The 72,089-nt window shown below is 40.4% G+C and overlaps 1 protein-coding gene across 5 annotated transcripts; it reads right to left on the bottom strand.

The window, feature by feature from the left end:
* Positions 1-15,129: 15,129 nt before the first annotated feature.
* LOC111146988 (CD47 molecule) lies at positions 15,130-60,871 on the bottom strand. Of its 5 annotated transcripts, none has more exons than XM_022502813.1 (11): positions 60,622-60,871; positions 48,758-49,105; positions 39,615-39,704; positions 28,848-28,955; positions 27,368-27,460; positions 26,006-26,098; positions 24,910-25,002; positions 19,292-19,323; positions 17,893-17,917; positions 17,246-17,278; positions 15,130-15,380 (listed from the first exon to the last, which is right to left on the bottom strand). In XM_022502813.1, exons 1-11 carry the CDS (start codon positions 60,662-60,664, stop codon positions 15,376-15,378), a joined length of 963 nt encoding a protein of 320 aa, XP_022358521.1. In that variant the 5' UTR covers positions 60,665-60,871; the 3' UTR covers positions 15,130-15,375. The 5 variants fall into 5 exon arrangements, with proteins under 5 accessions (XP_022358521.1, XP_022358538.1, XP_022358529.1 ...); XM_022502830.1 differs by lacking the exon at positions 60,622-60,871 and adding an exon at positions 50,483-51,124; XM_022502821.1 differs by lacking the exon at positions 17,246-17,278.
* Between the last annotated feature and the right edge of the window lie 11,218 nt (positions 60,872-72,089).

Below are 72,089 nucleotides of genomic sequence, written 5' to 3'. Positions count from 1 at the left end.
TTTTAAGTGTGTCAGAGTCCAGCCATCGAATTGAAATAGGTTAATCTGGTCTTATCACTAGCAAGTGTGTCTCAGTCATCTGGAAGAAGATACTGACAGAAGAAGTCAAGTATGGGTACAGTCTTTAGAAACTATGCAGCTTGTTTAAAGGCTTCCAGAGATTCAAGGTGAATTCAACAGTCTGAGACCAAAAAAGGTTTCTCCGGCACGACCTTCCCATGCACAGCTGCAGAGAACAGAGCCTGGGCTTTGGGCCAGAAAGAACTGGGTTGAAACCTGGCTCTATCAGTTCCCAGCTGGGTGACCTTGGATGTGTTTCTTACCCTCTCTGAGCCTCACGCTCCTCATGCATAAAATAAGCAGGAGGAAACCTCTGCTGGAGGTTTCAAGATTTAAGTGAAAGAACAACATATACAAAAGCACCTAATGCAGTGTTAGGATGCAGTAGGAATTGAAGTTTTCACCATTTTTCTAGAACCCAGTTCAGGCTCCACCGGCACACACGACAGGTGGAAGTTTCGCTGTCTTTGGACAGGTACCTGGAGTTAACTGGTCGTTCTGCAGAGCTGTCATCTGGTGGATATGTTGCCAAAGAACTGAGCTTGGGTGATGACTCATCACAGACTGGGTGGCTTACACAACAAACATTGATTTCTCACAGTTCTGGAGGCTGGGAAGTCCTACCGCAACATTCTGGCAGATTAGGCATCTGGTGAAAGTCTTCTTCCAGAATTTTCTCTTCTCTTTTTATAAAGGGCATTACTCCCATCACAAGGGCCCCACCCGCATTACCTAATGCAACCCCAGTCATGTCCCAAAGGCCCTGCCTCCAGATCCCAGCACAGCGGGCTCACATTTTGCCATAGCAGCTGAATTGGCTGCTTCCACATGGACTTGGAACTTCAGACACAGAAGCCTCAGAACATTCTCAGGATTTTCTGCGGGTTTTTGACTCAGGCTCAGCAAAGCGGATCCTTTGTGGATCCTGTGGCCTTGTCCAGGGATGCTGGGGAAACTTCGTGCCTGTCTAGATAACCAGCATGTAGTCTGTGCTTACCAAATAGCGACGGAGCCAGTGTGATTGGAGAATGGACCCCCAGACCTCACATCCCAGGCAGGCCATTTGCCCATCCATGCCCATGTGGTGGGCTGCTCTTTTACTAGGACGTTTGTACCTCTTCTGTGCCTCGTGATATTACCGATCTGGCTTCTCTTCACCCTGGCCGAGTGGTCTCCCTTCCATTTCAGAGCTCGGATGAGTGTTTATCCCTTTCCCCAGGCTCTCCCTGCTGGGAACCAGGTAGCACTGGGCAGCCCTACATAGAAAACCAAGAGACCTTCTGGCCCATCCGTGGACGCTGCGCCTCCTCGTCAGGCTCACTTGGCAGCGGCTGGCAGCGGCCACCCCACAGGCAGCAGGCCCACAGCGGGCAGACACCAGCTGGCTCCCCTCCCTGCATCGCCCCATCTGCTAGAGGAGGGGGGCTCTGGGGAGAGGCGGGGAGGAGCTGGCCAGCTTACAGCCCGAGGGCTAGTGTGGGTGCATCCTGCACACAGGGTGGAGAGAAGGGAGGGGGGGGGTGGGGGGGGGCATCTTGTGCTCCGGGGGGGGGGGGGGGGGGGGGGTGCAGAGAAGAACAAGGAAACACGCTTTATCAACACCCCCTCTAGCCCTGCTGGTGCTAGTATCCCATCCTGTCAGTGAGTTCACTACCTGCCTGAGCCCGAGTTTCCTTATCTGTGTGAAAGACAGAGAAGATCATAATAGAAATTCACGTTGTTAGTACTTCCAGCAAACGGGCTCAATTCGTTTACCAAATTTGCACCTGCTTTAAGACTGCTGGATGGGATCGATGTCGGCTACAGGTGATGAAGCAAGAAAGGGCTGAAGACAACTGAACTCCTGCCGAGACGAGGTGCCAAGCCAATCCTGCCCTGACCTTCGATAATTCTGGAAGGGGAGAGAAGTTGCAGGCTATCTGCTGATTTCCATCCTCCCGGTTTTCCAGGGAGAGGGTGAGAATAAAATGCTTTTAAGAGCCAGGCCAGGTAACGCCAGTGAGTGGAGCGTGCTGGGGATTTGGGTGGAAAACACTGGCCCTGCCCTGTCCTTCCATAGAAGATGCGTTGTTCTCTACTTGCTGGTAAAGCACATGGTCCTCTGGGTATGTTTTATTTTCTCATTTCTCATGGATTCATGAGTACAGAGAAATCATTTCCCTATTACAAGTAAAATACTAAAAGGCAGGCTCAAGTAGTGGCTGTGGAAGGAACTGTGAAGACCTGGGAGAGCGTGCACCCCACCCGGAAGGGCAGAAGCTGGGTCACCCTCACTGGTCCACGGGGGCTGTGAGCGTGTGTACCCAGTGTGGCCACATCTTCCCCTTTAACAGTAGCTGGAAATCCAGATTTTTTAAAATGTAGAACCTCCTCTTTTTGTTGGGTTTTCTTCTTCTTTTACGGGTACAAATGTTTAAAACTCTGTAATGCACCAAATAAAACCCACCTGCCGGTGGCCCATTGGCATCCCACCTTCCACAGAGTATCCTGAAGGTTGAAGATTTCTCGACAAATTACTCCAAATTTGGCCTTCCAGTTAGCCCTCCCAATGTAGCAGGGAGCCTTGGGAATCTCAGTAACTGGGAGGGCCATGTCTTTGACCTCGACTTGGGTCTTGGTCAAGGTATTGACCAAGGGTATTAGGCCTCAGGGGATTCCAGGGCACTGGTGCAGGCTGGACAGATGGCGATCTCCTTGTCTCAGCAGCATTTCTTTCCTGGGGTCTTTACGTCACCCCGAGGTAGTTGGTGGGGCACCGGCTCCTTCTGTAAGCCACGTCCCGACTTCCCCTTGGGTGGAGATTAGAGAAGAAACACTTTCCTATTGTCCTGACCAGCCTCATGGCAGAGATGACGGGCCAGTAGTGCAGGGGTGAACCCTTGCAGCCCCTAGGCCAAGCCCCTCATCTTACACATGTAGAAGCTGAGATGCAGAAAGCCCAGCCACCTTGCCAGAGTCCCCAGCAACTTGGTGAGAGTTGAGGAGCGTGAACCTAGGCTTCCCGTCTCACCGTCAAACGCTGTCTCCTACAGCCAGACACTTCCACCCCCACTGGGCACACGTCACTCTTCCCAGCCTTCTCTACAGGCTAAGTGGGCCCTGGAATGGACTATAGTGCCAAATGCTCAGAGCTGAGGCTGGGGAGGCTGGGGAAGGCCCGAAGGAAAACAGGTGGGAACACTCTTCTGTTGCTCTCCGCATGTGAGTGGAATTCGCCCCATATCCATCCAGGAAGAAAGGTATGTTGCTTATTTTGTCACCAGTGTCTGGAGTCCCCCATGCCCCCTGAGCCTATTAGACCGTGCCAAGCAAATTTGGCTTGAGGACGGCCTAGCCAAGGCGTTTCCTGGGGTCCGCACGGGTTTGCACAAGCAGTTCCTGCAGGCGGGTCAGAGAGGCAAGGTCAGGCTGTGCAGGGTCTTTGGCTCCCCCCATCCTTTGCGCAGAGGGCTTGAAGCCTGCACACTTCACACTCCCGCCCAGGGTTTGCTACTCTGACGGCAGGTTTCCTGGAGGCGGTACATGGCCTAGAGAAGGGCTCTTCCTGGGATTCCTAACCTGTGATCTGCTGTTTGACCCTAAATCAACTTTCTTTCTTTCTTTCTCTTTCTTTCTTTCTTTCTTTCTTTCTTTCTTTCTTTCTTTCTTTCTTTCTTTTTCTTTATCACAGAGACATGGAGAGAGAGCACAAGCAGGAGGAGCTGCAGGTAGAGGGAGAAGCAGTCTCCCCGCAGAGCAGGGAGCCCAATGCTGGGTTTGATCCCAGAACTCTGGGATCATGATCTGAGCCTCAGGCAGAAGCTTTTAGCCAACTGAGCCACCCAGGCATCCCCTAAATCACTCACTTTTTAAAAAAATCCAGAGTGTAGGGGTGCCTGGCTGGCACAGGTTATTAAAAGTCTGACTTTTGGTTTCGGCTCAAGTCCTGATCTCCGCATCCTGAGATGGAGTCCCAGGTTGGAGGCTCTCCCCCTCTGCCCCTCCCCACCCCCTCCACAAATAAATAAATAAATCTTTAAAAGAAAAAAAAAAGGGGGGAAAAAAATCCAAGAGCTTCAACTCTACCCAGAAATAATCTTTTAAAAAAGGTACAAATTTTGAAGAAAGAGGGAGTTGTATGGATTTAGATTTTTTTCTTTCACTGACTGAGTGAGTAACATTAACTAAACCCTAGTTGTATTCCACTCAACACCTTTGTCTACCTTAACTCATGGAGTCCTCAAACCATGTCTGGAAGGAGGGATTCTTATTTTTGTTTTTGTTCTTTTCCTGTGTAACCACTGGGGGAATCCAGGCTGGGAAGCAGTCAGACACGTACCAAACCGTCCGCTGAGGCTCAGAGGGTCTGTCTGTCTGAGTCTGGCCGGATGCTCGGGCCCTCGCGTGGCGCCTGCCAGGAGCAGGTCCTCAATAAATAGCTGCTAATCTGTTATGCCCAGGGTGGCCCAGTGAGTGGGGGACGAGACTTTTCTGAAAGATGAACAAAGACCTCACGGGATGAAGAAGGAAAGAAAGAGGTCTGCCTGATAATCATGAAATCAGAAAGGTTCACATGTCACAACTTCTGTCTTCCAAAGGCTTTGAGGTGTCTGACAGTTACCTGGCGTATCCATCCACCGATCCGGGCAACATTCCTGGCACGTGGGGAGACACAAGCCCAATGCACAGCTCAAGGGGTCTCAGTGCAGTGGTCTCCTGCCCCCTGTTTGCTCCTGTGCTGCTGGAGTCTTTGGGTGCCTTGAGGGAGAGGGCCTCCGCCTTCCCCATTCTGCCCCCTAGGAGCGGCCATGACTGAACTCGACAAGGAGGGTTAACTCAAATGTCACCTTGGGTTCTCAGTAGGCGGAGAGAAAACAGCTTACAGTGGACTGTGGTAAGGTATTTAGACAAAGCACGAGGGAACAATTCCCCAAAACTGTCTTCCACTCAAAATCTGACCTTTAATGGATCCTGTGTTTTCTAGAACACTGTAGGAAATTGAGCTGAAAAGAAGCAAAATCTCAGGTAAATGCTTTGCTCAACATTTTTGTAAAACTTTTATTATCAGAAAAACAACAAATGAATAATTTTAGCTGTCGCTAGAGAGAAAAGCTTTGCTTATTATTAGCCCAATATGGTTATCTTTTCATCAAAATCATGGGGTGAAAATAGGAGAAGTGGCTTTCCAGTCACAAGGCTCCCTGGAGATCTCTATCTCCAAGCTGGAGAACTAAAGACCTGTAAAAGGCAAGCCGTGGGAAGTTCACACCAGACTCCTACATTCACCCTTGCCGCGACCTGTCTTATGAGTTTGGATGAGACACAGAAGTCTTGATTAAATGCAGGCGACAAGGGGTCCTGAGTTGAGTTTTCTCATTTAACATTAGACTTCCTTAATTTAAGCAGCTCAGTAAGAAACAAGACAAAAGAGAGTCTTGTTTTTAATTAAATATACTGATATATATTTACTAGTTTCACTGAGATATTGTTTAATTTCTGTTAATGCTGTAGATTTTTTTTTCTTTCCATCGAAGATCATTCTTGTTAATCTTGCTTGGATGCAATTAGTTGTGCTGTGTTTATTTTCCTGGCTTCACAGTTAATTTCAGCGTAGAATCAACTTATTTATACTTTTCACTGCTCAGAACATCCTTTCTACTGAAAATTCATTGACCGTGCCACGATCCACGTTATACTTTTATTCAGGGTAGAAGGAAGTGAGGGATTGGTTTGGAGGAAGAAACGAGACAGGGGGCGTCTATAAAATGCTCTTCATCCGGTAGCGTGGAATGGCTCTGTCCCTAATGGAAGGCATGGGCACCCACTTTTGGGTGTGAATATGGCGCTGTGGTTGGCTCTCTGCATCCCTTTCTGTTCCCTCGGAAACAGATGACAGACCAAGAAAAGACTCCAGTGTAGTTACTGCATTTCAAAACACTCAACAAACATAAACAGCGAAGCATCTTTTAACAGACTGTGACATATTGATTCACCATCCATCTCTTGCCAAGTTAGGAGTCAGGAGCTAAAACATCGACATAGGACAGCTCGGATTCCCTCTCTATGGGGAGTGTATAATATTGTAAGCATTAAAGGCTTAATAGAAAACCAGGCCTTCCAATTCACTGGGGGCCTTTAATCAAGCCCTCTCCAAAGCAGGTTTCCACACTCTGCACACAGGACAGGCCACGTGCCTCCCTTGGCGTTTGATTCCCCCTTGAACTGGGCATCGTCCGTGGCCATATGAGTAGGCGGAGGAGAAGGAAATGGAAGCTACTTCCAATTCGCGGCATGTCTCCAGCTGCCTTTTTTGCTTTCTACAGCCACCCAGGATGGCGCAAAGGCTCTGATCATTTTAGAGAATGGGCTGATTACAGTATAACCTAAGCCTTATCAAAATCCCCCGACTGCAAATTGTGAAGTCTTATGAAATACTATTCCATTTGTGAAATACTATTTACCAGGCCTCAATATTTTCCACATCTATCTTCACTCCTATATACTTGGATTTAGTTTCTACTGGTTATTAGCCTGAAGGCTGCTCTAAGTTCTTCACCTAAGTATTCCATCTAGCGTGATTGGAGGGCCTGCTCTTAACGCATTTTGAGACGTCTTGAGAATCAGCCACTGACAGGAATGCATAAATGGATGACCTGAGGAAAACTGGCAGAAGCGGGGCTCCAAAGACCCTCCTTGTGCTACAAGGACGAGCTCCTTCTCTTCCGTCCTCTGTGCATTCTGGGAGAGGGTAAATAGGATTGTTCACTCTCCTTCTCGAATGTCCCCTCCTGTACTCTGGTTTCATGAATGGACCCAGAGGGTGTCCTGACAAGAAATTTTGCTTGGAGTGCCCACGTCTGCAGTTAAGCTGCCCTTGTCACATCCTTTTAGACTATCAGTCATGTTCTATTTGTTTCTTTGGCAATAACCCTGCATAGGAAAATACATACTCCACTATATGTTATGCTCATCTCTAGACTGTCATGCCAGGTTTCCCCCCCGCCCCTCCTTAGCCCATGTTTAATAAGAAGAGGAAAAAGAGAAATAGCTTACCGTTCCTGAGTGCTTATGTTGGGTCAGGCACTGTGCTGAGTACCTCACGTGCCTGATGTCTTTCAGTGTTCACATTGAATCTTCTTTTGACGAATGAAGACACAGAGGCACAGAGAAGTCAGTTCACTTGCCCAGGGTCACACAGTTGGGGGCCATGCAGGGGCGTGGGGTGCTCTGACTCTGCATCGTTGCCTCTCCTCTAAGTTTCTGCCCTGACAGCCGGCTCCAGGTTCTACCGGGGGCTCAGACGAGATGGCATATAGAAGGGGAGGAAGCATCTTGACTCCAGGGAAAAAGAAACTATCAGGAAAACAAACTTCTGCAGCCTTCTTTCAAGAGTCAGAATACATGTGCTGAACTGTGCTGTAGGGCACTAATGACTTGGCTGATGAATGGGGCCAGCGTGGCCAGTACTGTTTCCCAGGCTGACCCTAGGCCGCTTCTCTCTCCTTACTCTCAGACTAATAATCGGATTTAAATCCCTGACAGGACTCTAACGCTAGTCACCCTGGGGGTGTTCTAGATTTCTTTACAATTGCTTACGTAGATTTCATTTTAGAAAAAAGCCCTTTGAAATGATAAGTAAGTTACACTCGGCAAAAGCTTTAAGGAAAAAAAAATCTATTATCTTGTCAGGTCTTTGGAAGAACACATGCTGCTCTCTCTCTCCTCACCTTGAGATGTCGGCCCTTATTTTCATCAAGTTGAAGAATGAAAACCCCCGGGAGGACCAGAGAAGGCAAGCTCCTCAAATCCGGCTTTCATCCGCATCTGTGTCACCGCCAGGCTCCTCTGGATGGCATCCAGGCCCTTGGAATCTGTCGACTTGGGAATTGGTTTTTTTTTTTTTTTCCTGTTGTGGGTTTTTTTTTTGTTTTCGTTTTTTTTTTTTTTAAATAAACTTGTCTTTTGCGTATAGTACAAATGATCGTGGTGGCTTTGTTTCTCAGGGGAAGACTAACGCACTGTTCTCTATACGAATGAATGACTCTCTCAGCCCTGCACCCAGTTGCTTTGAGCAAGGCATTTCAAGGCAGGGTTTTGCATAGAGCTGTTTACCCACATCCGGCTCCCACAGAGTTTGCCTCCACATGGGCAGTGCTTGTGGTCACAAACGCAGCTCCTCTCGGTGCAAGGGTACCTGACCCGAGCAGGCCCTTGGAGTCCTTTGAGGAACAGGACCCAGTTCTGTAAGTCAGTAACTGGCTCATTAACACGAGTTAAAATGACTGAGTGGCCTCCCAGGGGATCTGGTCGCTCAGGAAAAGTCTGTTCTGAGACCTTCCTATCACTATATCACAGCTCTTTCGGAAGTTCCCAGGTGCTTTGGGGGAGGGAACTTGTTGGGTCTCTCTCCCAAGTCTAATCAGTTCACTCAGCAAAGAAAAAGGATTCTTGCCAGAATCCCAAGGATGAGGTTTGGTAATTCTTCTGGTCAAACCTTTTGACTAAATGTCTTCCAGGAGACTGTATTTAATACTTTGCCAGAAACATAAAAATAATACGAGAGGATTTAATGTTACCAAGTGTGATGCTTTTGAAAAGATAATAAAGAAAATTTTTTGGTGTGATTTCATTCACAATTCTTTTAGGCAATGACTAAATGCCCCACAATCAGCTTAAAGCCTAACAAAAAATTCCATGATTTTCTGACAACTTTCTCTGAGTGAAAATGGGAACAACTAATATGTGTTGATGCTCTCAAATATATCCCCACAGAGGATCCAGAGTAGCATTTTCTACTCCATTTAGTAACAGTTGTTACCAGAACAATCCCTGTGGATACCCAGGCATACAGCTAAAGATCTGAGGAGATATGGACTCTGCTGAATCCAGGATAATCAAATTTTTAAAAATCCAAGATATATACCGAACCAATTCAACTGCGAGAATTAAACACCTGATAACATCGCAATAAAAAATGTTTTTTTTTTTTTCAGGTAACCAAATACATGCATTCTCTAGCTTGCAAAAATGGGGTTTATGAACACTACATTCTAAAAATGTCTGGTTGCAGGAGGGGGTGGAAATTCCCTGGAGAGTGAGAAGTATTACTGAGAGTGGGGAGTGGTTGTCCTGCCACCATAGGACTTGCACCCAAGGCAGTGGGAAACCAGTCCTACAACCAGCAGGGAATGAGGTGTAGCAGTGGAAGGGCAAAGATTCTAGTACTTTCCAGTTGTCTTCAGCGTGAAAGAGATCTCCCCACACAATCTGGTACATGTGCTGAAATTGCTAAATTGCTATATATTTAAAAAGTAAATAAGTAGAGAGCTTCCATGGAAGATATATTCCATATTTTAAGCAAATGACACTTAAATTTTGCCAACAGTCCATTTGTTTAGGATGTCGATCAGCTTCTGTATGTTGTCGGTTTAATCTTAAGGAATTTTGCAGGCAATTCAAAGAAAATCAGGAAGTGAAACAATTGTTGTCTTTTCTGGAAGGCAGGTCTATGATCAAATAAGATTATGCTGGGGGGAGGAGCCCAGAGCCTTGTGCCGCGCCATGTGTAGGACAACATCTAGAAGAGAAGAGCAGCCGTTCTGCAGATCTGCAAGTCCAGCACGCTCCTTGGCATGGAGACGGACATCAGACGGCAATTTTCAGACTTCTCCATTATTTCTCTCCAAATTGGACCGCCTTAGCAAGCATTTCTCACTCAGCGGTCCTCCACAACTGGCTATTATCAGAGTTGAAAGGCGCCCGCGTTCTAGGCAAATGACTGACTACAGGAATGGGTGCTCAGTGAGTGGGGTTCTCATGATTAGGTCCAGTCACTTCTATGCAGTCATTGGTGCTGTCTTCAACATTAAATAACCCAACTCTCCATAACTCAGGGTTAAATACTTCATTCCCCTCTCCCCTCCCCCGGCTCCCTGGGTTTGGTGGATGGGTGCCTGAGCATGAAGCTTGCACACACTAAATAAACACGGGGTGTAGAGTTCTGGCACAGCCTCGCTGCTCGCACCACCACAGTCAATTGTGCTCAAACCTCTGAGCTACTGGTGAAATCATGTCCTAGATGAATGGTGTTACCATAATCCGGCACTCTCTAAAGTTATCAGACTTGAGGCCTCGAGCTAGAAAGGCGCCTCTCAGAAACGAAACCCCGTTGCATCTGCAAGCCACCTCCGTGGGAGTCCCGATCAGGTTGAGTACAGTTCCTGCTACACTGAGCGTCCCTCAGTGCAGGAGGTAGGCCATTTAAATGCTTTCTCAACTCCATTAGTTACTCCTGCTGAGAGTGAAAAAGTCCTCATACATGCATAAAAAAAGTTAAATTGCCTATGAGGTAAGACATGAGATGGTACCTTGCTGCAAAGTATTATTTTCCATCCCAACAGGCGACAATCATACCTACAATGCAGATTCGTGGAGTACGGGCAAGGCACGCAGTGCCAACTAGGAAGGCTGTGCTCCAAAGTCTAATGTCATCTCATCATCTGGTACCAACCCCCCAACTCGGGCTGCAAGTTCACTTCCCCTCAATCCCCACCTGCACCCCAGAGGGCACCCACAGTCTCCATTCCAGCTAGCCAAGGGAGTTGGGCTAGCCTGCTGGGAGTGTCAGGGGTGCCTGGCGTCGCTGAGTGAGAGTGGGAGGCTGGGGACCCAGTCGCAGCACGGAGATGGAATATGGGGCCGGACAGGACTACTGAGCGAGAGATGCCCTCTTTCTTCCTCCCATGTTCCCCGACCTTGGCAGTAGGTGGGGCTGGGACGGCAATGGTCTGTTTTCCTATCGCACGCAACCTCTGAAGGCCGGCAAGAGCTAGCTTGAGAGCTGGGGAGACCGTGGATCCATAGGACTCCGTTTTGAGGTCCATATCCAGTTTGTGCACCTGCGTTTTCAATTACGGTAGCCAAAAAATCCCATTTTTCTTAGATACAGGTTTTCTTTCACTAGTAATTGAAATAGTCCCAAGTGACAACCAGTTAAAAGGGAGAACTTTTTAAATGTACAGCTCAGTGTTGGAAGAGGTTTCTCTCTGCAGGTGAGGAGGGGCACGGAGATGTCGGGAGGCGGCCTGCCAAGGTTCTCTGCTGGTCCGCAGGACAGCCAGGACCAGAACCCAGGGCTCCTGCTTTCCCAAGTGACGTTCACACCAAACCGTGGGAGAATTCAACGTGACAGACTTGCTTAAAACTTGTTAAAACTTTGCTCCAATTAAAAGTTTGCTTATTGGCTAATGTACTTTAAAAAGGAATTTATAAATTAATATTTTAAGTGATCCTTTGCATTGTTACCTAGAATATGGACAACTTGAAGATCCAATGAACTAACCTTTTTTGGAATGTGTTTGTGGTCTGCTTTAACAGCAATAGAAACAGTCCAACAAAATAGCTTAAAATGTTTTATTAAGTATATATAATATTACAGGGTAATATTTACAAAGTTATGTTTTTAAATAAAAAAAGTATCTTGGCAAAGACTGCAGATATTCAAAGCTTCAAACAGTGATAAATTGATTTAATACATATAAAAAAAACCTTTAACGGTAACACAGCTGTAAAACAACTTTGGTCTTTAAATCACTGCAAAAAATGGCTACTGACAAAGAGCACACCTTTAATTGCTATGGAAAAAGGCCCCAAGAGAGGATCTTGCACATAGCAACACTGGAGTTTTATTTAGAATGGTTAATGGATATTTATATGATGTAGGATCTAAATCTTAACAATGGCTTTTTGTAAATAATGCTCCATTTAATAAAACAGAAATGTTTCCTTCTCTCACCAACCCTGATGACAACACTTTTAAGATTCCACTGATGTTGCCTTACAGAGAAGCTTATTACAAATACTTTCTCTTTTCAAAAAGGCTAAATTTATGGGAAAGCTGGTCTTAAATGATAAGTAAGAGCTGTCAAAAGCCAAAGGCAGGAAAACTTCCTGTTCACTGCTTATCTCTTAAAAGTTACCTGGATTATCCCTATTAGCTACAGAAAATGACTTAACAAAGAACCCCAGTGGGTGATGGCAGTTAGTGATTTTGAAAATGTGACACATGTGAAACTAAGGTTTCTAAACAAACTCTCCATTAAATGAAATGTAATAAAAAGAGAAAGGGTCGTCCAACAATCATTTCTCCGGTTTCCAATGGCAGGTAAGTAAAGGAGTATGTATTTCCATACACATTCCACAGATCTGTTTTTGAATATCTCTTTTAGGACAAAAAATATCTAGAAGGTGATATAGAGCTTGATTCTTAATTAATGAGATGGAGGAGTAAACTTACCACTTTTTGAGCTTTATTAACTCAAATCACAATTTGTTTGGCCATTTACTAAACTGACTATAGCATCCTGGCATGAGCAATATTGTCATTTCTTGGGATGGCCCCATTTTTTCATTTTGACATTCTCAGAAATTTAAACAAAACAGACCTGGAATTTCTAGGAGAAAAGTCATCCTCTTTTAAGGTTTTCAGGGCACGTGAAATTTGTCAAAAAAAGAGAACTATCTAGATCACCCTACTGAAAATAGTGGGGAATCTGCATATAGCCAACTTCCAATCATCCAACTTATGCACTGAACACCTAATGTATGCAAAACACTGCAGGAAGAGAAAGGGGAGGCTCTCGCCATAATAGAGTTTCAAAATTGAGAGAAGCAAGACAAAAAACCGGACAAAACTCAGCGGACACACATGAAGTACTAAGAAAGGTGTGTGAGAGATGAAAGAGGCAGTGACACGGATGGGGCTAAGCTACAGATAAGAGCCAGGAGGGGAGGGAGGGGCGGAAGACAATGTTTTAAAGGAGACAGAAAATTGGATTTGACCAACAACGTTGGAAAAATTGTTGCAAAAATGACAAGTGACACCAGACGGTGCACACTAAATAAAATCGAGCGAAAGAGTCAATGGCACAAATTGGGATCACTGAGTAAAAAGCAGGTTGTCGGGGTAGGGGACGGATACATGATGCTCAAAACATTGTTAACAATTCTCCTTTGGTGTGACAAAAAATTGGGAGCCACTACAAGTCCGATTTAAAGGGAATGAACTGGCCCAATGATGCCCAAGCAAGAGGGTTCCTGCTGTTGTGGTCCCTTTTCCAGAGAAGCTGACAACTAGTACGAGCAAGAGTTGATGTCACCTGGCATCTCTCTCCTGCTTCCCCTGTGCGTTGTCTAGGGCAGTGAGTGCCTCCAAAGACAGGCAGTGTTTAAGAGAACACAAAGGGTGGTGGATGGGTCCCAAGGCTGAACCCCAAATAAATGAGACCTTACTGCATATTAAAAGGTACAACTTTGAGTTTATAAAAAAGTTTGCTATAAAGATTTTCATGCCCTACTTTTTCTTAACAGAGAATAGGTATCTGGATTTTTTTTCAAGTCCATCTGCTTTTCTCCTCCTTTCATCAAAATTGATTTCTAAAGTAACAAACAATATTAGTAAAATATATTTTCAGAGGAAAAAAGAGCAGCAAGAGCCATCAGATTTATATAAAGGAATACAGCTCCCTCTACATATGATAATATTTTGGACAGCAACACAATTAGGGAAGAAAATACTTTTTTTTTTTTTTTCCAAGAAGAGCTGTCTTCATAGTCTGCTCAGTTTTCTGAGAAGCATCAGCAGGTCAGAAGGTTTGCCAGAGGCAAACCACTTGGTCCCAACATGAAATATGACAATTTGGCATAAAAGAGGCACATGGGAACATTCAGTGGACTAAGAAATAACTATTAGTTATGTAACTACAGATATGAATGTCTTATTATTATACAGACAGGAAGAATTACTAGTATTTTTAGAGGGTATTGTGAGCAGTCAAAAAGCTTGGCAAATTACCTAGAAGTTTTTGAAGTTTTAAGTGATCACAGAGTCGCATCCAATATAATCCCACCCAATAAAGATCTTTTTTAATGTTGTTACTAAAAGCATGAAATTAACATGTGCTCTCCTGTAGGTACCCCACTGTTGTCCGTACAGAAGATGCATGTGCCTATCTTATACATGTGTGCGCGCGCGCGCACACACACACACACACACACACACACACAAAGGAAGAAAACGAGTGCTAAGAAGCTAAAAGTACTCCAGGCGATCACGACTGTCAGAACGTTAATCTTCTAACGGGGGCAGGAAATGTGGAGGGTTTGCCTTACTTTCTGGTCTCAGAGTGAGGGGCTTACGGAGGCAGGACTACACAAGGAAGATGATGAGTGTTTATCATGCAACACAGACACAACAGTAACAAAACCACCCTGTATCGGGTGGGCTTGTCAGCCTGACGGGGACACACATTATGTTGCCATGCAGGAGACTCATAGTTCAAATCTCAATCTTGGTTTTTCATGCCCCAGATCAGAAAAGAAGTGAAGAAACACTGTAGATTGTGCCTTCAAATCCGAGGAAGGAAATACATATGTTACAACCATCGCTATTTTTGCTGAAAACTGTGAACATAGTTCTCTGAGAATAAGTCTGGCTCCTTTCTGCAATGATGCTACCGTGTCACTGGACCATGTTCAAAGAGGAGAAAAAGTGCCACATCTTGCACAGCAGAAGCAAATACCAGGAGGACAAGAGAGGATTTAAAGGGTTGTGTGAATAAAAGAAAAACACATCCATCAATAAAATTACCCTAAACCTGGAAAGGATTCGTTACACTGTATGTCGGAGAAGAATGTGTGAATGGCAACCCCCAAGAATGAAGACCATGATCTCCTGCCGTGATCGCGGCACACAGAGGCGGCATTCAAGACGTTCCCAAGCAAGCTCCTATCTGTGCTTCAATTTGCTATTCCCTTGACCCAGAAGTGGTACAAACGGTATCCGGCTAACACCAGCCATAACTGCCAACCCGGCTGTGAACCTGGGATTGCTAAGGTTCTATGGAAGCCACTGTTCTTCATAAGCCTCTCTGGGAAACCACGAGGGTCGCGCCAGGTAATTCTCACCTTGAACCAATTTAAACTGGTGACCTAAAGTCAAGAGGCCCGAGGATCTGAAAGGCATCATTCTTGGAAGTTGGCCACTCTAATCTTGCCCCTAATTGAGTAAAAATAACAACAAAAAACTGGATCTCAATTGGGCACACAACACAGATAATAATTCTTTTATTAACTACATTACAAATGCTTTGAATAAAAACGTAACTGTAACAATAATCATTTAAGGGTCAATGATTAATTTTTTTCCACAGATGAGAACCAGTTATTTTTCTTGTTTTCTTCTCCTGATCAGTGAATCAAGGCCATGGTGCTCAAACACAATTGTATTCCTTTCACGTCTTACTACTTTCCAAATCAGAGTCCATCACTTCATTTCAGTTACTCTGGAAAATTGAAAAATGAACATGTAATCACGACTCATGTCTATTTTCTATGCATTAACAAGTTGATGTATTTTTAAAAAACTGGAATTGTCACATATACGATATCTAAAAATAAAGGAAAAATATTTAATCTTAGATTTGCAAAGGTCACAGACGTAAACCTGGCAAATCATCAGCCTTTTTAGTTGTAGTAAGTAAAAGGCCAGTCAATGCCAAATGAAAATAAAAATCAACAAAGTCTGGTAATCTCAGTTTGCTGGGTTAGCTGAAAAGCCAAGAGATGTTGATTTTTCAAAGCAAAATATATTGATCACAGAGTAATGTTCTATCCCATTCATTTCAGACCTATATCATTTAAGTGAAATAAAATGTTGATTTGGGCCAGGAGGAAGAGAAAGTGGTACTGTGGTCAATAGAAGGTTAGTTTGAAACTCACTTACTGACCAGGCAGACACACTGTGAGCTTCAAGCCCACCAGAAACACAGATTTGTTTGTTTTTTTTTTAAACCAACAAATTCTAAACAGCTAAATATTAGCAAAATTAAGGGAGTTTCAAAGGCCATCACAGATTTTGTTTGCTATGAACACAAAAGAACTACTCTATGCTACAGTGGTTCTAAAGAAAGGAAGAGATACTTGAGGCTCTTGTACTAGTTTTCTGAAAACAGAGGAGTTTCATTTCCTCATACAGCTGCAGAAGGGTGACACCACAGCAGGAAGAGAGCAAGGAAATTAAAAAATAAACCATGTGAATGTAAACATGGATAAACCATGCCATAATTCCAGGGACCAGTTCTTTTTTTAAATATCACTTAGTTTATTCTTACCAACTCCAATTTTTTGTTTTTTTCCAGAGGGTGGTGGTCGGCAAACAAAACATACATCTTTGTTAATAAAGGCTACGGCTGTGACACAAACTTACAAAAGTGGAATCACTCTGTGATTCCCCGTTGGACACGGCCTAAGCCTTGTTTTAAACTCTGTCCACCAACACACAATCCGCATGTTTTTAATCTTATGCAAAAACTAACTGCTCTCAGGGGAACGCAGTCCCTCATGTTAAAGGCTGCACTTTGCCCCAGAGGTGAAGAGGTAGGTCATGGATGTTACAGCAGTAAAATAGCAAACTATTTACATGATTGACAAATATCAAAGGTATGAAGACATTTTTGATAAAGTTAAAACATAAAGTTATTAAAATGTTAACAGAACTGAAGTATCACAGAATCTTAAGGGACAATCAAAATGAATACTTCTAGCACTCAATAGCTCAGACTTAATTATTATTTTTAAAAACTAACAAATATGCCCTTGAAATAGTCAACAAAAATTAGACTTTATTAGCCCAGAGTTCCAAAACAAGAAGCAAAAGCTCGAGTGACCCAACATTTCTCTCCTAAATCCTCTCCCGAAAGGACAGAACTGAGTCCTGCCTACAAAAGCAGAGATGCTAAGTCCCCATGAATTAAATGCAACAGGTTGCCGACACAAGCACAAAAGAAACTCTGTCAAGATGATAAAGATTTGTGCCAGATTATCTATGCGTCTTCTAAAAAGCATTTAAAAGTTACAGGCACCAGATACTGCCGGTGAAAAATGTTTTTTGAAAAAGCAGTAATTCCTCTTTGCTATGTCTGAACAGTATGACTGGAGGGTCGGATGAGTGACACCCGACAGCTTTTCCTGCACTTATCTTACAACTTTGAAGAGATTTAAGTTTTACAAATCAAGACATGCAGACCTTTATGATTTGACAGTGTCCCTTTTACATGTAAGAAAGAGCATACTTTCAAGAAGCCACTTTATTTCTTTTCAGTGTTCTTATTTTAACCAATCTATAATTGTAGGTGCATTTTATACTTACCATCATTCATCATTCCTTTTGATTCTTTAAATGCTAAGAATTAGTAACAAGCCAAGCAGGCAGTTAGTAAGATTCCACAATTAGAAATCATTTCTAAATAAGTAAATATGCAGTAATATCATGCTAACTATTCCACAGCTATAAAGTCAAATTAATTTTAAGTTTATTACTTTATTACAAAAGCCTTTCTGTGGATCATACCCACAGACTCCACAAAGGAAACAAAGTCAGTTGGGAACACAGATCTAGATTTAGGGAGAAAGAAAGTGAGATGCTTGGTCTCATTCCCTGGTAACAGCCTGAATCTGAAACTTATAAATCTGAAAGTGAAATTAATTGAGATTCTTCTCTGTTGTGTTATGCTTCATCTTGGCTAATATAAGACGAATGTCCCCTCGCCCAAATATTGGTTGGCCAGAGCAAGCAACTCTGGAGAGATAATGAACAGTGCATTTTTCTCAGAAGTACAATAGCGGTACTCTGAATAATCAAGAAAAGAGGGGTCAAGGCAAAAACAAAACAAAACAAAACAAACCTGGATTTCTCCCAAGGCATAGATGGAGCATTCTAACTGCTTTGGGAGGCTAATCAAATTATGATCGGGTAATAGATTAAGAAAAATATACAAGTTTGTAATAACCACATACCATTAAGGGGCTCCTCTACAGCTTTCTGGAAAATATTTAAAATATATTTACGTAAAAATGGAATTTATTTCATGTCCTTTTATACTAAAATTTATATATGCTAACATTTAAACTATATAGTAAAGAGTGAATCTTACAGTCTGAAAACAGAATAAGGCAATAAAAGTTAAAAAAACAAAGCTTGCCAAGTTTATCTAATAGTTTAATAATAACTGTATTAATCTTATGCAGAATTTCCCACCCATTCTGCTTCTTTTAGTTTAAGAAATTCTAACTTCCCAAAAAGTGCAAACATAAATAGCAATACAAAAATAAATGAAAGAGTTAAATAAGAGGTGAGACCAAAACAAAATCATTTTCAAATCATGCAAACTGAATTCAGTAACGAGGAAAGAAAATGTGTTAAGATTTAAGGGTCCAATGGTTGGATTATCTCCAACAGAGGCACTTTAAATACTGCTGGCTGTTGGTGACCAATGTAGCCACAGCACCCATCTTTTTAGCAGAAACACCTGTGGTTAAGATTCACCTCTAGGCCCCCCTTGCCTCTCAGGCTTGACTTTTGAGGCTCATCAGGCCTAAGGAGTATATGTAATCTCCACTTCCTGCCATAGACAGGAGTCTTGATTTTGGCCTTCCAGATAGAGCTATTACTCCTTTCTAGAAGGTGACCTCTCCAGACCTTCTTTCAAGAAAATAGTTCTTGGGCCTGTCCTATGACCAGTCTCTACAGGTTGTTGTTCTTGTTGTTTGTTTGTTTTCACATGCTCATTTATCTATTTCAATTTATCTCTTAAATTTGCTCCTTTTCTTGGAATTTTCTTAGATAGCTTTAAAGGTATCCAAGACATAGTGAAAATTACAGTACAGTAAAGAGGAAGAAAAAAATACTTACAAAATGAGGGAAGAAGGGAAATAAATTACAATTCAGAACAGATTTGTTCCAGAAATATCTACATTTATTTTATAGATTATTTTTAATGAAATCAATTTCACACAAATCTCTCTCCCTCATGTTAAAGCCTGAAATATCATGTTGTATATGCACATCAAATGGAGCCAATGGGTGAGCAGGATACTGCAGTCAGCTTCCTTCAGCAGAGATAATAACCATTATTCTTACACATGAACTTTCCAGTTCTGAGAAGTGAGAAGTCACTTGAATAGTCAGCACAGTCTCAAGGAATCACTGATTCTAGTCTATGGCAACTATCGTGATCAAACACGTTTTAAAAAGGTTGGATCTACTCATGCAAAGTCATGAAATGACTTCTATATTCTCTTATTCCGATGTTATACTACTAAACAGAGAGCAGAAGTCTTCAACATCTCTATGACCATTCCTCAGTCAAAACCATCAAGTGATCATTCCCAATTCACTTAAGAAAGTTTAACTTACCCTAGGAGGTTGTATAGTCTTCTGATTGGAAGCTGATGTAATTAAAAATCGAGAAAATAAACTGAATAAGTTATACAAATGAAGGCAATATAATGTTTCATTTCAATGACCATATAATGATTAATTTCAAATGATTATATGCATTGATAGAATAAAATGATCAAATGATTCATCTACATCAAATAATGAACATCTATCTACCTTCTTTCATTTGTACATGTTGTCTTTCCCCCAAATCAGCCACTTGTTACGCTTCTTGTTGAAAAATGCTATCATCTGTTCGCCCCCATTGTGGACTCTACACCTTTCCCTACTCAGCCCAGCCAGAAAGTAGACAGAATGTGGCAATGACCAATCTCCACCAGCTACTTCATTGCCTGCCCTTAGCTCACTGTTCTTGTTCCTTGTAGCCTAGTCTTTTCTTCTGCTTCCAGCTTTCCATTTTCAAAGCTCCAAATAGCTAACAAACTAAAGAAAATATTCAGATCCTTCTGATTTTAATGAATTATTCTAAGCAGCTAGTTTTAGCCACAATCAACTTCTTCTCTATGTATTCCTACTCAGCTTTCCAAGATACCCTTGGCACTGCTTCTGAACAGACTGGTTAATGGAGATGAAGGAATACAGGGCATGAAGAAAGTGACAAAAGGAAAAAAATATTACTCTAGATGAATAGGGGAAAAGAACTTCCTTACAAAAGCCAAGTGAGAAGGTCCCAGAGCAGCTCAAGCCAGTCTTAAATACAGAATGAGTCCTACGTAATCAAAAGCATCAACCAGCAACATCCTGTTGGTAGGAGGGTGAGGGCTACGGGAAGTCAATTATACTGTCCTGGGGGTTGGAGGGAAGCCTGGATTTGATTGTGAGCAGACTCAGGCAAGCCCCAGGGATTGCTCCAGGGTTCTGTGCTCCCTACTATGGCTCCTCCTCCTCCTCCATGCCCACCCCTACCAAGCTTCCAAAACTGATGGGCAATGGAAGTGAGACCCTACCCAAGGGCAGCCAGGGTACAAACTAGCCAGAAGCTGAGACACTCTCTCAGAGACCACAGCAACTGACTAGCCTGAAAACCTTCTCTCTCCCACTGGAGCCCGAAGAGAAGAAACAGAAAGAAGACGAGAAAGTTGGAGATGGAAAGAAAGGTGACAAGGAGACAGCAAGCCAGGAGAGGAGCTCAAGGCTTAAAGACAAAGGTAACAGAAACTATCAGTGAGAAGACAAGAATAAAATACAAGATAAGGCCATAAAGAGGAGGATAAGCTTGTAGGGAAAGAATCAGAGGAACTTGATAATAAAACCGACAGATGGACACTGACTAACTCCTGTTACTTAGAGGGCAACATGATGGCTCAGTTCTTAGAACTGCATTCGATCCTTCCAATTCCTAAACTGCTTACTGTTCTAGTCCCGGTGAAGCCTGCTTGTGTCCCAGCTCTCAGGAGATTCCCTTCTCTGTTAGTATCATCTGTTGCCTTAAAATAAAGCTCCCTTGCTAGATGCCCCTGGGGAGTGGTATGATCCTGGCAGCCAAACAAGAAAACCACTTTTTAAAGTAGTATGGAGTGGGATGCCTGACTGGCTCAGTCAGTAGAGCATGTGACTCCTGATCTCAGGGTTCTGAGTTCGAGCCCCACGATGGGTGTAGAGATTACTTAAGAAATAAAATCTTAAAAAAAAAATAGTAGTAGGGAGTGAAATGGGTTGGGAATGTGGGTGAGTCACATTTAGCATCCTCCCGAAGAAGCCAGGAAGAATGACAGAACTTCGTTAAGGATCATCATTGTAGCTACGTGTATATACAACTTACTTCAACTAAACCATGCCCTCTATGCTCTATCAAGGAAAAGAAAACAGCTGCGAAAATTTCTGACTGGTCGTGTGAAGGGTCAGAGGTTAAGATTTTAGATCTACATTTTTGAGATCATAAATTTATTTATCAGAATTATTAAGAACTTCCAAGTAACTCCTTTTCTGTCCTAATAATATGTAAAGAATGGTTTCTGAGTCCCAATTCTCAGGTCCAAGGAATATCAGTTTGTCTAGACCATTCTGAAAAAGACCTCCCTAAAGAACAGTGATGAAGAGGGAAAAGAGTCAGCTGTGCTTCCTCTAATACTGTAAGATCCAAAAGTGCAGAAGTTCATTTCATTTGAGTTAATCTTCTTCCATAGACATATGATCATTGTGATAAAATTACTGTGGTTTACTTGCTACTATCATGGTTCTAAGGCACTGACAGCTACACATATGTATGTAGTTAAACATATACTAAATATATATAATACATATGTAAACTATCTATTTTATACATATTTATAAATACACATTATATAACATACTTTATATAATGTATATTTATATAATATATATTTACATAATATATTTATTAAATATAAATACATGGATTATATATAAGTTGTTTATTATATAATATATATATATATAATTTATTTATTTATTTATTTATTTATTTTTAAACCACAAGTCTTACAGATTCCATATAAGCTCCCTTGCAAAGTTTCTTCTTGATTTATTGTTCTCTTCCTGAAATACCTGACCACACAGTATAAATGTATTTCTAAGTTTTGAATTTTCAGGAATATTTTTCCTACTGATATCAGACTCACCTTTCCTTAACAATGGGCTATAAACTATCACTGGATTATATATATATATATATATATTCCATGACATTCTAAAACAACTATGATGCTGTGGTAAATGTGGCTTCTGTATACTACTAAGTTGATTTGTACCAAAACATATTTAGATGCACTTGTATTGAACTAAGTGGTAATGGCTTTAAAAAAATGAACAAGCACTGACTTATAAATAATGAATACTGATGTCACGTACAAACAACAAGCCTAGCGCTAGTGAGTTTAGTAAGTTCTACTTAATTTTCTATATGATCTCACACTGTTATTGTTTCTAGCCTGAATTTCATTTTGCAAAACTTAGATGCTTCCAGAAACAAAATGAAATGCAACATGGTTTAAAAAGACCACAGGAAATGAAATTTAGAAATCTCACTTCTAGAGCAACCATTAAGGCTACAAATTTAAGCTTGGAAATCATAAAAACAAGAAAAGTTAAATTTCTCATAGGGTTATTAACTTACTCTTAAAGTTAGCTTGGATTTTTTAACAAAGACAACAACAACAACAAAGAACCCCTGAGGATTTTACTGCATTTGAGTCAAGACACATTCATTAAGCTTTTCCAAAACAGAACATCAGCAATGAGTAAAATTTATTTTGGAAACATTTATAATTTTTACCTTCTGATAAAAATGCTAAAATGCTAAAATTTGCAACCTTAATGTTACAGATACTCACACTTATACATTAAGATTATTTTAAGAAAAACACATCAATTTTCCCATTCTACCACATTATCTAAAGAGCAAGTTTTCTGTACCTTTTCTCTTCTTGCCCTTCAACTGACCGAAGGTGTGCCTCTGAATTCTGGCATCAGACAAGTTGATTTGGAAAGTTAACTTAGAATATTCTCAAAATGTCAATAAAATTGGACTAACTTAACTTACATGTGATATATTTATATGCTAAACTATGGTAAAGAAAAAGTAATCTTGGGAACTTTTCAAGATTTCACTTTCAGTTTGGTTTTTAAGGTGAGAACAGTATGTGTATAACTACAGTGGTTTCACAGACTTCTTTGGGATATAAACAACGGAGAAGGGAGAGAGCAGGGCCAAGGAGGTGGCAGTTAGACGATGTCTATTTCCACCTGAGTCAGCATTCCACACCTGTTGGCAACTCTACTGAGCATCATTCTTTAGACATGGAAGGCTTGGGGGGAGCGTGGGAGTAAGGGAGTTCGATCCACATAATGAGGAATAAAAAGAACAATGAGCTATCAGTCAAAGACACCTAATATGACATCACGCTCCAGGACACATGCTGTTCTCAAGCACTCATTCTTAAGAAGCAACATAACCAGAGGGTCATCTTTAAGAACCACACAAACAGTGATCTGAACACTCAACAAAAAGAGAGTATGTATCAACATTCATAATGTGATGCTTCTGACAGCTCCAAATGAACACCATTCTGCTGAGAAGTCTTCACTGTGATTTATGGACTTAGGAGTTAAGAACTAAGAAAATTTCATTGAAGTAACGACTCTGACTTATGAAACACATGAACCAAAGATAGGGAGATTTTAGTTAAGTATTTTAATTTTTTATCTAGTAAGCACTAACTAAATAGGGACAAAGAATATGTAACAATATTACATATTATCAATCAGCAAAAGCTAAAGTTCAGAAACAAAGGTAAAATTTCTTTGAGAGTATTACGTAAGTCATATGGAAAATTATTTGACCAAAACAATTCAAGGTTTATATTAATTTTTGGAAACACAGTAAAGTCCACCTAAAGCAGAAACACTGATTTTTTTTACTCCATTATTTGGCAACTTTAGATTATTTTGACAAATGCTTAAGAGTTTGCTTTACTTGTTAAATACAAAAACAAGTTTTTAAAGGGATACTAATGTAAACCAATTATAGGAAACATTTTTAGCTTAAAGAAGAAAACATACCAGAACCTGCCTCCATATATATAAAATAAGAATTTATATAGAAATCTGTTATTTGAAAACTGACAGATTAAATATAAAGTTCAGAAACAATATGCTAATTCCCCACTTCTTAATAACTGATTTTAAAAGTAGTAAAAACAACATGGATGGATCTAGGGGGTATAATGCTAAACGAAGTCAGTTAGTCTAAGAAAGACAAATACCATATGATTTCACTCATATGCAGAACTTAAGAAATAAAACAAACAAAGGAAAAAGAGACAAAAAATAATATTCTTAACTATAGAAAACAAACTGGTGGTTGCCAGAGGGGAGGTGGGTGGGGGGATGGGTAAAACAGGTGATGGGGATGAAAGCTAAAAAGGATGCACATCATGATGAGCACAATGTATAGAACTGCTGAATCACTATATTGTACACCTGAAACTAACATAACACTGCATGTTAATTATACTGGATTTTAAAAACAATTAAATAAATAAATTTTTAAAAAGGTAGTAAGCCCCTAAATTTTATAACTCCGTATCTTTATTATATTAGTTTTAACTAAAAATGTTCTAAAGTCAAGTAAAGTCAGAAGACACTGTTCTTTAACAAAAGTGACAGATTTTGAACTTCAACCTGTCTACTTAGGGGTGTCAAGGTCTGTAAAGAGTGTGCAAGAACAGCAAGTAACAAACGGGTCTCTGTGAAAGAGCTGGCTTTTATAAAAACAATGGGTCAACTAAAATTTCTTTCCTATTGAATCCTCAACATTCTCTCTTTTTAGTTGGTATAAAAAAAGTCTATACATTCTAAACAAAAGCCATTTTCTTTTAAACTAGTTTATAATCTAAACTTTTCATTAATTCTTATTACTTCTATCCTCTTTCATCACCCCATCATTCCAATTTTATTATTTAAAAAATACAGCTGCATTCATGGTATTTTCTCATTTTTGGAAACACTGATGAATTTCCTTAGTCATAAATTATAAGATCCAATCAAAATAATTTTCCAAATTATATATTTGAAATTCTTGGCATAGGTGAACAAAAATAAGATTGACTTACCAACAAGCTTCATATAAACTAATCCAAGTAATTCTGCTAGAGCTGTAATACCCAAACCTGAAATCAGAAGAGGGCCATGCACTGGGGTGCACTCTGCAAAAATAAGTGAAATTTCATGTTAGAAACCTACATGAAATAAGTGAACTTTTTATTTTTTCTAATGTTTTTAAAAGATTTTATTTATTTGACAGAGATCACAAGCAGGCAGAGAGAGAGAGACGGGGAAGCAGGCTCCCTGCTGAGCAGAGATTTCAATGTGCAGCTCAATCTCAGGACGCTGGGATCATGACCCAAGCCAAAGGCAGAGGCTTAACCCACTGAGCCACCCAGGTACCCCAATAAGTGAACTTTTAAAAAGACCCAGCAATAACAGTAATATATCAAGTTTTAAGGAGAATAATTCTTTTTCTAATTATTAAGAAACAAAAATTATCTCTATAAATTCATTATTAACTCAGTCAGTGAAATGACTCCAAATTATTGAAAAAAATTTTCATTTGCCTAACATGTACCTTATCGTACCAAGACTAATGGAAAATAGTGTGTAAAACTTAGATGTTCTAACCAACTGGAGCTTGGTCATTTAAAAAAAATTCTCCCACAAATATAGGCATAGCAGTTTGGCTGCTAGGATAATCAGCCCACAAGCCATATACAGCCAGTATTCTCATGGCAATATGGAAAACACTATATTCTCAGCGGGGGAAAAATGAGAGTTAAAAAAAGAAAAGCTTACAACACCAAATGCTGGCAAGTATGTGGAGCAACAGGAACTCTCATTCACTGCAGATGGGAATGCGAAATGGCACAGCCACTTTGGAAGACAGTTTGGTAATTTGTTACAAAACTAAATATACTCTTAACAATCCAGCAATCACACTCCTTGGTATTTACTTAAATGAAGTTGAAAAGTTATGTCCACACTGAAACATGCCCACATGTTTATAAGTAGCTTTATTCTTAATAATCAAAAAGAGAAAAGCAGCCAGGATGTCCTTCAGCAGGTGAATGGATAAAGAAGAAGAGGAAGAAGAGCGCTGTCCAAGAGAAATTCCTAGTAAGACAAACTGGGACTAGAGAAGAACGTAACCCTTACCTGAGACACAGAGGCTTAGTCCAACCACAGAAAGCACATAGCCCAGTACCTGGAGTATTAGTATGGCAATGGTGAAGGGAGACATACAAACACCTGGAGGAGAAAAGAATGGGTTGAGAGCATGTAAGAAGCAATCACACCTCCTTGCATTCTGGACAGTCAGAAATAACATCCAGTGACCAAAGACTGACTCTGGATTTCCTTGTCAGATGGTAGCTTCTTTCCCAATGATCTAAACTTCACCTTTTCACACAAGTAGTTAGTTACAGATTCATACATTCAGCAGTCTTTTATTTTCACACTGAGCTCAGCTGGATTGGTACTTTTTATCCAAAATCTTAGAACAGTGCTGCTTTTACCACGTTTGGGCATTTTACAGTATGAATGGCTATTAGGGATGACTTTGCCACATGCACATAAATTGCTCTGCTGGAGAGAACCGTTCTGCAAACAGGCCATTGTAAACATCACAACCTCTGTCTTTGTGCTAGATCTTCAATTTTGTAACAAATTAATAAATTTTAATCAAGCCAGGGATAAACTCTAAGACCAAGAGTTAAATGTACAAATAGAAAAAAACGGACTGTAATAATGACAAAAATATGTTAGTGATTGACTCCAAAAAAGCAATGAAGATTATTATCAACTATAGGTTGGATATCTGTATCATCTTTTAAAACTACAATGTTGGGACGCCTGGGTGGCTCAGTTGGTTAAGCAGCTGCCTTCAGCTCAGGTCATGATCCTGGCGTCCTGGGATCGAGTCCCACATCGGGCTCCTTGCTCGGCGGGGAGCCTGCTTCTCCCTCTGCCTCTGCCTGCCATTCTGTCTGCCTGTGCTCGCTCTCTCTCCCTCACTCTCTCACAAAAAAAAAAAAAAAAAAAAAAAAAAAAAAAAAAAAACTATTTAAAACTACAATGTTAAGATTTGCCAATAACTAAAAAAGAAATATATTTCTACTATTTTCAATTAATAGCCTTATTTTATAGAACTAATTTTTTTTAACAGAGAGGCTTAGCAAAAAAGAAAAAATATGTTGAATATCTACTTATAATTTGAAAAAGCTGAAATAAAAATATGAAGATAATCATTAAGAAATTATATAACATAATTTGATAAATCCACTGCCTAGCATCAAAGATACATGAAAATTACTTTTTACAAAATAACAGAATGCTTTGAAAACCTAAGCTAACCTTAAATTTAATCCATACAGGGAAAATGTCACTAAGAATAGCTTGGAAAATGTTTTAATAAGCCAATTTTTAATTGAGTTGTAAAAAAAAATTACAAGAACTATTTCAACTGAAGTATTTTAAAATGAAAAAGGCAGACAAAATCATGCTATAACAAATACTCACCTATTATAAACACACAGTACTGAAGTAATATTAATATCACTGTAGGAATTACAATTAAACCAAGTCCACAAGAATTCTTTGTTGAATATTCACCTGTTAATAAAAATAATATTTAAAATATTATCCTACATACTTCCTACTCTGCAGGAAGTTAAATTACTTAAACTTACTAAATGTATTAGTCCCAATACTTCTCTTACAAACTAAAAAGTTTTAAAAATATAATTCTCCCAAAACTTCACACAAAATCACTATTTTCAGATTAAGACCAAACTTAAAACATGTGAACACCAACATCTAAGTCTCAACATGTCAAAATCTTGAATTGGCTCTGCCTCTTCAACTACCTTACAGAATTCCAGGGAGAAACTCTCGAGTCACCTCTTGCCACTCCCTTCACTTTCTGGGCTCAATCTGTCCCAAAGTCAAAACAGTTGTTCTCTCAAGTTATCTTCTGAATTCATCTCTTTCCTCCCTGTGTTCTAACTGCAGAGGAAAACAGAGCTGCCAAACTTATGTGCCTAAACCTTATACCTATACTCTATTTAGCTCAAAAATGACAATGGCGGGGGGCCTGGGTGGCTCAGTGGGTTAAAGTCTCTGCCTTTGGCTCAGGTTATGATCTCAGGGTCCTGGGATCCAGCCCCACGTCGGGCTCTCTGCTCTGCGGGGAGCCTGCTTCCTCCTCTCTCTCTGCCTGCCTCTCTGCCTACTTGTGATCTCTCTCTCTATCAAATAAGTAAATAAAATATTTTTTAAAAAAATGACAATGGCTATCTTCAGTTTACATTGTGGGTCCCACTCTATCTTTGCCATCTCTCCATGTGCAACATACCCTTTCTTTCCACTCCCATTCCCATCCTCTGAACACAAGTGGTTTTGGACAGACTTCCCACATTCATTCCCACTTCCATGTCTTGGCAAATGAAGTTTGCCTCTACAGTGGGTTGAATGATGGCCCTAAAGATATGTCTACCTCCAAATCCCCAGAATCTGTGAATATTGACTTATGTGGCAAAAGAGTAATATAATATAATATAATTTGCTAATTATATAGCAAAGGATGATTAAGTTATGGATCCCGAAAGGAGTTGTTTACCCTGGTTTATCCAGGTTGGCCCTAATGCAATGACAAGTGTCTTTGTAAGACAGAGGCGGAGGGAGATTTGACAAAGACACCATGGAGGCAGAAACTGGAATTATGGCACCACAAGCCAAGGAGTTGCAGATTGCCAGCAAACACCAGAAGCTAGAAGAGACAAAAAATGGATTGTCCCCTAGAGCCTCAGGAGGGATTATGGCACTGATGACATCTTTATTTCAGATTTATGGACTCCAGAACTGTGAGAAAATTTCTACTGTTTTAGGACACTCACTTTGTGGTTATGTGTTACAGCAGCCCTAGGAAACTAACACCTCCCCGCACCCAACCCGGTCATCTCCATTAATCCTGTCTCCCTCAGATAACCGCGTTTCTTACCTGGGACAAAAAGAATGGCTCCGACGATGACAACTATAGTGAGCACTAGTCCACCAACAAATAAAAGAATGGTTTTCTCCTTCACAAGACTGGATTTATATTTAATTGCTTAAAAAGAAAACAAAGAATTACATGAACCAAATCACAAAAAGTAAAGCCACTTCTGTAACTTATAAAGTGCAGCGACAAGATGATAACTTACTATAACTGAATAATCTTTCAGGAACAACTCCTTCATATCATGTCAAGCCACCTCAAATCCTTTTCATAATAGGTCACTGTCTAAATATTGTCATGGTAGTATACATATGGAAACTGATTTTAAAGGTGATACTTTATTCTCCTACACTTTAAGGAATGAAGTTATATATATCAGGCTTTCTCAATTAAGGTATTATTAACGTTTTGGGCCAGATAACTCCTTGGGCATGAGGGGGAGGGGGGCCGTTCTGTGTATTATACAATGTTTAGTAATATCGCTGGCTTCTACTCACTATATGCCATCAACAGCGCCCCAGTGCTGTCAATCAAAAAAATCTCCAGACATTATTAAATGTTCCCTGAGGAGGAAAACTGTCTCAGGTTTACAACTGATATACATAACACTGATGAGAAATAACTGGCTATTTAATAATACTGAGAAAAAGAGAACTTTATTTCACCTTTATAAAATTAGGAAAGCATTTGGAATTCTAGATAATTTTGTTTTGAAAAAGTAGAATAAACACTGGACAAATCATACCCTCTTGATATCCTGATGGCAAAAGATGCTTAATTGTTCAATTAAAATAATTTCTTGAAAATAAACCACAAATAATAGCACTAGTCATACATGTTACTATTTCTGATGCTAGCTCCATTGTCAAGTATCTGGTACCTTCCCTGAAACAATATAATAGAGAAGCTTAAAAATATTACATTATAGTTGCCCCTCAAAATCTGAGTATAACTTTTGACTCCCTCAAAACTTCACAACTAACAGCCACTGTTGACCAGAAGCTTTACCAATAACATAAAGTAACACATATTTTGTATATGTATTAGATACTGTATTCTTATAATAAAGTAAGCTAGAGAAAGGAAAATACTCTAAATACTGTATTCTTATAATAAAGTAAGCTAGAGAAAGGAAAATGTTATTAAGAAAATCATAAAGAAGGGAAAATACATCTATAGTATTGAACCACATATAAGTGGACCCACAGAATTCAAAATCATGTTCAAGAGTTAACTGTATTCCTTTTCCTATATATTCACCTTTTAAGTTTTGTTTTAGTTAATATTAAAATTAATCTTTCACCAAGAAAGCTGATAAAAGCAACCTAAAAGCAGACTGAGTAGCAGAGTGTATGACTGAAATTCTGCTGTTTCATATACACAATATTTTCTGCACCAGTAGTCAATGAGTGTCCTGAGGGGAAGAATTTTTAACTGTTGTATTTAGCATTTAACTTGTTTCCATTAAAATGATAAATAGGTCAAAAATACTAAAAAGAATAAATAAACCCCTAAATGACCCTAAAAAAATCTACATATAAGGTATTAAAACCTCAGGTTCCACTGTAATCTATGGTTAAAGATGTTAAGGTAAGATGCAGGCACCTGGAGATTTTTTACATCTCCACCTATTTTAGGTGGCAATCATCCTTTAGATTCTAACCTCAACTTTAGTCTCTTTAGGGGGAGATGGAGGACTAAGCAATAATCCTCCCTGAAGTGGAGTAACCGAATCCACATTCATCAGAAAAGAGTGAGAATCAATTTGGCAAGTTCCCCAAGCTTTCATTTGATCCATCCGGCCTTGAAACTTATATGACTATGACTCAGTCATGTTCCTGACTTATTATATGGCACAGATTGTCACATCTTTCCTATTTTCTAAGCTCAAACACTGTCTAGGATGAAATTCCAAGTATAGGTCACAAAAGGCACAAATACGGTTAAAAAAAAAAACAAAAAACTTTCTCTAGACATAGGTCAGGCTTTCCATTTACACCTACGCATACTATTACCTAAATAGAATTTGAAAGTTCTGCAAAGGGGTTGTAAAATAGAAGCTGTGCTTCTAATGTACTTCACAATCAATAAAACAATTATGAGACTCTTCCAGGTTTAATTCAACACACAGAAAAACTACTAAAATCAAGCAGCAAAAATTCCACCTTGGAGTATAGTAGACGTTCACGCAAAAAGGCAGACATATCATTCTTAAAAATCAGATAAAATTCATATAAAATTCTGCCTTTTCAGACTTAGAAGAGCTGTAGGAGAAAAACAACGCCACAAAATAAACAACAATAGCCACAAAAATAAACCACCAGCAAATGCTACTATTGGCAGTGTTTTACCAAACGCTGGCACATAAATACACTCCATGTTGGAGGTAGCTGTTTTTGTTCATTGGTTCAACTACTATTTCTTCTCAAGGCTACCTTCCTCTTCCTTAAATTAAGCAGCCATTTCTATCAGATATATCAGTGGGGTCTAACTTATGCAACCATAGGCAATCAAAGAGTATCTTCACGTTTTCTTTAGTGAACCTTTAAAAAGAGTTTCTTCAAACTCATTTTCTTGCTTATGTAGGTCCCCCAGTAAGTGTGGAGAAGATACCATGTTGCTAAGTCAGCCGTCAATTTTTCAGTATAGCTAAAGGGTCAGAAATCTGATACAGATGCTAGAGAGGTGCCTTTTGTGACCTATACTTGGAATTTCATCCTAGACAGTGTTTAATAATCTGAAGAATCTGTTATTGGTGACTTTTTTCTAGTCCATTATTAAGTAGACCTACCCTTATTTATCAAATTTATCAAAACTTTAAGCGTAACAAAGAAAATAAATTCAAGTAATTTCCTAAACACTCAGCGTTAAGATAAAGATAATATAACATGCCCTTCACTGCTGGCTCTTATCAAACCCCCTCGCTGTTTGGCAAGACAGTCTATGTAGTTTTAAAAAACAGTATGCTTTAGGGTGCCTGGATGCTTCAGTCGACTAAGCATCAACTCTTGACTTTGGCTCAGGTCCTGAACTCAGGATCGTGAGATTAAGCCTGGCGTTGGGCTCCATGCTCAGTGTGGAGTCTGCTAAAGAGTCTCTCCCTCTCATTCTGCCCCCACCCCTGCTTGCACTCACTCTAAAAAGAATTTTTAAATAAATAAGTAGATAGTAAAAAATAAATAAATAAATAAAATCAGCAATGCTTTAAAAGATTTCTCTTCAGCCAAAAGTACTTAAATCAATATGCAAATAAAATATGAGCAATAACACTATTTACACTTTTTTAAGACTTTATTTTTTTTAGTGTAGTTTTAGGTTTCTGACAAAACGGAGAGGAAGGTACAGGGAATCTGCTACATCCCCTATCCCCACACATACATAGCTTTCCCCATTATTACCATCACTCACCAGAACGGTACATTTTCTACCAAGCATGAGCCTACACTGACACATCATAATCATCCAACATCCCTGGTTTCCCTTAGGGTTCAGCCTTCGTGTTGTATGCTCTTGGGTTTGGATAAGTGTATAAGGACACCCATGTAGCCTTTTCAGACTGACTTCTGTTAATATGTATTTAAGTCTCCTCCATGCCTTTTCATGCCTTGACAGCTCATTTCTTTTTACTGCTAACAGTCCCCTGCATGGGTGTACCGCAGTTTATTTATCCATTCACCTACTGCCCAACAGAAGAGCTGCTATAAATATCTGTGTGCAGGTTTCTGTATGGACATAAGTTTTCAACTCCATGTGGATAAACACCAAGGAGCACAATGCCAGGTCATACAGAAAGAATATGTTTAGTTTTGTAATAAGCTGCCAAACTGTCTTCCAAAGTGGCCGCACCACTCTGCATTCGCATCAGTGGTAAGTGAGACTTCCTGCTGCTCCACGTCCTCGTCAGCATTTGGTGTTGGCGGCATGTATATTTTTAACACAAACTTATAACCCTAATGCTGCCACAAAGGAATAGCAAATATGTAAGGAAACAATCATAGTTTTTACAACAAATTAGGAATTCTAAAATTTTCCCCTTTTACACCTTCTATAAAATAATTAACTATAGCAAGCTACTTCTCAGAAATAAGCTAGGTTGATTAATTCATTCGTTTTAGAAATACTTACTACACACCTACAATGTAGCAGACCACTTTATTAGCCCAAATCATACCAACTAAATCAAGGCACAAGCAGAGGATTATGTAACAATAATTCATTATGCACCTACTATGTGATAATCACTATACTAAATCCTGGCATTGAACAAAATAACCAAATCCAAATACTCCTGCCTCAAGGCCCTTACATTCGTGTGTGTGTGTGTGTGTGTGTGTGTGTGTGTGTGTGTGTGTGTGTTTTGGCAAGGAGCAGGAATGAGGATGGAATGACACTCCCTGATGTTCTTTCCCAATTCAATAAATAAAAAGTATGTGTCTAACCTAGCCTAAAAAAGCCCCTTTATGTATTTAATCTTCAAATTCATGTGAATAAAAAAATGACAGTCTGTCTACTACCTGAAGTAACAGCTAATGTTATAAATAGATACTCCATTAAGTTTTCTTGTCTCCTTGTAACTGATATAAAAGACATATAAAATAAAATGTAGGTTTGTGGGTGACAAAATCTAGTGAAATTACCAGATCAACCTGGAAATCAAATAAAATCTACCACCTTAATTTTCATGCCCTTTCATCCCTAAAGATGAGATCCAATATGCCCATATAGGTCTACACAGACCTCAGTCTATTTATACCAGATTAAGAATAAATCATAAAGGGAGATGTGTTTGATTTCATTATTATAGTGCTATTTTCTGACAACTCTAGGAGAGTAATTGTAGGATCTCTTTGGTAGCTGTTAAGTTGCAAATCAATGTTGTTTTTCAATCAGTAAATCTCATCTGATCACTTTCAAAGTGAAATTACAATTTCAAAGTTTTAAATTTAGATTTAATTTCAAATTAAATTAAATTAAGATTTAATTTATATTACTGTTTTATAAAAGTTAAAATGCTCATTAAAAAAAAACAAAACAAAACAATGAAGGCTTTGCAAATCTGGTGCTGGAGAAAAAGGAACATTAATGCTGATTACTTGCCAAAAGACAAGTAAAAGAATCTTACAATAAACTCCATACACTACCCAACTGGCTTTGATGAAACAATTGTTTAAACATGAATCATGACACATGCCTGGTCAAAGGACCCAGAAATAAAAAAAAAAGCCCAGGCACCATGCAGTAAGTACTTTGAATACAGAAGATTAAAGGAGAAGATGTCCAACACACTAACTTCCTTTTCTTGGTTCCAAATATACACTTGGTCTTGTGGATGGTGCCATCAGTTCAGAATGTATGCAGGAAGTTGGTACGTTTGCATTTGGAAAAGCCCAAAGGAATAACAACTGCATTCCTACAAGAGTACATTGCCAAGCTCTAGTTTTGTTCAGTTCCTCCTATAATAACACCAGGGCATAACAACATTTAATAACATAAGTGTGATAATTATGTGGTGAGGACCAAGGGAAAGCACTGGAAGTTCAAGATTACTGAACAGAATTCAGAGTAAACTTAATAACAAAGTCCTATTAATAGAATCCATCAACCAGGCCACAGAATGACTCTTTGTAATATTATTTATTGTGACGATATTTTACCTTCCTGGCTAGAACTTTCCTGGTGCAAGTCAGTATACATCCTCACTTCTTCAGAATGATTTTTCTAATCTACAAAGACACTCCCTGTCCTTTTACATTCTCTTTATGTGTGTTCATGATCTAATTACTTTCAGTACTTAAAAGCTAGTCCTAAAAATTGGATTCAAGGACCTAGTAGGATCTCAAGGCTGTTGTGAGAAATTTTTCCCTTGAATTTCCCAACAATGATTTCTACATGAACATACAAACCAAATGCCTCTGAGCAGTAACCAAAATCTTTGTGGAATAACCTTGAGAAAGGATTACAAAGGTTAGAAAAGGACAGGAAGGATGCCTAGAATGCATGAATTTGAAATAAATTACAGCAGTCCTCGCTCGGTCCACTTCCAGTATTTCTGAATTTCAGTTACCATGGTTTAGCTAAATAACACAGATGCCCCCAAATCACAGTACAAATTTCAGCTACCACGATGCCACAATGAATTACATGAGTACTTGCATGAGACACAAACTTCACTGCTCTCTCTTCAGTCCACAAATCACCCTGTTAATATCAGATGTGCAACATGATCAGTGACCAATCATGTCACTTCTTTCAAAGACTGCTGGTGACTACTACTCACTGAGCATCTCTTACTCAGTTCATGCGCAGACAGCAGAGCACATGTGGTGTGACCTTCAGGTCTCCCAGTAATAAATCAATGTGACATTTATGATGGATTATCAAAGGAGGAAACGGGGTCAGCAAAGATTAAAGAATGACGAGATATAAAGTAATAATTTTGGAAGTGAGATTCAAATAAAATGTAAATGACATCACAAAATAGCTGACTGTGGGAATGTCAACACACTGCCATTCAAGAGATTCTAGATATACAGTCAGAGAAACTCAGTAAAAGTGAACTTATTGGCATAAATGAGGACAGTGAGTAGGTTGTGACAAAAGGAATGCAGATGTCCCAGAAGTGGTGACTCTGGCAAAAAACTTCACTTAAAGAAATTCTTGGAGATATTGTATAACACTATAAATGCAAAGGATAAAATGTTGGAAGCTGATCCAAACCTAAAAAGGAGTATGACAATTCACTGAGGCATAAAAAAAGATGCTTGCTCTGTATTCCAAGTTATGTAACAAGAAGGAGGCAAGCACCATTCAAACTACTCTTGATGGAACACTTTAATTCTCAGTGTTTCTAATGTTTTAATTTACCATGTACTAAATAGTTTTACTTTTTTTCCCCCCATTTCCTAATAGTGTTATTACTGACAGTAAGAGGGTTTTTAATGTTTTGACCAAAATTTTAAAGGTCATGGAGCAATAGTAATTTTTTTGCATTTATTTTAGATTGCTTTGCAGAATTTCCGCTTACTCGGTCATGTTTATGGTCTCACAGTTTTGTGTAAAGACAAGTTCAAAGGAAGAAAAGTAAAATAGATATGCCTGACTCAAAGAATTTCAGAATGTTGTAGTCCCTTAAAACTATAAGAACTAGAGATCTTGGTGAGCAACATGTGAAATCACTTATCAAACATCTTAATGAGAGAAATTACCTGGGGTACTACCAAAGATTGAGGAAGAACAACCCTGGAAATCTGCCAGTAACTTAATTGTCATTGATGTGGGAAACTGTGAGTTGGTATAGTTTTAAGAACAAAAAGAAAGTGCCCAAAATGTAATACTACTGGAGATCTGTGACTTTGGTTAAGACTCAGTGTTTGGTTCTAAGTTCTCTCTGAGTTGTTTGTTAAGCATTAAGATTCTGCTTAAAAATTTGTAAGTTGAAGATAAAGGCAAAGATGTTTAGGAACATTTCCCTGTAAGAAACCTTTGTCTTCAAAACATGGTCTAGGGCTCACCAAGTCCTGCCTTGGCTTCAGGAGTTTAAAAATCTTCTTGGGCTTCAGTAGGATCAATGGCATCCTGAGATATAGTTCAAAATATATTTCTGGTAGAAAGTAACTCATTCTCCTAAAAACAAAGGCATAACCTGTTCTTTATTATACGGTTAGCCTATGGAAAGTCCAAGTTGAATCCTGAACCACCAAAAGACTGACATTAGAACTAGAACTAGAAAAGCCTCCTGTGGTCAAATACAGACCATAAATGGTAATCTGGTAACCTGAAACAGTTAAGAAGAACTAGAAATCCAGAAAGTGAAAGTCATGGGTATAAGTTACTATTAATAACTCAGGGGCTTTATGATAATTACACTCTAAAAAACACATCACCGAATGACAAGTAGAACAGAGAAGGGCTTTCCTGTTTGGTGGAATCCCAGGCCATAAACAGGAGGTCTCTTAGAAAGGGTACCCCCAAAAAGGTAGACTTAGATCCATGACTATCCTCCAAATGGGACAGAGGCCACAGAACATGCACACTTACATGTTTCCTCAACTGAAATGCGAGTGCTACAAAGCCAGGGACAATATGCATTTCACTTCCAAATCTTGAGGCTCTAAGCCCGTGCTTAACAATCACAGGCACCCTGTCAATAGATACTTGTTGAGTAAATTAAACAAAGTAAGTCTACATTCTGCTCTGTCAGTAAGTTTCATCTACTGAGAATGTGTACCCAGATAAAGGTTCGCTCTTCATGGGAAAAAAAGTTTTCAAAATAAATTCAAAATAAACTAGGGAGGTAGTACAATGTAGTGGTAAACAGCACTGGTTCAAATCCCAGTACTACCAGAGAAGAGCTGGGAGACTGTGGGCAAACTGTCAAACCTACCTCAGGTTTTTATCTACAAAACAGGAATGATAATGATGGCACCTACTCCCACTGAGTTCCTATGAGCTGTAAATGTGACTGGAGAGGTCAGTGCTACCAGCATCCATCATACAGAGCAAGGGTTCCACAATTATGTAGGTACACTTATCATTAACACCTTCCAGTGGGAGTCCAAACTGAGTCAATCAAGCATAGAGGCCCGCCTCCACCCTGCCTCCCCACATTTACTTGTTCTAAGGAGAGCTGAAATAAAAAATTCCCACCAAGATATTCTTTTGGCTTCAGAAGCATGTTCTTTAAAATATGATCAGTGGAATAAATATTAAAGAGCATTCAACCTAACACAAACTGAAAATTAAAACAAGATTTTTTTTCACTCATCAAATTATTAGCAAAGATTTTAGAATTATGTCAGGATTATGAGGTGAAAAACAGATATTCTCATCTGCAGTAACTGATACAAACTTTCAAGAAACACTTTGGCAGTATGTATCAAGAGCCTTAAAATATCTCTGCCATTTCTAGTCTTACATATCTTTAGCAGAATTATTTCCATAATATCAAAAAAATTTGGAAACATCCTTAATATCTATCAAGATGAGAGTTAAGTAAATTAGAGTATAGGCAGCTATAAAAAGATTTCTGAAAACAAGGGTGAAATTCAGGATATATATATATATATATATACACACATATATATATATATATATATATAAGTTCTATATGTCTGTTTACAGTTTTCTTTTTTAAAGAAACATAACGAAAATGCATAGGAAAAAAAATGAAAGGGAAGGAGGAAACACACTAGAATACACCAATAATTTATTTCCATGTTGGGGAACTTCAGATTTTTGTTTCTGCTCCATAATTTCTTATATTGTATAAGGGGTTCTAAAGTGATATTTATTCTTCAAGTCAGAAAAATTATAAAGCTTATTTTGTAAAAATATGGCTGATATTTTCTGGTTCAGACAATAAAAACAATGTCACTAATGATAATGCCATGGCCAGCAAACTTCAACCAATCTAAATGCAACAAATCACACTACTGTGAAATAATTTCATAATCTTAAGAAAAAGCTATTCTCTACCTCAATCATATGACATGGGCTTAAGGCCTGGGTCTGCCAATAGAGATAAAGGCTTTCTCCAACACCAGGAAAGACTGAATAGGTCTTGATGCTCTATCAGTCTTTTTTGTGATATAAAAGGCTTACCAAAATTCTAAGAAAATTTCCACAAGAAGTCTAGACACTTTTTTGAAAATAAAAGTTGTGAAATATCTTGACAGTTGTCACTGTTAGCCCTTTCTTCCCTTTCGTTTGTTTTAGACAAAAGCTGAGAACAGCTTTGAAATCACAGAGCATTTTCTAGAGTGCCACACATTGAGCAGAGCCCACAGAATATATAATCAATCTTCTCTCCTCCATTTTCATCACTTTAGATTTCTGAGTAAAAGCAAAATTCATGAAATATACAATAGGCCAATCCACTACAACATTTTACTAGCTTTCATTTTTTTAAAGGTTGCCGAATGAAATAAACGAGATCAGCAGTATTCACACCTTGCCTTGTATAAATGTTCACTGTCCTTCAATGACTGACCATTTCATTGCACGATAGGGAGATAAGGAATAAATCTTACATGTTAGAAGTTTAATTGTTTAGACTGTCACCTCAGAACTTCATCACTATAGTAAATTTCTTTTACCAAACTGGTAGGGAAATATGGTTGAGTCTTAGTATCAACCAGAATACATATTACCTTTTTACCTAGTAGTGGCAATTCCACATTGTTGATGCTAAATCTGAAATAGCAACAAGATTTACTCTGAGAAGTTTGGTCACATGATTATCACAGCAAAACATGATTAAAAACTACAATTCATCCATGGCTACTTCCTTAGGGGCTGCAGAATCATGGTAAGGATGACAAAAACATGGTTCAGATGGGGCTTCTCCTAGGATGAACATAGGCACATGGATGAGCGCAAACTAGGAAAACAAAGAGAGGGCAGTCTTAATGCTCAAAAGTACAATATCCTGCCATGACACTAATGCAGGGCCGTGACCATCTCTACCAAAACAATGTGTGTAAAGGCTCTGAAAACCCTATGTAGAGAGAGTTAAAGGTATTATTATTAGGATTTCCACTATTCGTTCTTAAAAAGTTTAAAAAAGAAAAACCTTAGGAATTAAAAGTGAACTGTAGTAAATTGTGGGGGGAAGATACACACTTCAAGAAGAATATTAAGACTATACATTATTATTTATCACATTATCACATTTCCTAATACAACTTAGATAAAATATTTCACTAATATTACCTCCCGGAAATAACATTTCCATCATTAAAACATACATGAAAAACAGAGATAAATACTTACTCACAATACCAAACTGTCCCCAAGACAGAAGTACAGCCAAAATTGGGAAAATAACAATGAGGATATTTTCATTTGGAGAAAACCATGAAACTAGGAAGAAAACAAAAATCACAATTAATATTTACTATAATCATGTTAAGTCCTGACACTGATAGTCAACAATACATTTATTGTGAAGACAGAAAACAAAAATAACTTATTAAAGCTGTGGCCTTAAAATAATTAAAATTACACAGTTTACTTATACAGCAAATTTTACTTCTGAAACAAGAAGCTCGTTTAAGTGTTTTTTTCCACATTTTCCCTAACCTATGATTTATGGAAAGAGACAATATGACACAGGAGCTGAGAACAGGGCTCTGCAGCCATACTGCCTGGCTTGAAACGTAACTCTACGTTACGAGCTTTGGAGGTTTGGACAAAGTCTTAACACCTCTCTGTTTTTTACAGATCTCAACTGTTGAACCAGTACAACATAGCACCTACCCATTGAAGGACTGTTGCAACTATTAACAAAGCTACTACGTGAAAAGGACTTAAAACGGGGGCGCCTGGGTGCTTCAGTCAGTTAAGCACCTACCTTCTGCTCAGGTTCCTGGGATCTAGGGGTCCTGGGATGGAGTCCCACCCTTGTTTCCCTGCTCAACGGGGAGTCCACTTCGCCCTCTCCCTTTGCTCCTCCCCCCCCCACTTGTGCTTTCCCTCTCACTCTATCAAATAAAAAAATAAAATCTTTGAAAAAGAGAGAGAGAAAGAAAAAAGAAAAGGGCTTAAAACAAAGCTTGGCTATGTACCAAATACTTAGTCAACCTTCACTATGATGACTGTAACGTTCGGTATTAAGGAAGTTTCTGTTAAGTGGGTCACATGTTACCTAGGCAGTAAAAACAGAGCCACAGTCTATCTGAAGGAAACTGTAACCTTAAGATTTCAAATAACTTGGGAACTTTTAAAACATTAAGATTCATCTTAACACTTAAGAACACTGATTTTATCTATGAACTTTCTTCTTTAAAAATAAAGCCAAATAAACGCGTCAAAGAAATTTCGAAGTTTGCCTGCATATGGGGGATTTGCTGTCTGAAGAGCGTTCCTCAACACTGCCCAAAGCAAGCACTGGTGTTCCTCTGCAATCGACCCTATTCATTCAAATCCTCCGGGGCTCTGCCATTCCGTATCGGCATGTGAAGAACCTGGTGGACTTTCCTACCATAAAGACATATTTCTTGTATTAACCTTATGTTCAAACCTGGTAAATGTTCCCAACATACAGAATATAACAACATTATAAATTCTGTCTTAAAGCTGTTAGCTTTTCAGAACCTAGCATTTCGCCCTGTGCATAGCAGAGACTCAACAGGCTTGCTGTTGAAGGTTCTAACAGTCATGAGGTAAGCTGGTGAGTGAATGGAGGACTGCATTTCATTTTTTCACAGATCCCTACCCAGAGAGAGATTTTTCAGATATTCTGAATCAATACCTTAATTTCAAACTGTATTACTGAGTATCTTCCTACACCAAAGAAAATCTATTATAATTTGGCCTAAAATCTAAGCAGGAAAAAATTTTTTAAATTATGCTTAGGTTTTCAAATCTAATGCCCAAAGGATTTGGTAAAAGCTCTATGATCTGAGGACTATTCCCAATCAATTTATTTTCCCTAGCCATTTTCTCTATTATTTTGTTTTGAGTTGTCTATATGAACTCCTCAAATCCTTACAATTATTGTATGAGGAATTACTAACCCCTCCTTAATGCTGAGGAAACTGAGGCACAGTGAACCAAGGATTTTTTTTAATTTTTATTTTATATTTTTATTATGTTCAATTAGCCAGTACCTCATGAGTTTTTCGTGTAGTGTTCAATGAGTCATTAATTGCATATAACATCCAGTGCTCATCACCACACGTGCTCTCCTTAATACCATCACCCAGTTACCCCACCCCCCACCTCCCTCCTTGGGCTGGTATCCAAGATCTATAATGAACCAAGGATCATAAGCACTGAAGTTTTCATGCCCCAAATGGACTTCTGATGGCCCTCTGCCTACTTCACCAAACCTCCCCTCTTGGGTTTCCCCATTTTGGTAGTGCTGACTTCCCCAATTATTCAGACCAAAAATCTTAGAGTCATCCATAACTCCTTGGTTTCTCTCACATGCCACAGCCAGTCCCACAGCAAATCTTATGGGCTCTACATTCAAAATACAGCCAGTATCTGATCAAAATAATCAGTAGGTGTTTAAGATGAGCTGACAATGAAATGTTCTTTCACTGACCTCTCTCCCTATGCAAAAAAACAATCTCAGGATATATTGATAGAAACCTATTAATATGAAGTGTGTCTGACCATGGTCTGATCACTCATTTTTCATTTCACGAACATTTACTGAAATCACACCATGGATAGGGTATTCTAGAAATGTAAGGTCTGCTAGTGAACATGGCAGGTGGGACCATGAGCTAAAGGAGAGGGAAGAACTGAAGATCAGACTTTTGAGGAACTGGATTTGAGCCACATGAAGATAGGGAAGAAGAGACACCAAATGAACAGCAAGTTCAAGAAAATAAATGGTGGCTAGAATTTAGTGATACAAGAGGAGATGGGAATCTTGCTGGGACAAGATCATGTTGGGTCTTAACAGCTTGTTATGAGAGTTTGGATTTTATTTTAAGAGTAATGCTAACTGATTGGAAAGCTTCAAATGAGAGGAAAATGACCATGATTCATTTAAAACCTTCTCCAGCAATGTGCAGAATGGATTACAGAAGGAGGATCAATCAGAAAGTTGTAGCAGCAATTGGGTAGTGGCAGGAAGGCAACTTGTGTGACCCACAAACACAGTCTCAAGTACATTTTCACTCATAACACTTAAAGACACACAGGAAATTGTTCCAAAGGAAGGTGACTAGAACAGGGATCCTGAAACCATTAGCAATGGCTGGAAGAACTGGAGATTTCAACCTTAGGGAAAAATAGAAGCTTGGGAGGGAAATACCATAGCCCTTCTTCTGAGAAAGAAATTGTAGGACTGCAAAGTCTGGCCTGACTTAAGTTAGAACTGGAACTGCCTACAAAGAGACTGAGATCCATTGGGAAGTGAGAGTTTCCTCATGTCAAGGGTTCAGGTAAGAAGTTTGAATGCTAACTTCCTGGGGTGTGATAGAAGTAATTCATGAATTAGACAGCGAGAGACTAAATGACTCCTGGAAGATTCCAAGCCTCTCTGTGGAAATAAGAAGTGTTAAGAGACATTTCAGTGACATGCAGAAGGTGGGATAATAAAACAAAGAATACCATCGTCTAAGTGATTCTTAATGGAAACTTATCAGAAGGTTTATTCAAACTTCACACATTCTCCCCTCTCAGCCCCCACCCCAAGATTTTAAAGTTTTTTTTTTTTTAAAGATTTTATTTATTTATTTTGACAGACAGAGATCACAAGTAGGCAGAGAAGCAGAGAGAGAGAGAGTAGGAAGCAGGCTCCCCGCCGAGCCGAGAGCCCGATGTGGGGCTCGATGCCAGGACCCTGGAATCATGACCTGAGCCGAAGGCAGAGGCTTTAACCCACTGAGCCACCCAGGCGCCCCGCACCCCAAGATTTTAATATGTTCTCCATAGTAAGAGTGTGTGTGCGTATACGCACTCGCGCGTGCACGTGCACATTCATGGAGGGGATGTTCCGTCATTCTCTCAGTTCAAAATCACTGCTGTACACCTCTGCCATAATTTCTCTCCTCTCACTGGCATGAATGTGTTCTCTCTCTTTAATTTGTCAAGGCGGAGAGTCTGAGGATCACTGAATTGGACATTCAAGAACCAAATGAGATGCTAGGGGGGGAAAGCCAATGTTTTATATAAAACCACTTATATGCCCATTAAGCTATTGATTTGTTTTGGTACTACTGTCAGATGAATTTAACTCTTGTTCCTCGGTGGGAGAAAAGAGACAAGATACTTCTCCAAGGTCCTTCTCAATTTTAAATGTCTTTGGCACTAAGAAAAAAGCTTAAAATGGACTAAGAACAATATCAGATATTTTTCCACTTTAGGATTAAGAAAGATAACCCAAGGCAATGTCATTCCATTCACGCTACGGCTGACAACTCTGCCCATTACTCTTCCCCAATTCCTGTTCAGGTAGTGAGGCTCTCAGGAAGATGAACTCATTAGTGGAAAAGCAAAGAAATGATATTATGAGGGTGTGGTCTATGAATGAGTGTTTGAATTCTTCTTCCCAGCCTAAGTGTTATAAAAACCAAGTACTTCATTTCTTTTATCACTGTGTAAAAAATGGGATATAACTGGAAAAAGTGAAAAGATCACTTTAATCAATGTTAAGTGTGCTTTTCCTTCAAATACATACATGGTAAACCTTCACGAACACCAGTTTCCACAAAAGAAGATCACAATAAAATTTACAAAACTAAAATTCAAGCCAAATTTTTACTTGATGTTTCAGGATTGTGATGACTCTTCTGATGTGTTGACTTGTTTAGGCTACTTACATAATCTAGAATTCTAAAGGAGCTCCCCAAATCCCTGCTCCCTGCAATCAGCCATTTGTAATTCCCTCCCCCTTGAAGAAGGGATGGAACAGTGAATATGATGGCTTTCATCCCCGTGATTATGTTGTGTCATATGCCAAAAGGGATTTTGATGATGTGATTAAGGTGCCCAACCTGTTGGCTTCACAAAGGAGCAATTGCCTTTGAGAGAGAGAAGGCTGGTGTAATCAAATGATTACATTTGTGCTTTTCCTGGAAATGAATTCAATATGTGAGAGGGATTCTACCAGAGGAAGGATCTTCTTGGCTGGCTTTACATATGTTAGAGGCTGTGTGGCAAGGTATGAGGCAACCTCTGGGATATGAGAGAAGCCCCTAGTGGACGTAGAGCAAAGGAGCAGAGACCTCCATCCTACAGTCGCAAGGAACTGAATTCTACCACAATCATGTAAGCTTGGAACAGGACCCTGAACTCCATATGAGAACACAGCCTAGCGGACACCTTGATTTTGGCCTTGTAAAACTTCATGTGGAGAACGTAGTTATACCATGACCAGAACTGTGGCCTACAAAACTGTGAGCTAATAAATGGATGCTGTTTTAAGCCACTACATTTGTTATTTGTTACACAGCACTAGAGACCTATTGCAAGATCTTCCAATATCCTCATGCCAACATCATAAGCATAATGTATATCATGTTGACAATGACGGAAATGGCAACTCTACTGAATTTGAAATAACCTTTTTTAAAAAAAAAACTTAATAACTTAGAGAAATGTAAAATTTTAAGCCTCCAAGTGTTTGTATTATTAGTATCAATATAGATATTAATAACAAATTTTGTAACTATTATTTACATTTAGTATTTGGTTATTTTCAAGGTGTTTTCAAAGAAACCATATAGCATGGTGGTAAAAATCTTGGGTTTTGAAGACAGACAGATCTAGGTTAAATATTTAACAAATAGTTTAAATCTCACCTGTTTTCTCATCTGTTAAATGGTAAGACCTATGTCTATCTGCTAGAGTTCTTGAAAAGATCATAGGATACAACATATATGAATTATCTGCTATGTTCTCAAACAATGTTGTTATTTTACTGTTCTTATTTATACTGCTTTCATTTTCTAGAAAGTAGGGATCATGTCTTAGTCATCGTCGAATCCGTAATGTCTAGCACAGTGCCTGACACATGGTAGGTACTCAATAAATCTTTTTAAGAGATACTAACTTAGGGGCGCCTGGGTGGCTCAGTGGGTTAAAGCCTCTGCCTTCAGCTCAGGTCATGATCTCAGGGTCCTGGGATCGAGTCCCACATCGGGCTCTCTGCTTAGCAAGGAGCCTACTTCCCTTCCTCTCTTTCTGCCTGCCTCTCTGCCTACTTGTGATCTCTGTCTGTCAAATAAATAAATAAATAAATCTTTTTAAAAAAAAAAAAAAGAGAGAGAGAGATACTAACTTATACACATGTCAAACAATTCTGTCATGAAGATAGTATCCCCATTTTACAGATAAAACTGAGGCCACATAGGTGGAGTTTCTCAAACAAGTTATCTTAAACTAGAAAATGGTGAAGTATAGAAAAAGCTTTCTAAATTCAAGTCCTGTGCTCCTTCCATGGTATGATACCACAGGCATATACAACTCTAATTCATATACAGTACTTCTACATATTCCGTCCTAGTGCTCAAAAAAAGAACACAATGGTCACCATTACCCACATTCCACTAAATAGAATTCTCTATTAAGTAATTTCTATTCCTCCTTTATGCCTACATTTGCAAAAAAAGCACAACACAGTAAAAATGTTTTCTACTGCCTAAATCCCCAAAGTCCACAAGATGGGTAAGTATCTCTACTACAGTAACTTTGTATTCCACAGTAAGAGTCCTGCCCCAAATTAACATTTTTGAGCAGAGGAGGTTTCTTTCTTTCTCTAGTCAAAAATGGGTATGAAACAGAGACACCACCAGATGCTGGCATGGATGCGGGGAAACTAGATTGCTCATATGCTGCTGATAAGAATGTAAAATGAAAAAAATCATTCTGGAAAACAGTTCGCAGTTTCTCTTAAAAACCTAGCGTATACTTACGTATAACCCAGTAATTGTACTTCTGGGCATTTATCCAGAGAAATGAAGAAGACTGTGTCCACACAGAAACCTGTACATGATTATTCACAGCAGCTTCATTTGTAATAGCCAAAAGCTGGGAACAACCAAAATGTCCTACAATAGGTGAATGGTTAAATAAGCTGTGATATACCCATACCATGGACTACTACTACTTAGCCAAAAGAGAGACAGAGACAGACAGAGACACACACACACACACACACACACACACACACACACACACAGAGAGAAAGAGAGAGAGAGAGAAAGAGAACGAACTACTGATACACACAACTTGTACGGTTCTCAAGGGCACTGTGCTGACTGAAAAAGCCAGTCTCAAAATACTGTATGATTCCACTTAAAATGACAAAATCACAGCCACAGAGACCATGTTAATGCTTGCCAGGCTGGGGGTACCTGGGGAGGGGGCAGGGAGGTGACTATGAAGAGACTGCATGAGGGAGATCTTTGTGTCAATGCAGCAGTAATTCTGAATCTTGATTGTGTTGATGGTTATTTAAACATACACATGTGATAAAATGACAAACATACACACATTGTACCACTGTGAACCTGCTGGTTTTGATATTTTACTATGGTTACACAAGAAGTAATCACTGGCAGAAACTGGGCAAAGAGTAGACAGCACCTTTCTGTTCTATCTTTGTAATTTCCTATGAACCTTTAATTACTCCAAAAAATAAAACTGAGTGCAAAGTCAAATGTCTGAGACCTCTGAAAGAGTTTTCTACATTATCTGCAACAAAACAGTATCTTCTCTTTTTAATGGCCCACAACTCATTTTTTTACAGGGTACTTTGAAAACAAAACAAAAAAAAATAATAAAATAATCACACTTTTATAAAATTATAAATTTTGTCTTCATCCCAGATATTGGTACTTCTTCCCCAACCATCTTTATTCCAGCATCAAGTCTTTCAAATTTCATATCTAGAGCTTAACAATTTGCCTCTCAGTGACTGACATTGCACTCCAAAATTACTGCTTCTCCCTGGTCTTACTTATCCATTCCCACAAAAGTATACATTCCTTCAGAAAAATTTCAGCTAGGTATCAGATTATATAATTCCAGTCACTGTGTTTGAATAATTAGACCCTGCTGAAAGGTTTGCATTTTTTTAAAAAAGCTCCTTAGTCCAAATAAATATAAAATAAAAGTTACAGTGTAAGAGATTTTTCTAGCAGAAATGTTTTCCAAATTCTGCCAACCTGCTCTAAGCTACCTCCTACCTATTTCTCACTGTACAGAAATCCCTCTCCCAATACCCCAGGCCAGGTTCAGCAACTTGTTATCTCACTTCACAAAATAAACATCCCAGGAACACAACCAACATTTGCAAAGCACTATGGCTGACATAGAACTTACATGCAAGAGATCTTAGTTGATGCTCATTACACTGCAGGACACATAAAAGCAGGGATCTATTTTCATCCCCATCCCAGAAATAAGGTAACCTGAACCCAGATTATAAACTTCTCAAGATCACATAGGCAAATAATTAAGTTACAGAATAGGGTGCAGAATTCAGACTTTCTGATTCCTAATCCTAAACCATGTCAAAATATTCCATCAAATTAAACAGCCCACTCTCAATCTGGTAACAGACATTTTATAACCATGAACACTAGAAGAATAGAAGGCAAAGAGCTGATCCAACTGAATTATTCTGGTTCCATCTAAAGCAGAGGTTCTCAAAGTATGGCCTAATCCTAAAATCAGTAATATGTCTAGTGATTGTAAACAGATATTTCAAAACAGAAAGTCATAATGCACTTGTATGTAGTTGAAGAAATCAACTGGCACTAGAAAGAATAGAAAAGAAAGCAGTCTGTTTACTTCAGCTAATGACTGCTTTATACAACTCACCAAACCACGTTTGTGAAGAAAGAGCAGAATCATGGTGCTATAATCAAGGCTGAATTCAAATACACTGAATTGGATCTCTAGTTTTTCTAAATCTTGGCCAGTGAAAAAAACACCAAAGCAAAGCTAAGCATGGGAAACCTCAAGGACTCATCCATGATAACCTGATTTTTTAATCTCCTGATTCTCCTTCTAACCTATTCTCTGCAAACGGGACATGGCTGAGACTTGTCAACCTCTGATCAAAGTGTAAGGTTAAAAAAAAAAAAGGCCAAATAGTTGGAAAGAGACTGGAAAATTAATCACATGCAAGAAAGTACTCTTGATGGCAGCAAACAAAAATGCAGAGTAGATGACCTCAGGACTGCACCCCAACAGAATAGTCCTCGGACCAAAAATTTGAGAACCACACAATATACAAATTAACCAACCACAAAGGAGGTTCACTCTAAAAAGTAGAAAAGGAAATAATACAAAACGCATGATCTTAAAGCTATTAAACATTACATCAGCATTTATTATTAATAGCCAGCTTTTTGATTCAAAGGAGTATCTAGGCCCATTTGTCCCCTTCCTAACAGGACCAGGATACTACAAGACAAATAAATGGGAAGCTTTTGTAGAAATCTTACCAATTCGGTATTTTAGTTCTATGATGGTTTCGCCTTCTCTGCTTAATTCGGTTACTTCACAAGTATAGTTTCCTACAACAGCTTCTTCCTTATCCATCTCCAAAGATGCAATGCCAGTTAGTAATTTTTGTGGTATGATTTTTGTACTCTTAAACTTATCACCATGAGTGGTCTTCTGCAGAGCTCCATTAAAGGTGAAAATGTCTTTTCCTTTTAATTTCCACTTTACATACATCTCATTAATGTTTGTTGCCTCCACGTTATTAACAAAGCATGGGATGATAACACTTTCATTGCAAGCAGTGTATTCTACAGATTTGGTTATGTTAAATATTAGCTGAGCTGAACCTGAAAAAGAAAAAGAAAATTGTTTCATTTCATTATAGAATCCTATACTTCAAGTTGTTACAAATCCTTAAGATAAAGAGCAATGTTTCACTTGTTCATTTAAGCAAACAGTGCAACTACAGAGAAGACAGGCAAGGTGAAAAAAATCCAAATTATTTTAATATTAATGTGCACAGCTGGCAGACAACATTGTAACTTTTCTTTACTCAATCTCAGTAATACAAAGTATACATTACCATATATCTTGGGAATAAATTCAGCAACCCTGATGGAACATGCAGGTGTAGTATCTAGCTTTGGAAGCTTTGAAGTAATCATTACTGCCTACTGATACATGTAGAAAAATACTGTCCGAACCATGAAAAAAATTTTAACAGAAAATCAAACTAAATATTATATTTGGTATATACTTCCTCCAAATAGAACTTGCTAAACTGAGAGAAAGTTTATTTCTATGCTTGTCTTGCATTTCCAAAAAAGATGATGGGGTCTACTATACTTTAATACCAAAAAGTAAGCCAGATGAATCACCTCACATCTCTCCACAAGGATAGAAAGTCAGAATGCTAAGGAGAAAAACATTCTCCATGGCTACTTTCCCACTGCAAAATACAGACAGCAATAGTCATTTTGTATGTAAGTATTAGGAAGTATTATATCCAACAGAAAAGCATTTTCCTACCCCTATATTTCACTGAAATCACGGAAAACAATTTCCAAATATATATTACAGGTATTCTTTCCTCCTAGGAACCATAAACCACTAAAAAAAAAAAAAAAAAAAAAGCTAAGAAACAAGTTAATACCAAGAGCAGATACTGCTAATAAATAGGGTATATACTAGTCTTCTCTTATCCATGGCTATGCTTTCTTTGGTTTCTGTTACCATTGGTCAACCACAGTCTAGAAGCAGATTATCTTCCTTCTAACACATGGTCAGACAATCTATAGTAGCCTAACTCTAGGTCACATCACATTGCCTACAGCCTTCATCTCATCAAGTAGGCATTTTATCATCTCACAACATCGTAAGAAGAAGGGTAAGTATAGTACAATAAGATATTATGAAAAAGAGAGTGAGAGACCATATTCACATAAATTTTATTATAGCACATTGTTATAACTGTTGTTTTATTATTAGCTATTAATGTCAATCTCTTACTGTACCTAATTTATAAATTAAATTTAATCATAGATACATACAGAAAAAAATTATGTAGGATTGGTACTCTCTGTGGCTTTAGGCATTCACTGGCAGTCTTGGAACATATTTCCTACAGATCATGTGGACTACTGTATTCTATCAATTCTTCTCTGGAGAATAAACTATCATTGCCTTACAAAAGAGGGATTGGAAAAGGACACACAATCACTTACCTTTCATCTAACATGTATGAGAATATGGAGAAATTATAGCTGTCTTCCATACTGTTCAGCCACTTATCAACTCTTTTACCTCAGTAATTAGCAGGCTTCTCCCTCAAAAAACAAAGCACTAACAAATGCAAATAAAACATCAACTTCCGTAGTTCATTCTTAAGGTTTCTTCTTTCTACATTTGTAAAATGGTAATAAAAATCAGGAGCATCAGATATTATTGTCCTGGGAACATAATTATTATTCAGTAACTGCCCCGTGCGTTGAATGCTAGGATGCAGAGTGGAATATGAAGTGGACAATGTTCAGAAAGCCTGAGAACAAATTAAGCAGTTCATATGCCTTGGTTTACCCTCTGTAAGAGGATCAAAAACGAACACTGGTACTTCGCAGAATTGTGGTGAGCATCAAAGGAGAAAAGACCTGGGCAAGGGCTCTCTAACAATAGCATGCTATGAACATGAGGGGCAATACTATACAAGTTAGGTGATACAGCATTTTAAGGTAATGATCTGGACTTCCTCTGATTGGCAGGTCCAAACTTTTATTTCTTCAAAGCCTTGGGCTTGTGAGTTGTCGTTCCTGAGCAAGAAGCACTGGGGGTGGAGAGGGGAGGAACTATAGTGTTTGAAAAGGAGAGAAGTTGGGTACCTGGGTGGCTCAGTCAGTTGAGTGTCCTAACTCTTGGTTTCAGCTCAGGTCACGAGCTCAGAGTTGTGGGATCGAGCACCATGGCAGTCTCTGCACCGAGGAGGGAGTGTGCTTGAGATTCTCTCTCTCCTTCTGTCCCCTCCACCTCTCTCTAAAGTACATAAATCCTTTTTTAAAAAAAAGATTTTATTTATTTATTTGAGTAAGAGAGAGAGACAGAGCGCGTGCACGAGCGCACATGAGCAGCAGCAGGGGAAGAGCAAGAAAGTGAAGCAGACTTCCTGCTGAGCAGAGAGCCAGATGCAGGGCTCGATCCCAGGACCCTGGGATCCTGACCTGAGCTGAAGCAGATGCTTAATGACTGAGCCACCCGGGCGCCCATGAATAAATCTTTTTCTAAAAAAGGAAAGAAAAAAGTACAATGCTGGAATCAGAAAGAAAAGAGAAAATATAGTGAAAGGTTTTGAAATGGACAGAAAGATTCCTGACCGCCCTTTCAATGGAGTACTGGAAATTGTGTGACAAATTCCTTGGGACTATCTCATTCTGTAGGGGCTTATGCCTTTCACTGTGTTTATCTGTCTGAGCTATTTTATAATTTTGGCAAAACTGATGGCAATGCAAATGAATCATATCCATAGAGATACAAATAAACTTTGTTCTGCAATTCACTTCTCCATGGTGGAAGAAGAGATTTCAAAAAATCACGTTTTATTGCCCTGAGGATAATACTGCATCTATTTGAAAATTCATTTCACCATTCCTGATAGCCTATAAATATGTCTGTTCTCTCAATTTTATTTTAAAACTGGATGGTTTTACCATCTTGCTGGTTTACTTGTTAATTAACATGTGAAATAAAACCTTTGATATGTGGTCATTTTGTATTTGAGTCAAGATTTAAAAAAATTATTTCTAAAAATTACCCTTTAATAAAAGAGATACAAGTGAAGAGCTCAGTTTTCTTAGCAAACTTTTTTAGAAGGCTCTAAGTAAGAAAGGGTTGGTGAAAACTAGAATTTCATTTTACATTTAGAGAATGAATTTTCTAAAAAATCGGAAAAGCACTAATTGCACTGCATTTTTTGTTGCAATAGAACAATCATAGCTGAAGCAATTTAAGTAGAATAAATACTATCAATAAAACTCAAAGTAAAACTGACCTAGATAAGCCATAACTTGATAACCCTTGTGCTAATTAATAAATAAGGGTAGTCCAAAAATGCCACTCCACCAGCTGTTAATGACAGCTTCATCCTCTATAAACATTTATTTAAAAAAAAAAAACCAAACTATTAAACAGTAAAATTATCTGATTTGGGTTTTCTATCTTTTGCCTAATGCTTTCTGATGAAACATCAAAGTGAAAAAAAAAAGATTTAAAATATAGAGAGCAAATAAAAGCACATAGATAATTAACATGAATAAGGAAACTCTGAATAATCAAGATATGCCTCTAGCAGTCTAAATCAGATAGGAATAGATAAATATAACTAATCATCAGTGATGCAAGAGCTACAGATAAATTAACAAATGAAATGGGGAAATTATTTTATATAAACTGCCAAAAATAGTGGACTTCACAACCTCTGTAAATACAGACCACCAACTGAAACCATCTCTGACCACAGAACTGAAAACAGCTATTATATGTTGCAGAGAAGGCTCAATACATTGTAGTCACAGCACACAAGCCTAGCTCTGAAATGCACAAATGCAAAAAAGATTTATTGAGAATTACCTGATCTGAAACATTGTGATAGGATGAGGGGACACAATGACGGAAAAAAGCGGCAATTATCTTTTGGAAGCTTTCAATTCTCATTTGGAACTATGATACATACTTTTTGTAACAGGAAGTCCTAAGTGCTATCCTTCCGTATGAACAAAGTGCTATAGATGGGCAGGAGAGTAATCAGTCTTACAGAATTCTAAGGAAATTTGCATTGCTACTAGGGGAACAACAGAAGACTGTCACAGCTCCCACCCATCTGGGCCTTCAATCATTTATCTTTGTATATGTTCCATGCAAAACCTCTCTCTCTCCTTTGTAACCCTTAAATCATTCCCCTTTTGCAAAAGCTTATCCTATACTCTCCAAAGAAGCCATATTTCTTGAGCCCTGTAAATGAGAAGCCAGAAGCTTCCAATACTTCCTACCTATATATTTACCTGCAACCCCAACTATCCACACCCTCTTCACCTTCCTCCTCGTCACAATTGTATTCCTTCATCCATTAGTTTACATTTCTGCCTCCACACCCACTAGTCACCCCAAGGACTTTCCCTAGTTGATTATTAGCTTCTTAACATCCCCCATGCCATTCACAGGTTATTTTTTAACATATAAAAAATGCTTAAATATTAGTCAACTTTTAAAAAATTACTTGTACTTGTCTCTCTCTTCCCGAGCATCCTAAAACAATAATCTAAATGCATTTCTTCACCTCCTATTCACTTCTTAAGTCTCTGCCACCTGGCCTTTACCTCTTCCTCCCTGTAACAGTTCCTTCCAAAGCTGCCAATAATCCCTTGTGAGAAACTGAATGTGCACGGTTTACTCTCTATCTCAAATATTCTATAGCTCCTGGGCCAATAGGCAGCTCCTTTCTTGCTCTTATCTCTTGGCCTCTAATAGCTCTTGATTCTGAATTTCCTCTTACTGCTTTGTCCACCCCATAACAGCTTTCCTTCTTCATTGAAATCTAGTCCTTGACTCACAATAAATATTAGTGTTCCTCAAAACTCCATATACAGCAGTGCCCTCTTCCCAACCCCTGGTGCCCAGCATTCTCTCTTACTCCACAGTTAAACTACCTACACACTTTTTGTTTAACCAGGCCCCACTTTCTCCTTAACTGCAGACCTGGAAAGTCAACTGTCTGCTGTGTACTTCCACTTGGATGTACTACAGTTAATTCAAAGTCAACATGTCCAAAAACCTATTTACCCTCTTCCTAGCCTCCTCCCCAAACCTCACCATCCAAAATATTTTCTATTATCTATCAGTCAACCAGACCTGGACCTAATAAGAATCATGCTAGATTCCTCCCTCTCCTTAGTTATAAAGAATTTGTAGTAGGCCCAACCTATTTAATGATTCCTCAATCCAATGTCTGCTGTATGTATTAGACATTTATCATCTCTCTTTTGAGATATTGCCATAACCTCTTAACTAGCTCCCTACCTCCAGCCTCAATGTTTTCCCATCTCAGCCCCAATGTATTTTCCACAGTTCTCAAAATAACTGTTCTAAATGCAAATGTGAACTCTTCTGCCTAATATACTTTTAACAACACCCCTCTCCCTGTTTCAAGCTAAATTCTAAGTGCATTAGCATGGAATACAAACTAGGTCCTTCAAGATCCTGTCCAGCCCCACCTCCTGTACTCCTTCTTTTCCAAACTAAGCTTCCATTATAATGACTTCCTGCAATTCTATGAATATGCAAATGCCCTTCATCTCCATCCATGCCTTTGGACATGCTGGCAAACACTTGTTCATGCAGTGTCCAGGTAAGAGCACACACTGTGGAATCAGACCTGGCTCAAGACTTGCACTTTCTCCTTGTATAACCACTGACAAGTTATTTATCCTCTGTAGCTCAGTTTCCTCATCCACAAAGTGTGAACTGAAGTAGTGTATACCTCATAGAGACTCTTTGAAGACTTAATGAGATAATAAATATTAACTTCTTATTGCAGTATTTTCACATACATAGGAAATGTTCAATAAATGGCAGCTACAGTTTACTAACTTTGGTTCTTCCTGCTAGAACGCAAGGGAGATGTTCAATCCTATTCCTCTTCCCCTACCACTGCTCAATTATATTCATTCCCTCCTTATTGCTCCTATTGTCCCCTTTTCAAGTGTTGTCACTGCACCTACTACTGAATCTTGAAATTACTGTTTTACTTAACTGATCTCACCATTAGGCTCAAAAGGTAAAGAAACAAGGATAATGTCCTCATTTAGTATCCTATGGATCCAGGGTCTAGCAAGCACAAACCAGTACATTCCTTATAAATGTAAAACATTTAAAGTATGAATCCCAAGAAAGGAAAATTGTATCAGAGAGGATTCACTCTTCTTCCACATGCCAAGAAAATCCTCCACTACTTCTCACTTCAATAGACCTGATTATAGAATGGAGAAGCTACATATTTTAATAGAAAATCTCGATCACATCAGTTGCAGATTGCATGGAAGAGTTTCTTAAAAATTACATGAATGTGTTTAAGAATGATCTTCCTAGAGAATGATGTTTAAACTAGGTCTTGAAGGATGAGTAGGAATTATATAGGAAAGGAAAGGCTTTCTAGGCAGAGTATATAACATGTGCAGAGGAATGAGAAAAAGTGAGTAACTGGAGGCAGAAGATTCTTCAAGTGAACTTTAGGAAAAAGGGATGGTTAAGAAATAGTGTAAAGGCTTCCCTGAATGCCATTCGGAAGAACTGGGACTTGATAATATAAGCAAGAGCAAAATATGTGGATTTACTTGCATTTAAGAAAAACAAACAAAAAAAAAAAAAAAAACAAACAGCAGCATGAAGGGTGAACTAAGGGCACAAAGGGAGATGGGAAAGGGAGACCCATCAAGAGATCACTGTAATAGTCCAGGTAATTGACACCTGGAGAGAAGGCCAAAATATTACAGTAAAAAACAAAGAACATCAACATAAGTTGGATGTGGGAAGTAAGGGAGAAGAGGAGGAAAGAATTAAAGTTGTTTATTAAAGTATGAGTAACTGGTTAGATTGTGGATTTTATAGAGAAAAGAGATTTTTGGAGATCTACAGGGGAATAATCTTTCAATATTTAATAGGCTGAGTATTAAACTACCTGTGGTAAGATGAAATAAGGATGTCCAGTAGACCCCAGGACATATGGATCTGAATTTAAGAAGAAAGGTCAGAGCTAAGAAGACTTGGGCATCACCAAGATCACAGCTGGCAGGTGAAACTGTGAGCATAAACAAGATTGCCCAGAGAGTCCCTACAAAGCAAACACAGCAGGAACCAGAGATAAAATGTTGAGAAGCACCAATATTTATGGGAAAACAGTTAAAGAGGAATAAACCACGGAAATGAGAAAAAGAAGTGAGAGCCGCAAAAAATACCACTGTGGACATCAAAGAAGGGTCTTCATGTGGACAAAACAGATGTTAAATAGTATGAGTAAAAAGAGCCTCTAGATTGAAAACTACATCATTATCTTTTTTTACCTATAACAATGTCAATAGACTGGTGGGATCAAAAGTCAGATTGCATTTGGGAAGTGAATAGGAGGGAAGAATGAAGAGGCATTCTCTTTCAATTAATTTTGCAGTGTAAGAAAGCAGAGAAGGCAGCAGCAAAAGTATAGGCACCAGGGCAAGGTTTTTCAGTTCTTCTAGTTTGTTTTGTAATATGGGGTAAAACTTGAGCTGCATGCAAGCTAAAGTAAAGGAGCCCATGGAGAGGGAAAGATCTAAGATGAAAGAATGAAGAATTAAGCTGAGTTGGGCATGTCTCCAAAATGGTGAAAGTGAAAGAGCTGTAGACAGGTGAACCTTTTGTTGGAAAGGTGAATAGGTACACTTCTGAAACTGAGGGAGGAAAGAGAATGAGAAGGTTGCTTAAGAAATTGTAGATAAGTTTAGTAATGGTGGGAGGGAAGCTGAGAGAGTCCACACCACACATCACTATTTTTTGCAGTAGAGTAGGAAGTTAATTAGCTGCTTGAAATGGATGTTCAGGAATGGGGAAGAAGCCCAACAGAGGTAAATGAAGCAAAGCTCATGAACAAAGATACCTGCTGAAAGAGAATCCTACCACTTTTTGCCATCAGATTAAGCCCCTGTTATGAAGAACTAGAGTCTTAAACTGAATCGGGTTACAATGAGGGTCAAAAAGGGAGATTCAGACAGCTCTCTCCTCAATAGAGACCAAATAAGGTCTAGGGTAAAACAGGCATGTCCACAAGGTGTTTAGTTCTGACTCAAATTCCCTACTAGATTTAAAGTGGCCTTGTAAGAACAGAAGTGATAAACCTAGAATTACAGGGGAGACAGCAGTTTCAAGTCAGTAACATCCAGAATTATGGGCTTACCATGCATTTAAAATATACTAGATGTCCAAGAGATAAAAACATACAAACAAAAATCCTTACTCTTTGTAAACTACATTTTAAGTTACTGAGAGGTATATGATCTGAAATTTATCTGTTACGCCCAGGAGGGCCTTGCACGCTGCTTAGAACATAGCATGGGCTCATACTAGTTTGCAACGGAAAAAGCAGTTTCGACAGACCCTGCACTTGCCAAATGCCTTGCCTTACCTTTAACCCGTAAGAGTGACATGTATTCAAATATGCACATTTATTCTCTTAATTTGTATCTCAAAACCTGGGGCTAATCAGATTCTGAGTCTTACCTAACTGTCCCATAGATAACAAATGCAATATTCAGAGGAAGGTATAACAATAATTTCTGTTTCAACTCTATGTAACTACGAAGGAGAAAAATCCAGGTTCTCTTGCCTCAGTCTAGGAATATCAAGATCAAATTTCTTGAGTGCTCCATATTTTTTTACGTTAGTACTACAATAAGTTTAACAAAATTGATTCTACATTATTATTCTTGTTCTTTTATCATGGAAGAACTACCTGCACTAGGACACAATGTAAAAGTTACTTTATGACTACGCAAGAAAGAGTACATTATATTAGGCTGAGACACAAGGTGTCAAAATATGGAGATTTTTATTTTTTTATATAAAATTTATATCTTTTTTATACAAAGGCTAACAGCAAAAACCTTAAAGATGGCTAAAATGATTATATGAAAACTGTATCACAAAAAGAACATTAGAGTATTAAAAGCAATGCTTATTTGGCTATAGGAAATGCAAACTGGTTTAATAATAAGAGTGATTACTGTGGACTTGAATATTTATCAAACTTAGGAAAAACACCTATTTTTCTTCTTTAGAACCTGGCCTTTCAAATCTCCATTAACAACTCAGTGGCAAAGATAAAACATCTGCCAAAATACAGATGACAGCATGAGCAAGTGTCCTAATGGTAGGCATTTAGTGTAATGCTTTAACACACTGCCTCTAGACTGCTGGGGTGGCCCCATAAATAAATACTTTTAAATAGGCATTCACTTCCTTAAAATGGGAACTTGTGTTTAAGAGTAATATATTCCTTAAGAGGAAAGAAAACATTTTCGTTTAAGCAAGACAAATAACTGCCGGGCTTATATAATAAAACTATTTTCTAATTATGTGTACTCTTGATTTTAAAAACTCACTTCCAACAAAGAAAAATTATTCAACCAGTGAAAAAACAGTCCATGTCACCATCATTATTTAAGTCCAGTTTTATTTGCCAGTTACTAAAAACTACTGAAACTACCAATGTGCTTTTAAACAAAGTATAATTGGACTTATAGGGGATGGGAGAGGAAAGGAACGTAGTAATTCATTCTGCAGCTTATAAACCAATAGGGGGGGTTGCAGTTTGCCTGTAAGTAGACGGAAGGAGCATTTCAGGTAACTTCTTTTGCCACAAAGGTCAACTGAAACTGAGTGGCTTCCAAAAAATGCCTTTGATTACCAATCATCTATAAATGAAACTGAAAGCAAAATCAAACTTCAGGACAAACACAACATCTGTGACTGTTTTACTCATTTTGAATTCTAAATTCAGTCTCTCAAATACCCTGGTTGATAATGACTTGTGTTCTGAGACGGTTATGGTATTTTCATACCTGCCTTTTTAAAAACTACATATTAAACACACAAAATCCACTGTATCTTATAACAAATGCAATCACTTTCTGTTTTATAGTCAACACTTCACAGAACTCAAATGTATAATGCTTCTATTTTGCTTTTTTCAGGTTATTATTAAGTACAATGAAATACTATAAATTGTGAATTCTGTGACTATGTAGGGAATTGAGCACATTAATACTGCATGTAAATGAGTGCCAATTATATGTGACTTAACTATTATTAAATAAGGCCTAGCCCCAAAAGTACCATTATAGCAGTTCTTTCCCATCTGCTTGAAAACAGGACCACTGTTTTTTAATATATGATTTACATTTTTTATTCTTCAGACTAGCTTTGATGCCAACAGTCTGAATTCATGATATTTTATTACAAATTTGTAATTTGGTCCAATACATAGACTTTCTGATCATACAACAGGTTTCTGAAAGCAGTATTTTCGCTATATTAATAGCAACGTCAACAAGCCATTAATGATGATGACAAGAAATAGTACCTTATCTAATGATCAGCTCTTTATAATAAAGATATCATCAACAACTCCAACAACCCAGGATGTTTCAGAGATTGGAGAAAGTGGTAAGCAAAGATTTAAGGGCATAATGGAAATGGCTTGAAATCACAAGCGTTTATAAATGGCAAAGTGAGGCTAATAATCAGTTTAAAATCTAATTAATTAAGCATTCTAGAATTAAATGTAACAACTGCGTCTGCTACTCAAATTCAATACTGAATCTTACAAAAAGTTCACATAAGACTGTATAGATGTAAAGCATGACAAGCACTGTAGAACCACGAAAATTCCTATTCCTTACTTTTTACAGACGAAGCACACGTTGGTGGGGGGGAAGCATAATGGATTCCAAATGGGGGGGGGGCAACCGCCTTTGGTATTGAAAAGACACCAAATCCCACTCTGTTGCAAATACGTTTTGACTGGAGGTTATAGTCTTCATATTTCAAGCGAAATCTGGATTACTATTAAAACGGTTCACCCAAATAAAGTGGAAAAATTTGAACGTACAATTTGGACTATATTAAAGTGGTTGATAGGGCGTGGGGGTAGTTGAGTTTCCAGGTAGCTTATTTCTAGGGTTTAAAAAAAAAAAGCGGCCAGAAGATTCTTCTGATTAAATGCTTGGTTGGAATTGCAACTTAATTGCTCCTTTACGTTTCTTTAACTCTATATTCATGTAAGAGGGCAAACAGGAGAAATCCCGTCTTGCAGACTTCTCCAAAATGCGCACTTCTATCGCAAGAGGCCCGGGCCCTCCCACTCTCCCTCCTTCATCCCCAAATGCGTTTGAGCACCGAGGAGGAAGTGGGGTGCAAAAGAGGGGGGCCCCTAACAGTTGCCAACCCTCGCCTCTGATCGCGCCCTTTCTCTCTACAGTTAATTTCTGCGTGAGATGCACGGCTCAGAATCGTCCTCGGTGTGCATCTGGAGGTGGAGTACGGGGGAAGGAGATAAACCCCGCTCGCACCCTGGGGGAAGAGGAAGAGGAGGGAAAGGAAGGAAGGGGGCGCAGGATTACCCTCGGGCCCTCCTACGTTCGCACCCGGAGCAAGCAGGGCCCGCGCGTCCCGCGCTCTGACGACCCTCTCCAGAGCGCAGCCGGGCCAGCGGGGGCGCAGCCCACACACCCGCGGGGGCGCCTCGGGGGCGGCGAAACACGAGCCTCCAAGCTAGGAGAGAGGGGCCACTCACCGCAGCTCGCCGAGCCCAGCAGCAGCACCACCAGGGGCAACATCTCAGCGGCCGCCGCGGGGTCGCCGCCGGCGCCGCCGCAGGTGTCTCGAGCAGCCGCCGCAGCTGTTACAGGCAGGATTGGCCGCCACCGCCGTCACAGGCAGGACCGGACGCCGCCGTCCGTCACAAGAAGGACCCGCCGCCCAGGCTGTCTGGCCGCGCGCACGCGCGCTCCTGCCACCCCACGCCCGCTCCCCCCGCTTCTCCCGCCGCGCGAGCCGCGCACGCGCACGCGCACGCGCACGCGCCCCCGCCCCGCCGCCGGGACTGTTGACGCGACGCCCTCCTGCCTTGCGGGCTCCAGTCTCCGCTCCAGTCCGCTCCGACGAGGCCTGGATCCCAGTCCCACCCAGTGGCACGCGCCGGACTCGCCGGTCGCGTCCCGTCATCCCCCCCAAGCCCCCAGCCCTGCGCTCTGTGTGCCAGCCCGCCACTGGAGGCTGAGGGCTGAGCGTGTGTGCGAACGCTCACCAGGGATTTCCTTGCATCCGCCCTGTCCGCGGATCCCTCCCGCCCCTCACACGGTCCCGGGCCCCTTATTCTCCGTGCGCCGGTCCTCTCCCGCTTTCACTCCCACCCTCACGCTTCAGGAGCGCCACCCGGTGCTTATCCCTTCGACCTGGGCGCCTCGGCCTGCGCGAGCCCCGGCGCTCTCTCCCCTCCCGGGTCCGACGTCCGCCCGCGCGTCAACCCTGTGGCGCACGAGCCCCCACCTCTGGCCGCGCCCCCTAAACACGGTCTCTTGACCCCGGGCGCGTGTCGCGTGGGGTGTCGCTACGCCTCCCAGCGGTCGGGGAGCCCCGGGGGCTTCGCTGAGGGCCGGGCGGCGGCGGGGCCTGTCTGCAGCGAGCTCCCGCTCGGCCTCGGGGTGGGGTGGGGGGAGGGAGCCCTGCCGTCCGCGGTTCAGCAAGCTTCTGCCGCCCCCTGGGATGTTGTTTCCGCAGCGGTAGTGGGCTCCCGGCGCTCTTTCTCGCCTTGTCCGTTAGTAGTTTCTTCCTTTGAACCGGGTTCCTCAAACAGCTCGGCCGTGGAGGTAAACATTTTTGGGTGTGGTTAACCCCGAGCTCCCGAGCCCCCGGGGGCCATCAGGCATGATTGTACACCTTGGCCGACACACGGACACACTCAGGACATCCCTTCCAGGACCCTCTTGGAGCCTAGTGAGTGACAGCAGCTCGCACAGTCCTCTACAGTGTGGGGTTAGCACGCTTGAAAAAATGGGTTCGAAATGTGGACAGGGACTTTGTCTCCCTGAATCACACAGGACACATCATTCTTCCTGAAGCAAAAGCTCTACCTTTAACACTTACCCTAAATGATGAACTCTCTTGTCAAAAAGTCAGGCTCCGGCGGCTACTCTAATGGAGTGCGTATCTGTCTGCTCCCTTGGTTGTTTTTCTCTTACGTGGTGGAAAAGAAAGCAGTGTCCCAACACAATATCCCACGTCTCCAAATCCTCTACCCGTGGTGACTGCTCCATTGCACCCCATCCCCATGTAATAAAATCCAGGAAATAAAATGCCCCCTCTGACACTGTATTGGTATGTTGTATACTTGTGTGACTTTTCCCTATAATTATTTTGTTGTGTAAACCTCAATTCTTTCAAATCAGAGAACATTTTAAGTATTCCCTCCTCTAAGACTTCCTGTTGAGCTGTGAAAACAGAAGGGGTTTAATAAATGTGTGGATGTGACTTGAGGCAACCGTTGTTCCAGTAAAATTTGATTGTTTTTTAATGATTAGAAAAAGAAAGAAAAACAATCGCCTAGCAGATATCTCACTAAAACAATGGTTAATAATTATGGTGGTAATCATTTGAATGGCAGCCTTGACACCCTGAGGCTACCAAAGGGACTGATGGATTCTCCTCCAACTGCTGCTTATATGGATACAAAAGAATCATCCACCAGACGTTGAGCATTCAGGACATTGTGTATCACAGAGCAGCTGGTTGCCTAAATAAGGCTGTCAGCTGTCCCTGGGACCAACCGACCCCCCTAAAGCTGAAGAGTGACTGGGAAGGACTGTCCCCAGTCTTCAGAGGTAGAGACGGAGGGATGCTCTGTTTCATACTGGGAGCCGCTGAGGCTGTGTGCTTAATGTAGCTCTGTGCAGAAAATGCAGTAGGCTTAAGTCAGGTGAATGAGAGGCCACCTGGGTGAACATCTCTACTCTTGGGAATGTGTTTTGATGGTGGAGCAAGAGGAGGCCTATTCCAGGAGAGAGAATCCAGATCTGTCTTAGACAACCTTGGGCTCCTATCTCCAGTATCTAATAACCACCTTACATTTATGTTTCCCCTTTAATGCTCCCGAGCATTTTAATTTGGATTTTGAGTTCATCTGATCTTTATGTAAGGGTTTTTTTGTTTTTTATTTTTTGGTGGGGTAAGGGAGGGTAGAAGGCAAGAGAGTAATATATATTAGAATGTTTTGAACAGAGGTGATACACATTGGATTTATCACCTAAGTAAATCTTTGTAACAGCCTTGGAATGGGTATTATGATCTCCATTTTAGCAATGAGGAAACAAAGGGAAAAAGGGTTAATGAGCTTTTTGCCCACACTTATATGTGATACTTCTCCGACTTTCACTTACATCTATCTTCCTTGTCCTCTTTTTTACATCCTCCAAGAAGCCTTTCTCAATCTTACTTTTCCTGTTTCCTATAATTCTCCACCACTTAGAGGGTCCAATTACTTCTTCCATTAAACTGTGTTCATGCTGCTAATAAAATGTGTCAATACTTATTTCTTTCTACAAAACTGTCTCCTCTTCTATCATGTCAGCTTGGAGAAAATGAATTTTTTCCTAGGTGTATTTGCATCTCCAAGGGTCTAGTACAGTTCCTGGTTGAGACCTAAAGGCTCTGTGTACGTTGGCTCAATCAAGAGAAATCAGTGTGGTATGTAGCATATAAAAAATTTTAGCCTAAGTTTGAATTACAGCCCTAGCCATGTACTACCAGGTGACCTTGTACAAGTTGTTTAACCTTTCTAAGCCCTAGTTCCCTCTTTTGTAAAGCTAGCTGATAAAAATGATAGAAATTAACTCTGAATTGCCTGGAGAGTATAAGTGAACACTTTTACAGTTACATGGAGCAGTGTCTGCTCTACAGTGAGCACAATATTAGCTCTTATTATTACAATCTCTTTATAGTGAGGTGGTTCTCCTGAAACGGCAATGAAGATTATTGTCAAAAGGATCACCAGTTGCTGGTCTGGAGCCTTAAAGAAGTACTGGGACTTGGCGAAGTGTCTACAGTTTGATTCAAGCTAGAGGCACATGTCTGTGCCCAGTGGGTAGCCCTTAATCCTCTTGCTTTTCTGCACACTTTGTTAGTGACTGAATGCTGAGTGGCCCACATCTCTGACACCTGGCTCCGGGCCCAGTGTCCTAGGGTGTTATTTCAACTTGACCTAGTTATTAAAGCATAGGAGCTCCAGTCATCAATAAAGTAGTGTAACAAGGAGGGTCCGTGCTCTCTGGTTAAGGACTAGGTTTGGATGGTTAGGCAACTGGAAGATACTGACATGTGGCTGGAGAGATGGATTTGGCTTAGAGAAACAGAAGCAAGGCTTTAGCAGCAGGAAATGATCTTCTTCCTAGTCTGTGCTTCAATTAGAAGCAAATATTAGAAATAGAAACTGCTTCCAGGTAGGAGGGTGTCAGGACTGAGGGTTCTAGGTAAGAAATATCCTACCGGAGAGATGACAGTCGGCTCTAGTGTAAATTTCCTTCTGGATGTCAGATGTGCACAGGCTTGTTTTGCCTAAGTCAGGGGAAACACAGCATTTCCTGCTCCTACTCCTTCTCCTGCTGTTGCTGCTGGAGGCTACTCATGTAGGGGGCCCACACTCATGACAGCTGGAAAGCACTAGAGAAAGCCAGCTTCTAGGTTAGGTTGTAAAATCACGGCAGGCTTATTTCTTTGAGAGCACGTAATGTTTGGGGTCCTGGGAAGGCCCCTCCATATCTTGCCTAATTCTCCTCTTTGAGGGCAGATAACATACATATAGTGGGCACATACTATGCAGCAAGACCTCACTGTACTAGTGAATTTATTTTCTATTGCTACCAGAGCAAATTACCACAAATTTAGGGGCTTAAAACAACACCCATTTATTATCTTACAGTTCCGTAGGTCGGAAGTCCACCGGACTCAGCGGGTTTCTTTGCTTCTTGTCTCACAAGGCTAAAATCAAGGCGTGGCCTGGGCTGCTTTCCCTTCTGGAGGCTCTAGGGGAGAATCCACTTCCAGGTTCATTCAGGCGGTTGGCAGAATTCAGTGCAGTCCCCATTTTCTTGCTGGCTGCTGTCTGGGGGTTGGGGGTGCTGCTTAGCATCTAGAGGCCACTTTTGGGCCATTGTGTGTAGTCGCATGTGGTCTCTGAACAGGTCAGAGCAAGCAGCGGTATGTTAAATCCTTCTTATGCTGTCATGTCTCTTCTGCCTCCCCTTCTTGTGCCACATTTCTATAACTGACTCTTCTCCCTTCCTCTTCTACTTTTAAGTGTTCGAGTGATTAGATTGGGCCTTCAGGGGTAATCCAGGATAATCTCCCTATTTTAAGGCCTGTAACCTTAATCACATCCACAAACTCTCTTGTGCCATGTAAAGCAACATATTCACAGAGTCGCGGGAATTAGGGCTTGGCAACCTTTGGGAAGCATTGCTCTGTACCGCAGTTAGGTTCTTTTCCTATTTATTCCCCAAATCTTCATAACAGCCCGGTAAGAGAAGCATTGTTCATACCCACTGTGTACTTGAAGAATCTGAAGTTTGGAGAGATTGATATCACAGGCAAAAATGGTGGACTGGGGTTTGAATCTTTCTTCGGAGCTCACGCTCCTTCCTCTGGAGTGAGGGAGTATAGGGAGCAAAGCAGGTGTGTGATCTGTCGCTGTCCCTGCACTCCCCCCTATTGAGTGCTGCTTCTCAGCCTAGTTACGGTGTCACCAAGGTGTCCACCAGATTTCCAGCTCTCCTCCCAGGTACATGAGACATGTAGTCACTGGGTCTCCAAGAAAACTGATGGCATCCTCAAATACAGTGATTTAGAGTAGATTAATATATGAGTGTGGGCAGGGCTCAAGGAATGGCCAAATGCCACTAGCTAACAACAGCTGTACCCTGCCCCCCAAGGTGCCTGGTCTGGAGGTGCAAGGGGAAGAAATGGTTACCTGAGAGGAAGGAGAACTTGGAGGAGGGCTGCCTGGCAGGACACCCCTGGTGGAGGAACATAGTTACCACCAGCCTTGCGGAGAGGAATGGGGACAAAGTAAGTGCTCCAACTTTACTCTCCTCCCACCCTCTGAGCTCCTGCTGGAGTTCAACAGAAGCCAGAGGGAAAGGAGGCCATTTGTATGGTTCTCAAAGTTTAGCTTTCCAGGTGCAGAGCAGAGCAGAACTGATCTGAGGGAGAGGACCCAGCATTGCTGCACTGTCCCTCCCCATCCCCTTGCAGTTGGGTATGAGGATGTCACTTACTTTGCCCAGTGTACTAGTATCCTCGGGCTACAAACACAACGTGGGGACTTAAAACAAGGGAAATTTATTCTCTCATAGTTCTGGAGGCTAGAAGTCTGAAAATAAGGTGTCAACAGAGCCATGTTTCCTCTGAAGGCCTAGCTAAGAATCCTTCCTTGCCTCTTTCTAGGTTTTGGTGGATCCTGGTGATGTGGTTATGGAGTGTTGTTGGGGTCCAGAGCTGACGGCCAAGAAAAAATTCTTAAGACATCTTTGGCATGGAAAAGGATGGTTTTATTAAAGCGTGGGGACAGGCCCCATGGGCAGAAGCAGCTGCTGCACGTGGCTTGTGAGGAGTGGCTGATTACATACCTGAAAGTTGGCGGGAGGTAAGGACAAAAGGAAGTGTCTAAAAGGACTTTCATATGCTAAAGAAGACTCTGGAGATACTGGAGGCCTGGCTACTGTCGAGCAAAAGTGTTCCCTCCCACCCCCCACTAGTAAGGCATTAACATTAAGCAGTTGGAAGTCTTCTGGGGGAATATTATATTCTCTGCCTATTTCAACTATTTGTCAATGGGCTGCAGGTTATAAAGAAATTTAATTTTATTTACCTTCCTTTCAGTCTCTGTTTTCCACACCACTCTGGCGGGGATGGTGATGTTAGGGCTCCAGGAAATTGAGTCTATGGGTTTCTGAAAGTTAGGCTATTGATAAAAATGCTTTTGCCTTATAAATCCCAAAGACATTTGTAAACTGATGGTGTGGCGCCTGGGTGGCTCAGTGGGTTAAAGCTTCTGCCTTTGGCTCAGGTTATGATCTCAGGGTCCTGGGATGGAGCCTTGCATCAGGCTTTCTGCTCAGCAGGGAGCCTGCTTCCTCCCCTCTCTCTGCCTGCCTCTCTGCCTACTTGTGATCTCTCTCTCTCTCTCTCTCTCTCTGTGTCAAATAAATAAACTTAAAAAAAAAAAAGACATTTGTAAACTGATGGAGACTAATGCCCTGTAGCACTGTGATCTCTATCAGTTAACCCTTTGGTTTCTTTTTACCTTTCCCTTGGTTTTAGAGCAGCTAGGAAGGCCTGAGGAATGTCACACATATTCCACCTGGGGGAGAAGGGATGTGTAGGGTGTCAGTTTGTGCTTTGCCCTCAATTTGTCACTGCTAATCCCTGGGGTTCCTTGGCTTGACCTGGGACATTCTAATCTCTGCCTCCGTCTTCCCATGGCCTTCTCTATCACTGTGGCCCTCTTCTTCTTATAAGGATACCAGTCATTTGATTCAGGGCCCACTCTAAATCCCGTGCGCTATCATTTCCAAACAGCTAAACAAATACATCGGCAAAGATCCTCTTTCAAAGTAAGATCACAGTCTGAGGATCCAGGAGTGGATGTAACTTTTGCAGGGGATACTGTTCAACCCATTGTTGCCCGTAGTGTGTCACTTCGAGACAAAAGCATAAAACCTAGCATGTAATTTGCCATTCTTTCTTTCCCTCCTCTATGGCAATCGTCAATGCTCCAGACAGTGGCTGCTCCCTCAGCCTGGGTCCTCGAGTAAGGATGAGGCAAAGCAGAGCCCTAGCTGACCTACAAAGAATACACAAGAATAGACATAAATGTGTCATGTCCTCATAGATACCATCTACAGTATTTAATGACACAGTCAAGCTCTTCAGAAATATTTCCAGCAGCTAAGGTAGCTCCCCACTTCCTTTTTTACGTATAAAAACATCGTTGAACACTGGCATTAACCAAAACACTCCAAGTCCCAACTCCACTGGCAACATTTTATGCACTATTATTCCTCTGTGGGCAAGGTATAGAAAGAAATGGATTTCAAACACTGTCTTTGTATCCTTAGAGGGACAAGTTTTCGGGGGGGGGCGGAGGGGAGGGGAGAGTGAAGGCTAGGGTCTGTGAATGTCCTTTGAAATGAGCTGCAGAGTCTCTGTCTGCATTTCAAGCTGATAGTCTCATCTCCAGTTTCAGAAGGTTCCCCACCTGCAGTAGCCAGGAAGGCCTGCTGAGAAAGCTTTGTTCTCTGTCTAAACCAGGGCTCTCCACATGTGCCCTCCCTTGCCTATCTATGGCCACTTGTGCAATATCACTCAAGACGCAGTGCCTCATGAAGTTTGCTTATTGATGCTACATGAGTTCTCTGGGTACATCTGCCAATCTGCTCTTCTCTAATACTGGCCTAATTGCTATGGGTGTGGGCCAGCGGACTCAAACTATCATCAGATGGGCTTTAAAAATGGAGTGGATAAACTAGGATCAAACTGCCAGACAAGACAGATGTACACATTTGGAATCCTGAGAAAGGTTGCCTGATTCCATGCGCCCGTGACCTCACGTATCTGTCTGTCTTGAATGGCAGCCTGGACTTGAAGGCTCCCATGTGCCAAGTACTGCTGTTGCAGCTGCGACTTCTACCCTCTTTTCTCCAACCATAGGCCCCATGAACCAAAACAGGAGGAGGGAAAGAGAAAGTTATAGAAACACTATGCTCACAGGGATAGTTCTCAAAGTGTGGCATTTGGATCAGCAGCAGCTGCAACCACTGGGAACTTGTTGGAAATGCAAGTTCAAAGGCTGTATCCCAAACCTACTAAACCAGAAACTCTGGAGTGGGGTCTAGCAATCATCGTTTCAGGGAGTCTTCCAGGCCATTCTGGCTTATACTAAAGAATGAGAGCCACTGGCTCGGGGCCTGACCTTGGAAGTCAGGTGGTCCTCCTAGGAGGTAAGCCATCTTGGTAACATTACATCAGCTGCTCTCTCTCCTTGGATTTGGTGGGAAAGACTCGCGCATAGTACAGTAGACAATCCCTGGGAACCCCAGTCATCTCCTGCCTACGGGAGATTTTGTATTAGCTGCAGGTCACACATGTTGGTCTGGCCTTGGCTGTGGCTGTGCCCGGAAGACAACCCAACAGCCGCAAGAGACGCGTCTCCCGTGGAAGCAGGGTTTCTCTTAACATCTCACAGCGTATCCTACCTCTGTTCTGATCAAAAGCAACATGAACTTCACAGTGGCTTGTAGGTCACCTTAGTTCTATAGTTGGCGGGTTTACAAGTAGCATAAGAAACTGGTTTCGTGGTAGGTTTATAAGCCTTTTTGTGTGTCCATCAGGGTATTAAGTATCTGAAATCTGGGCTAATCTTTGTGAATTTCCACTTAAGAGATGCCATTTTGATAAAACATAGAGGTCTTCCATGTGGTCACAGAATTGTGTCTCTTTGTCTAGAGGAGGAAGTAAATGAAGTCGGGGATTCCCTGGAGGAATGACAGATCAGTACCCATTTCACCAGATGACAAATTCCGAGACAGCTACGTAGCAGTATGTGGAGCAGGGGAGAAACGAGTCCTACTCTACCATCATTCAAAAGAAAATTATTTGTTCATTTTCGACAGCCATATGGACTGGACCACCTGGAGCTGATTCTGATACACTGAGGTAGGGAATCATCTTAATCTACTGTATCCTAGAAAGGTTAAGTAAGCAGCATTCTTACCCATGGGGTATGCATGAAGCGCCTTCCTCTGGAGATGGAAGAAGGGCTCTTGACGGACAAGTCAGTCAGCTTTGCTAAAGGAAGAGTTGTTGAGAAGATTCTCTTCATTGTTTCTGGTAGTCCTGGATGGCCTAAGAATGTCTACTGCTTCCCTTGCATAGCACAGATTCTTATGAATCAGACATTTGTTGTCGTTGGTATTATTTTTTGGTGCAAAGGTTGCCCTTCTCAACCTTTTCCTTCTCTCTGAACCTTCACTGTATTTTGGAGCATTGAAAATATGGCCCCAGAAGACCAATGGAGCATGCTTGTAATCTGTGCTCCAACAGTCATCTCCTTTCCCTGTCTCGCCTCTTTGGGGACTGAGTACTAGGCCTATCCAATTTCCTTTTCCTCCCCAAGCAGTGGCTTTGTGCCAGTGGGACTGCAAGCTAGATGAAAGCTATCAAAGCTCTAAGGGAAGGAATCGATAGTAATATATGTAAGTGTGTACATATATCACTAGTGACAGACTCATTTCCATGCAAGTTAAGATGTTCTCACTGCCTCTAATTGACACTCTGTGTATCTGTGTGCACACATAATCTGAAGGGGATATACATGGCTGGATTCCTCCGATAGAGGCAAAGTGGACAGCTGCCGATGGTCTGTGATTTGATTTTGCTGGAGGGACCTTTCCATGACTACCCCAGCTGGCCCAGGCCTTTTGCCTGCTGGGAATTCCCACATCACTGGCCTCTTTGGATTGAGGCACTGAAAGTTGTTTAAATGCAAATTATTTTCTAGGAGGTAGAGACATTATTATTCATTAATATTTGGGCTTTAATGAGTTTATAAGCTTAGAAGAGAACAGGCCAGAGCCTTTTGGTAATAGAAGCCAGCGAGATATGTTTTAATGATGATAGGCAGAAAAGAAAAAAGTGAGATCTGAAATACTACAGAAACTATAACCAGAGACTCAAGGAATAGCGGAAGTCCTCTAGTTACATTGTGAGAAATAAGGTGGAAAAAGGAAAGTGGGCTAGTGGAAAATAAAGTGCCCTCCACAAGTGCAGAGGTCATTTCTGCCTGACCTCCCTAGTGAGTCTCTCCTAAGCAGGCATGTTTATAGAAACCCTGGCTGAGACACCGATACATTTCACGTTTGCCGTGGCATCACTCCTTCTAAGGATTTATTTATTTATTTATTTATTCAAAAACAGCCGCTGAACACCTAATACGTGCCTAGGCACTGCGGGTGTTTCAGGAAAACAAACCAGACAAAGCTCTGCCCTCAAAGAGCTTGTATCTTAGCGGGAGGGCAGGGAGAGACAACAAGCAAAATAATAAGGAATGGGGGTGAGTTACGTGGAGGTAGAAGCTGTGAGGGAAAACTAAGTGGTGAGGAGGGTTGGGGAGGCAGTGCCATTTTAAAGAAGGTGGTCAGAGAAGGCTCACTAGAAGGTGACATTTGAATAAAGAGTGAGTAAAGAGCGAGCAAGCCAAGCAAATGTCAACATGGATATCCTTTCTGGCAGAGGGGACAGTGTGTGTGAGGTCCTGCTGTAGGAGCCCGCCTGGCTTATTTGAGGAAGAGTCGGGGCTGGGGGAAGAAGAGAGGCATAGGAGCAGGGGAGCAGAGAGTGTGGCCACAGGAGAGTGAACACAGGGCAGACCAGCAGGGAATGAGGGAAGAACATCACGGCAGGGGCGGTTCACATGGGGCTAAGTCTCGGAGTCTGAGTGAGAGGCTTTCGAGCAGGGCAATGGTATTATCCACCTTTCGCTTTATTAGGCTATTTCAGGGGTTGTTCCAGACACTGTAAAAGCCTTCAGCAGGCCATGAGATCTCTGTTATAACTCCTTGATACTACTGTTGGAGCACAAGGTAACCCGACGCATATGGCTGTGTCCCTGTAAAAACCTTATTTACAAAAGCAGATGGCAGGCCAGGTTTGGCACAAGCCGATCCTTGGGCTCCTTCCTGCAGGAGTCCACTGGAGAGACGAAGGTGGCTCAGACCAGGGCTGTGGCAATGGAGGTGTTGAGGAAGATGGCCGCTCTGTTTGGAAGGTAGAGCCCAGGGGATTTGCCTTGGGGCCAGATGTTGGGTGTGGCCAGATGACTCCAGGGGTTTGGGCCTGAGCAACTAGAGAAACGTAGGTGCCACTACTACAGTGGGCTAACTGACAGGGAGGTTTGGTAGGGGAAGAGGGGTGTGGGGGAGGGGTATCAGGAGTCCTTGGAACATGAAAATTGAAGATGCCTTTAGGATAAAGGAATTGAACTAGATGTTTCCTAACAGTCCTTCCAGCTCTAATGTTCGATGATACCACGACTGTGAGGGAATTAACATCTACCCCAGTGGCTTCTGCTGTGAACGTGGTCTTCAGGGAGACCTTCCACGCTGCATTACTCCATCTTTTCCAAATGCAATTGGTGATTATGCTGGCTAGAGA

This window comes from Enhydra lutris, unplaced genomic scaffold, assembly GCF_002288905.1.
Source record: "Enhydra lutris kenyoni isolate GAN:26980312 unplaced genomic scaffold, ASM228890v2 scaffoldscaffold2, whole genome shotgun sequence".
Taxonomy (NCBI): Eukaryota; Metazoa; Chordata; class Mammalia; order Carnivora; family Mustelidae; genus Enhydra; species Enhydra lutris.
Note: the sequence above shows the minus strand (reverse complement) of the source record. Positions and strands in the feature narration are given on the sequence as shown.

What these genes read in the sequence shown, in the direction of transcription:
- LOC111146988 (XM_022502813.1), bottom strand. Translation starts at nt 60,664, where the DNA reads ATGTTGCCCCTGGTGGTGCTGCTGCTGGGCTCGGCGAGCTGCG. An exon ending in ACTAAGCCTCTGTGTCTCAG is followed by an intron (nt 25,003 to 26,005) that starts GTAAGGGTTACG and finishes TTATTTTTGCAG; the next exon opens with AGTGCACCCCAGTGCATGGC. An exon ending in TGTAGAGGAGCCCCTTAATG is followed by an intron (nt 17,279 to 17,892) that starts GTATGTGGTTAT and finishes ACTAATTCTTAG; the next exon opens with CATTTAAAGAATCAAAAGGA.